The following is a 72089-nucleotide window of genomic DNA, read 5'->3' on the forward strand; positions in this document are numbered from 1 at the left end:
TAACTCCCACACTGCCGCTTGCGAGACTCGATCCCCGGTCATTGCTCCAAGATTTACTGCTGCTGATCAACTGAGCTAAGCTCATGCGGGCTTAATAACCTTTTATTAAATAGATGAGAGAGTGCAAAATTTCGAATTTGGGCGGAAGATGATTTCAACGACCGACAGGGGAAATCATGTACAGTTTTCAAAACTATTACTAATTTGTCAAAATAGGGCTAATCTTTTCTTTCCTCTGAAGCTATTCAAATATAATATATATATGGTTTGGGGTTGGTTTTCGAAAGTAAGTCTCGGTCTCAGTCTCACGAAATTGACACGTGAGATCTGTCACGTCATTTTTTGTAGGTTTTCAAAAACCACAAAACCTATAGATTTGGTGATATCTATGAATATATAAACTGCAACTTGGAGTCATATGAATTATGCGTGACACATTCATATTTTAATGAAAACGACGCCTCGAGGATACTTAATTCTGCACCTCCCAATATTTGAACTGTGCCAAAATTTCGAAATATTGATGAATAAACCCTAATTTGCAAGCAACGAATTCCATGAAACAAGACAAATTCATTTACGTTGCTTCTTTCTTGCTGGAACCAACTCGAAATTATCCCACGAGATTGTTTCATTTCATCCACGACTTCTCTCCCACCTGTTTATTTCTAAATTAATTTTAATTCACTATCATATATTATTACATGTTTTTTTACATGTTTAATCTCATATATTCGTAGTCGGTATGTAGTTCAAGTTACGGAATTCCCAATAAATGTGATCCTCTTTTCTTATAATAAGTGTCTTGTGAGACGGTCTCACAAGACTTTATCTGTGAGACTGGTCAACCCCATCGATATTCACAATAAAAAGTAATACTCTTAGCATAAAAAGTAATATTTTTTAGGATAACCCAAATAAGATATATGTCTCACAAAATACGACCGGTGAGATCGTATCACACAAATTTTTGCCTTTTTTTTTATTTCACGTCGAATTTATACTATATTATAGAGATTATGTTCTTCAAATAGCCATATATATAATACTATATCTCACAAAATGAATTACATATATATTTAAGTTAATTTCTAAGTTGTTTAAAAAAATTCCACTCAAATTGCATCATTATTTCTTCAAATTAACACATTATCCAAGTTTAGGAAACATGAAAAAAATTTGAGCATATATATCTGCCAAAACGATCGATTTTGGTATTTCATGTCATTGAATTTCAATCATACCCCTCTATCTTTATTATTTTTTGTAATTTTGGTTTTTTTTTTTTTTAAATGTAACGCTGGCTTGAAATCGAAATGAAATTCATGTGTGTAGTACCATATCAGAATCTGTGATAAAAAAAAATGAATAAAATTGTCGGAAATTGTAATCTACAGGGACTATGAGCTGATTTTACTACATAGATGATGAAAATTGTAAAAAGACAAATATATTGAACAAAAATTATGATTTTCCATTTTTATTATGTATATGATTTTTTATTATTTTATATAAAATCTGATTTAAACCGGGACAATCATTCAAAACACCAATTGTATAAGCATTCATCACGAGCAGAAAAACACTAATAAAAATTAAAATATCAAATCAGTTAGTATATTTTGTCTCAAATTTAGCAGGTATCGATCAACTAGGTGATGTATAATAAGTCGAAAATAATTCTAGCTAGAATAATTGTGTGTCACATCCAAAATATACGAACCATTATTTGTTCTAACCAAGATTTGCCTTCATAATTTGTCAGATTATATTAATGTGTTTTGTTCAGTGCCCATTACTAAAGGTATTTGTCAAGGAAAATGGATACTTATAAATATATATTTTTAAGTAAAATGTGTGATTATTAGTTGCATTATATTTATATCTCACGTCGTTGAATTTGTGAATAAATATAAAATAAAGTACAACTAATATATACAGAAAAAATTAAAACTGGAAAATGACGATCACCCGGCTGGCCTTGCTTCACCACTTCTTAGTGGTTTTCCACTTGCAATAAAAAGTGTTCGTTGTTTTATTTGAAAAAAAAAAAAACAATTGTTAATGGTACTGATTTCGACTGTTCTAACAAGCTTGAATAATATTATATCCCAACAATTTATCTTCAAATAATTGTATTTCTGTAATAAATTATGAGAACCGAACTCATAACATTATATTGACTCTGATATTAATTGTCAGGATCAAAAGCTTATCAGTAGGACAAAAGTTGTAGATGTTAGTCGAAGCGTATTTTATTTCGTTATACACGTGGTAGCCCATAGTGGACTTACTTGGGTGCTAATAGGTCGGTTTGTTAGATCAACGAGTCCAAAGACTTGCCACACCAAATTTTTTTCCCATAATACCATTAATTTTTGAGTGAAAATAATTACAATTCAATAAAATAAAACCTCAAATATTAACTTTCAAAATTATTAACCTCGTTATATTTCACATAAAAAATGTATTTTATATAAATATATGTTTTATATTTAAATTCAATTTTGTGCACGGATTGGGTGCAAAAATTTGCTAGTATTATAAAGAGAGACATTAACAAACTTTGTATGACCACTTCAAATTGTAATTAACACTTTCATTTTTAATAATTTACTAATATATTAATATAAATTAACACAAAATTTAAAAATACAATGTTGTATTTAACGTCAAACAATATTAATCATAAAAACGATTATATAAGCACAAAAGCGTTCATCCCAATCGCTAGTTGTAATAAGGTGTGTGATTGATTTTGTTTCTTTAGAAAAAATATTGTCACGTCAAATCATGTAAGTTTGTATCCGGTAATAATTTAAAAATAGTCTATAATTTAATGAAACTTAGCTCCCATTATTAAATGAATTTGATTCGAATTGGGTACATCGAACTAGATCAAATTTACATGTTTAACCATGTTAATTGACCTAAAACCTAGAGTAAATATAAATTTTCATTTTTAATTGGTCTATTACCTTCTCATTCTCTCATCGTGTATGACATTAAATTTACAAAAGCAACAAACGTGTGTCTATATATATATATATATACTAGTACAACGACGCACGCGTTGCGTGCTTGTACGATATGTTTTTATAATTTATTTGATTCCTATTTAAATGAGGATCAAAATATATTTATAAGAAATAATGAGTGGCTACATTATAATTTTGATATATGAACTAAAAAATAAATTAAAAAAGAATAAAAAAGACCCAAGCAAAAATTGAACCTACAACCTCATGATTAAGAAACATAGGCTTTATCCACTAAACTACATGTGACTTGCTTTTATTCTTTAACACTTTATTAATATATATAATTAGTAATGTAGAGAGTGGGGTTGAAGGGTATTTTAGGTATTTTAAAAAACAGACCAAGGAAGTTACTCTAACCTACTCAGCCTTAATAAATAGTAAGAGATATATATATATATATGTGTATATATATATATATGTGTATATATATATATATATGTGTATATATATATATATATATATATATATATATATATATATATATATAGAGTTTTGATATGCTGCACACCTATCGTATACACCTATGTGAGCACCGATGAGGTGTCACTCACTTATTGGATGTGATGAAATATAGAAAAATTGTGCATCCAATGGGTGTGTGACACCTCATCGGTGCTCACATAGGTGTGCACGGTGGGTGTGTAGCATATCAAAACTCTATATATATGTATATATATATATATATATATATATATATAACCCATGGCTTTTCCTTTGGAATACGCTCAAATCTTTCGAACTGTTTTCTCGCATCAAGCGTGCATTTCTCGTATTCATTGGGAAGTTAATTCGGTCGCTAAGACTCTTGCTTTTCGAGCTTGTATCTTGAAGAGAGGTCTTGATCAGGGGTGTAAACAAACCGATCAAGTTCATGAGTTTTTTGAGATGATTTGAAAAATATGATTCGTTTTGAGCTTATTAAATTCGACCCAAACTCGAGCCCAAATTACTTTTTTCGATAGTCCGCGAGCTGTTTGCGAGTTTTAGTATTTTATTAATATGTTATAATTATATATTAAATAAATAAATTTCTAGTCTTCCGAGTACTTATTTCGAGTAATAATTCAAATAGTTCGTAAAATCTTTCGAACCGAACTCGAACTCGAGATCTATCTTTAATTATAACCGAATTCGAGCGAAAATTTTAAAAATTTTCGAACTTCAACACGAGCTTGGACTCGAATATAAAAATTCGAGCCCGGTTCGAAACTTCAAATTTGTCTGTGTACGTTACATACATTTTAAATATTTATGGCCCATAATTGCTCCAAAATACTTTATATATCCAGCCCCATTACAGATAGTTTTTTTTTTTTTTTTTTGTGTGTGGATGAAAATATATAAGATTTCATTATCAACCAATTAATGTACAAAAGGAATAAAAAACAAGGGACAAAACTCCTTGGAGTCGAACAGTATCCTTGAGCAAAACTAAAAGAAGCAAGACTATGAACTACTTGGCTGGTAGCACGTCTACAATATTAGACAAACCACTGCGTAGCCTGCATGCACGATCGGTTAATGAACTCGACAATAGTAGCTTCCTTAGAAAAAAATGACGGATCACAAATAGCTCTCACCGAAAACTATTGTCAAAGTTGTGAACTAATTGACTACTGCAGTCGAATTTATTGAGCCATTTTCGATAATTTATGTGGTGGAATTTGCGTCAGAAATTTATTTGAATTTTTAATGTTTGTTGTGATGAAAAGTTCTATTTTTCTATTGATATTTTGTATTGACGATGCATTGATAATTGTACATGGTAATTTTCTAAACTTGTATCGTGGATGGTTTTTCATTTTTTATTTTCTTTTGTAGTTAGTATGGTTATTTTATTTATCCACGACTGAAAATTTGAAATTGTGTAGTTTGATTTTTGTGGAGGTTTTTTCTGTTTTTATTTCATGCAATATTAGTCTTAGGTAAAATTCTGTTTGGAGTTGTAGATATGGTTAAATATGATTTAAAATGAGTAACATTACTCGTCAAAACTGAATTGTATGGAACTGAAACTCGAGCTACTAGGTGATATAAAAAATGAAAAAGTTTTATATAAGTTTGATATAATTCATCACGAAAGGTTTATAATATTTATATAATTTCTGAATTATGTAGTCGATTAGTAGAAACCGAAAAGACACAACATTATCACATAATTGGTAGACTAGTTATTCTTGTTTTAACGCATCATGTTGCAGTAAATGGAACGATCATTCTCGGTTATGAAACTTCTCATAACTTTTTGTAAGGACCGTGTATCGTATTATCGTAAATATTATGTGGATTATCGATAATTCATGAAATTGTCATGTGATTATGTGTATGATGTATATCATGACAATGAAAATGAAAAAATAGGTTGTGATAATAAAAGATTGTATTAGAAATTGATTTGTGTTTGAAACGTGTGCTGAACCGCAACAGAAAAGTGACACATGTTACGATTTTTAGCATAATTAATTGAGTATTAGTCCAAATGACTTGAGACCAATTTCATTAGAAAGCTAATACATAGTACTAAAACTTTCATGTCTTGAGTTTTGTCCAAATCCATTTGGAAATAGGGGCAAAATCATCCCGAAGTGCATCATGTGCGTTGCAGTTCCTACACTGACACATTTTGGGAGAATGAGCATAACTCTTGCATTCGATAACCAAATTGAGTGCGGTCAGTGGCAAATGAAATCCAAGACATAGATCTACAACTTTCATGTTGACCACTTTTGCTAATTCAGAACCTACAATAGCGTTTCGGACAGAGCAAAGCGCACACCCGCGCAGAACTACGCGCACGGGCAGAACAGGCCGCGCGCCCGCGCGTGTTTCAGTGCCACCGCGCGCTGTGTCCTGTTGTGCACGATTAAGAGGTGCTAAGGATGAGTTTTTGAACATATTTCTTCATTTCATTGCTGAAGTTTCGAGAGAAATGAGAGGAAATTGATTTCTCTCGTACGAAATCACTTTGAAACGTTATCCAAACGCGAAACAAATTATATATTCGTAATCCTCGCGTCGAGAGCTTCCTTTTGAGGTAAGTTTCTTCTAGTTTCACTACAACAAAAACGCCCTACGACAACGGATTTTATCCGTTGTCGTAGGCCATTTTCGACTGTTGTAACTGAGGGTGTTGTTGAAAGTGTCTTCAACGACAACGGTTTTAAACCGTTGTCTTTTCTTCCAACGACAACGGTTTCACAACGGTGTAAAACCATTGTATTTTCTACCAAAGACAACGAAAAATGCTATTAAAATTTGCGACGGCATTGAAAACCGTCGCAAAAGAAATCCGTTGTCGTAGGTGCACTTTGCGACGGTTTTCAGAAACCGTCGCTAACATTTGGCGACGGTTCTCAAAACCGTCGCAAATTACATTTGCGACGGAAATCATAAAAAGCTGTCGCTAAATGTAGCGACAGTTGTCATGTGGAAATACCGTCGCTATATTGCGACAGTTTACAGGTCCGTCGCTAATATTTTAGGTAAAATAAAAAAAAATTTTAAGAATTTTATTAATCTGTGTTGTAAATTGGTACAATCTTGTAAGAGATAAAAACTTTAAGTGTCGTGAAGTGATAAAATCGTGTGAAAGATAAAATTTTAATTGTTTTGAAATGGTAAAAAAATCGTGTAAGATATAAAAATTTTAAGTGTTGTGGAGTGATAAAATTGTGTAAGAAATAAAAATTTTAAGTGTTATGAAGGTGTAAATGAGAAAAATTTAAGTTTGGGGAAGTGAAATGGAAGAAAATAGAGTGAATTTGTATGTATTTATAGAGAGTGGTGGAAAAAAATGGAGGGAGAAATAGGCGGGATCGAATTTTTGAAATTTGCGACAGGTATTTGCTAAACCGTCGCTAAATATAGCGACGGTATATTGTATACGTCGCTAATTGGCGACGGGTATTTGTTAAACCGTTGCTAAATACAGCGACATTATATTGTATACGTCGCTAATTTGCGACTGGTGTGTGCTAAACTGTCGCTAATGTGCGACGGTTTTTTCTAAACTGTCGCTATTTTGCGACGGGTATTTTCATAACCGTCGCTAAAAATGAGGGACATTTAGGCGGGATTGAATTTTTGAATTTTGCAACGGGTTCGGCTAAACAGTCGCTAATAGCGACGGTTGTGTTTTCTAAAACCGTCGCTAATTAACGTTGTGTTTTCTAAAACCCTTGTCCGTTGTGAAAAAATACACGCAAATACTACAAATTATTTTAAAAAAATTCTACGACAACGGTTTTTAAAAACCGTTGTCGTTGCCCAAAAAAAACAAGCTAATAGACAACGGTTATGAAAAACCGTTGTCGTAGGCCAAAAAAAACACGCTAATAGACAACGGTTTTTATAAACCGTTGTCGTAGACCAAGAAAACACGCTAATAGACAACGGTTTTGATATACCCGTCGCGAAATTTAGATCGGCGACGGTTTTATTTAAACATGTCGCAATATTTAGCGACGGATATAGAAATGCCGTCGCTAAATATGGATTTGTCTTACACGATACATTAGCGACGGGTTATATAAAAGCGTCGCCAAATGTAGATCGGCGACGGAATTTGAAGAAAAACCGTCGCTAAATTTCGTTTTATCCCAAAAAAAAAAAAACTCAAATACAACGGTTTCTTAAAACCGTTGTCGTAGCCCAAAAAAAACACGCTCAACGACAACGGTTTTTAAAAACCGTTGTCGTAGCTAAGAAAAAACACGCACAACGACAACGGGTTTAAAAACCGTTGTCGTTGAGCGTGTTTTTTTGTGGGCTACGACAACGGTTTTTAAAAACCGTTGTGGTAGACCATAAAAAACACGGTCATAGACAACGGTTTTTAAAAACCGTTGTCGTAGACATATCAACGACAACGGTTTTTAAGAAACTGTTGTCTTTTAGCGGGTTTTTTAAGCCTACGACAACGGTTTCAGGAGAAACCGTTGTTAAATGACATACCACAACGGTTTTTTGTAAAACCGTTGTCTCTGATGTGTTGTTGAAAGCCATATTTCTTGTAGTGTTTCAGCACATTTATTTATTGAAGTGCTGGAATATCATGTATTTGAAGTTGAGATACATATATGTGATAAAATAACCGACAAGAAACTCGTATTCGAAGTCGGAATTGAATTATGTTATGATTTCAATTTGATATGAATTTTCAAAGTTTCAAAAAATATTTGAAATTTATATTGTTGATTTTGAATGATTTTAATGATTGAAATGAATATGTTATTGATGTAGATAGATTATATACTGATATCTTCATCAACTGGAACGAAGAATTGAGATATGTTGCAACCGGGTAACATACGACATGTACCTGTATTATATGATATATGTTTGATTGATTTGATTGAGAATACATGTCTATATGCCTGATTTGTTGAGTTTATGTGGCATACATGACATGCACGTTGAGCTATGATCTTTGGATACCTTGATATGATTGGATTTGATTCTGGGATTTGTGAACACGATGCTATGTTTGGCATTATGTGGCCCTTAAAACATAGACATTAGTGGCCCCGATGATTGATTGAGATTTGGGATTTGATGGCGCTTTGTCGACGCTATCATACGAGTATCCCTGATTGAGGCCGGTGTGCCAGCTCGAGCATTGATTTGATAACGATTCGATTGATTCTGACATGTGCTCAGTGGATGAGCATTTGACCTGATACCTCCACGACATACATGCATTGCATATCATAAATCATTGTTTAGATATCTGTGGTATATATTATGGTTGCTTCAGACTGAGCTTTGCTCACCCCAGAAGGGGCTGTTGTTGTCTTTGTATGTTGACAATGACAGATACTTCAGGTTATCAGGAGACTGGAGATGGTACTTCTGGAGGGAGTCATGGTTGATTTGAGGTTTCGTGGTCTTTCCCAGTATATATGTATATGTATCTATATACCAAGGTATGTCACGAGGATAAGAGTTTGTTTGTATGTATTTGATCTGGATTATGTGTGGGCTTGTTTTATATTGTGACATGTTAAGACGAGAATATATTATATACTATTTTTAGTATTATAATTACAGTTGACACGTTTTGGGCTCATTGTATAGAAAATTTAAACTCTTTTTCTGCTGTTATTAACTAACCCTAATCAGATTATATTGTAATAACAATTAGGAGTTAAGGGCCCCACACTTTTCTTCGGAATAAGATGAAAGAAGAGTTCTTGGCAGATTATTATGCTGATTGACAGAACCATGCATACCAGCAGATATTTTGGTCTTTATGAAAATTACGCGGAGTCGATAAGATCGCTCACATTTTTCATAAAAATCAACATCATCTGAAATGATATTTTCAGTAATAGCATATGATTCGTCTTTCCGTATAGCATAATCAATATCCATCCACCCTAATTGAAGAATAATTCTTTCTTTCCATAATTTATAATTATCGTCCTTCAGTTCATGAATGTCGCATTTCATATAAAAAAATCGTAAGATGTCTAACTGTATAAAAATATAACATGCTTATTATTTTTAAAATTTTGAGGTAATATCATGTTTTACCAATGTAAATAATGTTTTGAAAAATCAAGTGACATAAAATTTGCTTGTGGGCTAAAATTTTAATTTAATAAGATTTTTTTGGGACTTTACGATAAAACTATCAAAATATATTTTCCTTTAACTTCTGTAGGTACATTAAGAAAAATATAATTTTATATTTTAGCCTAATTAGTTATATAAACATAACAAAATCTCTGTAGGGTAAAATTTATTATGTTTATATAGTTAATTGAAATTGATGTCTATTATGTGATTCAAATCCACTTAATACATAATTTTCCATAATTAAGGATGATGTGACTATTCTTCAATTATTTAAAATTATACGACACTTTCCACGAGTGTTCCCAAGAAAGATAGGTAGAGCTAAGACCCTTTAAATGCCTAAATCCTAGACAGAGCAATGTTCATCAGGGAGACCAGTGGCTAGTCAAGACAGTTTAAACCGATATATGAAAAACTCTCTTAGATCATGTTTTCTTGCATCACCTTATAATTATTAGTTAACTTAATTGTTCACATTTATGCGAGTCTTTATAAACCCAAACTTTTCATTAAATAATTTTATATTCACAATTTTTACTTAATATGTTCATTTAAAATTATAAACAACTTTATATAAATTAATACGAATATAATGTGAATTTCAACGTTCTGATATCTCATATTAAAATCATAAAAAATATTTGTGATTTTAATTTAGTATATTAATATTATTCCACTTAATATTATATGTATACACACATAAACAATAAATTATACATATAAAAACAAAATAAATATTTTTATACACAAACTAGAGTACAGAAAAAATTTAGAACTATTCTTAATGTGTTTATATTATTTAACTAAATACTATATGTATAACAAATTATACATATAACTTTAGTAACACAATTTTTATTTTTATTATTATTATTTTAAAAAACAATAATAATAAAAAACAATACATTTACCGACAATTGAACAATTGAAGTCTTGTGTGTGTCTATTTTCAATTCAATACACCGAATGTTTTGTCAGAATGATTGAATACAATCATTTCATTTAGCTTCTGAATTCAATTGCTACAATCACGAATGACAACTTTCGAAGTCTTCTTCTTTATCCTCTCAATATTATAAACCAGTTGCTCATATTTATGCTCTTAATTTTTTTTTTTTATTTCAAAAACAAATCTACAATTTTCAAGATTTCAAACGAGAACTTCAAATTGCAACTTTCTATATCTAGAAGAAATTCTTCGATAAATTTCTAAATATTATTATGTTTGAACTTCAAATTTCATGTTTCTTAGGCAAATTTTCATAAATAACTTTTTCCAAAATTTCATGATATCCGATTTTTCGAAAATGAAAACAAATATTTTCAAGACAGATGTATCACGGCTTTAATACCAATGTCAGAATTTTTATTAAATTCATGATTATACAAATATATGAACATTATAAACAATATGCGGAAGCAGATCGAGGGCGTTGTCTCCGATTTCCTCTGATTGAAGCCTTCTAAGCATTCCAACACTTTTTGTAGATAGTGTATTTTGTTCTTATGAGGTGTGTGCTTAGAGATCTCACTTACCAGTATTTATAGGCCTCTCATATCATAAATGAGTGATTGCAGGAGCCTCATTTTTATGTATTATTTTTATTTTTATTATTAAATATAGGAGAATAATATCACAATGCCTAGCTATTTAATATAAAATTTTAGGTGAAATTCCCAAAAGTAGAGTAAAAATCTGAGTTTGAATTTATCTAAGATATTTTTTTAAAAAAAAAGAGATATTACAAGTTCAACACATACAATTTCGCACGTCATCAATATGATGTTATTTATCTAATTTTAACATTTAGACATAAATAAAAAATAAATAAATAGTAGATAGAATCTAGCCGCATGAGTTTTACGCCACCTCACGATTAATTGGATGCATCCTGGTAATAATAATCATAAAGTAACTTCCACTGAGATTTCTTAGTGAATGTAAAAGTATAAAACGTTTCCACTATGAGTCCACTTCTAAGTTGACCCCAATTAATTATTGTATTGACTCAACAAAAGAACATGAATGTAAAACGTTTCCAATATATAAAGCACTTGATCTAGAAGAAAAAGAACATGATACGTTGTCTAGGTAAGAATTCGAGTTGATAGAGTAAGTATACGTTTGATCAATGGTCAGGAGTTTGACTTTTCTTACCAACAACTTTTTTCGGCAAAAATTTATCACACACGACTCGTTCAATGAGGTTTACATTGTGTGGTTTCCATACTCACTGCGTACCGAAAAATACTGACTACGAGTTCTCACGTGATAAAAAAATTTGACAGCCTTGTATATTATTATTTCTGAATCAGTGACTTGTGTATGACTAGCTTAATGCGATCAAATTTAAAATATTTCCCAATATATGAAAATGGAAATAAAAGAAATGATAAAAGGGTTCTTAAATACGCACAAAATAAATTTGATGGAAGACAGCAATTTGAAAAACGCTTGATTCATCTTTGTGGTGCGGGTGCCGCATATCATAGGACTTTAATACATCAAATTCAAGTATCACAAAGCGTACATTCACATAACGTCGTGATAACCTGTATTGATACGTGGTATGAAATAATAGAAAAGGCGATATATGAATAATTTGTCTGAGTGTAATTAATTATACGACGTCGAGTGGGTGAGATTAGTGTGAATTAGCAATAAAAAAAGACTCATCAACCATACCACACCATTAGTATTTAGTATATTGCTAGTGCTGTATTTCTTTTCAAGATATAAAGTAAGATTTAGACATTTTTCTTGTCATTTTATAACACATTATTAAAAAATTAGTCCAATGTTTTTATTAAAAAAATAATTAACAATTATGTGATTAAATTATTTAATTTAATCCATAAATGCGAATAGTGTTTGTTTTAGGAATCTTACAATGGACAAAATTTAAGCTACTATCATTATTCATTAGTTATCGACAATTGATGGGATCTCCATTGATCGACGCACAAAAGCATAATTAGATTCTTGATCTTGAAATTATTATTCATCTTAGAAATCTTCAATTGAATTTTACAAAATAAATTCCTTTAATTTTTTTTTAAAAAAATTAAAATTAAAAAGTTTAATTTTAATATTCTCTCTTAATTCTTACGCGGGATTTATGTAGACTATCACCAGTGGTATCCATATTGACCTGAGCATTAATTATAGATTACCACCTCAATTTTTGACTCCCACTACGAACACTCGAAAAAGTACAAGAAATGGCATAATACCAACATATGCATATTTATAATTTAAATAAGAATATTTCTCTCGTGAGACGGTCTCACGAATATTTATAGACGGGTCAATTCTACCAATATTCACAATAAAAAATAATATTCTTAGCATAAAAAGTAATATTTTTTTATGGATGACCCAAATAAGAGATCTGTCTCACAAAATACGACCCGTGAGACCGTCTCACACAAGAGTTTGTCTTTAAATAATAATTATCGATTAATACATCGTTTACGACCCCTCAGTCTCTCTCTCTATATATATATTATATATAGTCATCTGTATTTACCAACAAAAAAAGCACAGCTTTATTTTGCCAACCCACAAAGGTTTTAGGAGTGAAAGCACCCAAAATCTTTACCTACAAAAGACTGCCCAATATCATACATGAAGATATCAAATTGGAACCAAATCAACTGAATTGTCCACAAAATTCCGGGATCAACCTTTTTTTTTATACTATATACTCAAGCCGATTTTCAGGGAAAGGTATATCAATAACTGTTCAACTTGATTCATAAGTTGCAATGGAAATTTGCTGTTTAATTTGATGCATGGATTTTTTTGTTTTTAAATCTGGTCACGTATTTTATTACATGAAAAGTTGCGAATATTGGAGTGTTTCGTAAGATATATGCTGAAACTTGCTTGATCATGTGTGTGCCGTTGCAAACTTTTTGTTTAGTTCCTTGTGTTCGTCAACTTCAGTAACTAAACTCCACGCAACATACATGCTATGCTACCGATTTGCTTAAAACGATGAGAAGAAGAAACCGAACATCATGTAAAACTAATAAATCAGGCCGCCGCCATCTTCTTCCATACAATTTTCAGCTATTCTTGATCAACCTTGCAGGTTAGCTAGGGAAAAAAAACTGAAATATGTGGAGACTAAAGATTGCTGAAGGAGTTGACAGTCCTTACCTTTACAGCACCAATAATTACGTTGGTCGGCAGACGTGGGAGTTCGACCCGAATTACGGGACACCGGAGCTCCGTCAAGAAGCGGAGGATGCCCGTCGGCAGTTTTGGGACAACCGGGACCAGGTCAAGCCTAGCAGTGATCTCTTGTGGAGGATTCAGGTTCAATGAAAATTAACCGCATGCATTATATTCTTGTTGATATATATATATATATATATATTGAGCTTGTTGATTTAATTTTGTTGATTAGATTATGGCATTTTGAATTTTCATATGTCATTAACAAAGTCAATATTTTAGAAAATGAAAAAAATGAGGTTATTCCACAAATTATTCAAATCTATTTTGATGATGAAGATGATGATTTATTATAATATTTTAAATCATCAAATTTTAATGATCAGTTCCTGCATGAAAAGAATTTCAAACAACAAATCGCCCAAGTGAAGGTTGGTGATGATGAAGACATAACTTACGAGGCGACCACCGCCACGCTGCGTAGAGCGGTCCACTTCTTCTCAGCTTTGCAAGCCAGTGACGGTCACTGGCCGGCCGAAAATGCCGGTCCCTTGTTCTTTCTTCAACCTCTTGTGAGTCGTTTGTCACACAATATTTGGTCTCAAAGCCATATTTCTTGCGAAATGTATTTGTATAAACAAATGGTAATTAAAATTTTCATATGCAGGTCATGATCCTTTATATTACAGGCCATCTCAACACCATTTTTCCATTAGAACATCGTAAAGAAATTCTCCGTTACATGCATTGTCACCAGGTGTGAATTATTATAACGAAATAAATTCATGTTCTTGATTGATGATTAAATATAATAATGGTCTCGAAAATAAATAATTGCAATCCATAGAATGAAGACGGTGGCTGGGGTCTACACATAGAAGGCCACAGCACTATGTTCTGCACTGCACTCAGTTACATTTGTATGCGTATACTCGGAGAAGGGCCAGATGCTGGGGAAAACAACGCGTGTGCTAGAGCAAGAAAATGGATACTCGATCATGGAACTGTTACGGCTATACCATCTTGGGGAAAAACATGGCTTTCTGTATGTTACATACACTATGCTATCACAACTCTGTGTCTTTCTGGATTGAATTATATATTCTTAATCAGGAAAATGATTACAACTTTTTATTAATTTTTCGTGTAGATACTAGGATTATTTGACTGGTCTGGAAGCAACCCAATGCCGCCTGAGTTTTGGCTTCTCCCATCTTTTCTCCCTATGCATCCAGGTACGGACATGTACATATACATATATAAACATTCATACATATGTCTATGTGCGCGCGCGCATTAGTACTCATAATGTGATTATGTTTTTCTCAACTAAAATGCAGCAAAAATGTGGTGCTACTGCCGAATGGTATACATGCCAATGTCATATTTATACGGCAAGAGATTTGTAGGACCTATCACTCCCCTCATTTTACAGTTAAGAGAGGAATTATATGATCAGCCCTATGAACAAATCAACTGGAGAAGCGTACGACATCGCTGTGCAAAGGTAAATCGTTGATCACTGGTGCAAATTCTCTTTTTCTCACTTCTCTGTTACTTGAAAACAAGTTTGTAAATTTTAAACTTGAATGCAGGAGGATCTGTATTATCCTCACCCATTAATACAAGATTTGATATGGGACAGTTGTTACATATTAACCGAGCCTTTCTTGACTCGTTGGCCATTAAACAAGCTAAGAGAAAAGGCTCTCCAAGTGACTATGAAGCACATCCATTATGAAGATGAAAATAGCAGATATATCACAATCGGATGCGTCGAAAAGGTGTTGTGTATGTTGGCTTGTTGGGTTGAGGATCCAAATGGAGACTATTTCAAGAAACATCTTGCTAGAATCCCTGACTATATATGGGTTGCTGAAGATGGCATGAAAATGCAGGTAATTCAGTAATTATCTAGACACCAAACATGATATTTTCTAATTTTAAATGGATAGATATTGAAAGAAACAAATTGGATTTGAAATGCAGAGTTTTGGAAGTCAAGAATGGGATACTGGTTTCGCAATTCAAGCGTTGTTAGCTAGTAATTTGAGCGACGAAATAGGCGAGACTTTAAAGAAAGGGCATGATTTCATCAAAAAATCTCAGGTATTTATAATTCTAGTTAAGTTTTTTAATTAATGTGTTGACTTGGTTGAAATGTGCTGCTGAAATTGAACATGCAGGTAAAAGAGGATCCTTCGGGTGACTTTAAAAGTATGTACCGCCATATCTCTAAAGGGTCATGGACATTTTCGGATCAGGATCATGGATGGCAAGTGTCAGATTGTACCGCTGAAGGATTGAAGGTATCCCTCCTTGTCTGTAAAGAAAAACGATAGATTCTTGGAAACGGAGTGCTTATTTGTTCGACGTTTTTCTTGTTTCCTTTTTGTTAGTGCTGCCTTCTCTTCGCTCTGATGCCTGCGGAAATTGTTGGAGAAAAAATGGAAGCTCAAGGACTGTACAATGCTGTAAACATATTGATTTCTCTGCAGAGCAAAAATGGTGGTTTAGCAGCATGGGAGCCTGCAGGAGCCTCAGACTGGTTGGAGGTATATATTCTTGATCAAAACAAGAATTCATCTTTAAGAAACATGCTTTTGTGATAAATTCTATTGATTTCTCGCACCAAGAATCCAAATAAATTTTTTTTTTTTGATTCGATAGGTGCTCAACCCTACCGAGTTCTTCGCTGATATTGTCGTAGAGCACGAGTAAGATTCATCTAATCATCTTCATCCCATTACCCCTTTTATTAGTTTCTTTGAGTAACACACGTTTGATTTCAAATAATCTTTAATGAGATTTTCGATGTATGTAGGTATGTTGAGTGCACTTCATCAGCAATCCAAGCTCTTGTTCTGTTCAAGAAGTTGTATCCCGAGCACAGGAAAAAAGAAATAAAGAACTTCATCACCAAGGCTGCTGGATACCTCGAAGATATTCAAAGGCCTGATGGATCATGGTATACATTTTTCATCCATTTAATCAAAATAATTTCAGAAGATCAATTTTACACACTCATGTGATGTTATCTTAAATGGTTTCTTTCCTTAATTTGTTTGTCGAAAAGGTATGGAAACTGGGGCGTTTGCTTTACATATGGCTGTTGGTTTGCACTGGGAGGACTTGCTGCTGCTGGCAAAACCTACAATAATTGTTTGGCTGTTCGGAAAGGTGTCGATTTTCTACTGAAAGCACAGAGGGACGATGGTGGTTGGGGAGAAAGCTACCTTTCATGCCCAAACAAGGTAATTTTCAATTTATCCTATCCATCCTATCCTAATAATCAAGTGTATGTAAGATTCATCTAATACATATATAAGAGACAGGTGTACGTGCCATTGGAACACAACCGGTCGAACTTGGTGCACACTGCATGGGCTTTGATGGGTCTGATCCATTCAGGGCAGGTGAGCAACCTCTTGCTACAAAATCCCATTTCTAATTAAAACCAATATCACTAAAAGTTGAGTCTCTTGCTCTGTGTAAACAACAGGCCGAGAGAGATCCAACACCTCTCCACCGTGGAGCAAAGCTTCTGATAAACTCCCAGCTTGAAAATGGTGATTTCCCTCAGCAAGAAATCACGGGTGTTTTTATGAAAAACTGCATGTTACATTACGCAGCATATAGAAATATTTACCCACTGTGGGGGCTTGCTGAATATCGCAATCGTGTTCCACTGACTTCATCATCATGAACAAACGTATAGTAGTAAAATACTTTTCTTTTCTTTTTTCGAATGAAAAATAATATGCATAGCTTTTGGTTCTTTTGTTTGTTGCAAGTACTGTTTCTCCATGGCCACTACTATTCGTAAAAGCAATCATATCGTTGAAAATAATCTTATGTTTCACTTAATGCATATGAATAATTCATTATCACCGTTGTATAATAATAATAAGGGAATTAAAATTATATTTTTTGTCTCGTTCCGATTTTTGTCATTTATGTTTTCAAATTTCAATTTTGTCTATTTTTTTTTATGTTGATGTGTGTAGAATCATATCAATACTCCAGATAAAAAAAATAAAATTGAAAAAAATATGAAGATGCAAGATTATTTTTTAAGTTTTTTTCCATTTTCTTCATTGAAAAAATACAATACATATTATTTCTTTTATAATTGTAAAACAATATTATATTTTTTTATGTAATTTTTTAGTCTTTTCTTCTGTCAAATTTGATCTGGTTACCTTAGCTCGAAGCAATTGATAGTTAGTATATATATTGTTGAATTTCATGTGTTTATTTTCACACATAATGAATAAATCAGACCACGTAAACACAAGACACGAACTATCTCTTCTAAAACGATTTAGATTCCAAACCGGGAAAAAAAAAAACCAAGGAATTATAATTTGGGAACCATGACTGAAATTGTATGGAGTAATTGAAAATATAATTAATTTAAAAATCTTGTAATAAATGTATTATATCCAAAAGCTCAAACATTCAAGAGTTCAGCTCGACTCGACTCGATCATATCCCTATTTTTTTTCATCGAAACTTGAAACCGAAATAGACAATATTGCTTTAATTCTTTCAAAGCTTCACTGGCATTTACGTACCCCTTTTTTTTACTCGCTCGTTCCTATGCTAAAATTTCTTCTTTCCGATTTATTTTTTCTTGGAAAACATGCACTTATAACATTAATGATATGAACAAAATTATGACGGAACAAGTTGGTTGGTTTTGTCTTAACTGAAATATTTGAGTGAAGGATTGCCATAAAAGAATAATATAATTTGGTTTACTTTACTATATTTTGGTCAATCAAATTTTTTTTACTGTATCTAAAAGAAAACCAATAATGTATAAAGAAGCAAAATTCATTTCAATAATTTTGGGGAAAAAGAAAACTTATTTCATTTAAGTCCATGTAATTGATTGTGATGTAGTAAAAAATAAAAACCAGTGTACAAGACATCATGCAAACGTTCTTTGGTGGAACGTTAGAGATTTAAGAGACTTCACACATACTTGATAGAGAATAGATTCAAGTTTAGCAGTAATATCCAAATCAAGATCCAAGTTCAACCGGAACGGGGTAATTGTCGATACAATCACACCATGGATTAGCTGTGCATTCTCGAGCAGGGATTTCCCTCAGAGCTCTCCAAACCGCGCTGTTACATTTGAAACCTGACCCGAATGCGATCTGCCACACACGATTTCCTTTGAAGACCCTACCTTTAGCTTCAGTATAAGCCAATTCATACCACAACGAGCTACTAGACGTGTTCCCGAACCGGTGCAGGGTCATCCTGGATGGCTCCATGTGCCATTCCGTGAGCTGCAGATTCTTCTGGATCGCATCCAGCACCCCCCTTCCACCTGCATGGATGCAGAAGTGCTCGAAAGCTAGCTTGAAATCGGGAATATAAGGCCTCACCTGAGCACCCACAAGCTTCCTCTTCAGTAAAGTGACCAGAAACATCATTTGTTCTGTAAATGGTAATACTAGAGGACCTAATGTGGTTATGTTTGTCTTCAAAGCGTCCCCAGCGACGGCCATCAACTCCCGGTCTAATGAAACACCCACTGTCCCCTTTTCATCTTCTCTCTGGTAGACACAGTTGTAGCTGTTGTCGTCCGCTCCTTTGTGGGTTCGAACAGTGTGCACAAGCTCGTACTTCGACCGTTTCCTGTCTCGGGTTTTGTTGGATAACAGAATGGCAGCCCCGCCCATACGGAATATGCAGTTGCAGAGTAACATGGAACGGTCGTTTCCGAAATACCAATTGAGGGTTATGTTTTCTGTACTCACCACAACTGCGTAAGTGTTTGGGTTTGTCTGGAGTAGGTGTTTGGCAAGGTCTAAGGATATAAGCCCAGCGCTGCATCCCATTCCTCCAAGATTGAAGCTTTTGATGTCAGCTCTGAGCTTGTAATGGTTGACAATCATGGAGGAAAGAGATGGGGTTGGATTGAATAAGCTGCAGTTCACTACAAGAATTCCAATATCCTCGGGTTTGATACCTGTCTTCTTGAACAGAGAATCCAATGCACCGAACATGACAGCTTCGGTCTCCAGTCGAGCTTCTTTCATCGACAGATTGGGCGGGCGTGACGTAATTCCTCTCGGGAAATACGTCTCATCGCCAAGTCCGGAACGATACGCTATTTTCTTCTGGAAGTCGATCGAGTCTTGTTGAAAAGCGCCATTCTCTTCGGTCATCTTCAAAAACGAATCCACAGACATTTTGCGTTCATCCTCTGGCTTGTAGCATGCAAAATCGACCAGATAGATCGGCCTTTGCCTTTTGGCCCAATAGATCCCCAACAAGAAAATCAATACAATCGAACCGATCAGAACGGGGGCAGTGTCCAAAAGAAGCGTTTGAGTCATCCATATGTTAGAAAAGAGGCTAAATGTTAGGCCAGTGAGCTGTATGGTGGTGGCTATGAACAAAGGCAGGAGCACGAAGACCAAAAGGAGAGCACTCCCGGGGTTGCATGAATAGCCATAGCCTAATTTCACATACTTCAACTTCACGGATTTCAAGAAATCAGGCAGCTTTCGCCGAATTTTGATGACCATGGAAGAAGAATCCTTGAATTCAACATCCGCCATTAGCCTCTCCTCTTCCATCTCTATACTACTCATTCCTCCACCTCTCCCCATTGTCGAGTGTATATAAATAGTCAAGAAGCTGGTTGATCTATCTGAGGAAAGAAGTGATGAAGACAACTCTACGAAAGATCAAATATCTGTGAAACACATGAATAAAGTGTAGGATAGCTATAGACTGGAGACGATGTCCATTTTATGGGTTCAAAGCGTGTAGGAAGAAAGTAGATGTAGAGAGAGATCGCTCAACAACGACCCCAAGCAGAGAAATGGAAATTGCTTGAATAATAGGCCAACCAAATTATAGGTATTGTTGTTAAACAACGTGGGGTTGTTGACCAAGTGGCCGGACTCATTTTTTCCAATTTTGCCACTCATCCCGGAGTCCACTTCCACATACATGTGTGTGTTCTCGAACTCGAATAAAACTAATCTAAGTATTCAGATTTTAATCATATTCGACTCGATTCGTTCGTTTACACTCTAATTTGAGCTATTGGTGTCTCTCCTCTCCCCCACATTTTGATAGAGGTGAGGATTCATACAAACCGACCCGAACAAATTCGAGAATTCGATTCTTTTATTTTGGAAATTCATAACGCCTAAATAACCTATATTTTTGAAAATAAGAAAGCCTAAATAATATTAGTAATTTCATTATATACATTTGTTGTGGACCGTGGCTGTGTAACCTCTATATTCTTGTTGGTTTTAAACTTTTTATTTTTAAAAATATAATTTATTTATTTTTAGAATTAAACAATCGATTAACCGATTTTAAATGGGTTTGGTTTATTCGGTTTTCACAACAATGGGTCAAATTCAATGAAGCCTGAATGTTAGCCCATTAGCCAAACATAGAAACCCAGAAATCCATCCAACCTAGCTTGTCAATGAAACAGAAATCAGCCGATTCCCTTCAACCAAATTCCACAGTACTTCAATCGTCTGTATATTAACACATGATAGCGTGACACATGTATGTGTGTGTTCTCGAACTCGAATAAAACTAATCCAAGTATTCAAATTTTAGGGATGTAATCGAGTCGAGCCGAGCCGAGCCGAACTCTTGAATGTTTGAGCTTGGTTCGTTTATAATCGAACCGAACTCGAGCTTTATTTAACAAATATATGCATGACTCACAAGCTTATTCAAGTTTTTATCGAACCTAAACAAGCTTATTAAATATGAATTATACATTTAAATTTTCATTAAATTAATTAAAAAATAAATTATATATTTAAATAAAAATATATTATTCTTATTAAAATTTGTAAATTTATTATAATAAATAAATTTAATAGATTTTTCTATATATTTCATAAATAATATACAAAATCAATAAATCAAATATCAAAACTATTATTTTTTCATCTAAAAGATTACTCATGAACTTACCAACGAACATGTTCACGAACTAACGAAACGAATACTGTAAAGCTTGAGTTTGATTTGTTTATCTTAACTAGCCTCATTAAACGAGCTCAAACGAGCTTTTATCGAATCGAGCTTCGAATAGTTCACAAACGATTTGGTTCGTTTACATCCCTATTTGAATGTTAGCCCATTAGCCAAACATAGAAACCCAGAAATCCATCCAACCTAGCTTGTCAATGAAACAGCTATTTGAATGTTGGCCCATTAGCCAAACAGAGAAACCCAGAAATCCATCCAACCTAGCTTGTCAATGAAACAGAAATCAGCCGAATCCCTTCAACCAAATTTCACAGTACTTCAATCGTCCATATATAAACAACAAAACACGAGTCATTAGATTTAAAGTTAAAATATATATTATTAAAATTACTGATTAATCTTGGTTATTACAACCAGCAGGGATGGAGAAACCTACAATTAATCCGTATTTAAGACAATATCGCAGTCACGCAAATGAATCGATCAAACTGAACTGCCGCCTACCACTAATTCTAGAGATGGGCTGCTATCCCTTCGAACATTGATTGAACTAATAGCTGGTCCACACTTTGCACCGATCTTGTTACGAAAATCCAACATCTGTACAATCGAAAAGGACCCAATTTGGCAACAGACTGAGCACATGTTCCTTCTTTTGTATCCCCAAACTGATGCAGATCGTCTGTCAAAATCATGTAATTTCGAAAAGTTGGAGCAAAAAGAATACTTCCGGTGAATACCAATGGATGATTCCGACTTCTCTGTAGGGAAAGTTGGAATTTATTTGCACTGACGGCTATCCATGGGCCACTAGAAAATCTAATCTATGGCTTCGATATTATTAAAACTAAAAGAGCTAGAAAACATAGATAATTGGACCACCTCCGTCTCATTTTACTATTTTTTAATTTCAAAAATCAGAATAACAGATTAAAATAACTTTTTTATGGCAAAAACTTATCTGAGACAGTCTCACAGGTCGTATTTTGTGATACATATATCTTATTTGGGTCATCCATGAAAAATTATTACTTTTATTACTATCTTACAGATAAAGATTCGTGAGAATCTCACAAGATAACTGCTCTTTTTTTTATTATGTAATCCGATAACAAAAATTATCTAATACACTACATACATCCACGTTGCATTGATGTCAACAAAAGTACTAAAAATGTTTAAAAATAAATAAATTCAAGCTTAATCGCCCTTAACTACGCTTTTTTACGTTTAATATGCTCAACCTTAGGTTGATCTTTCTCCAAATTTTTTCCTAATCAGAGTTATTTTATGTTCTGTAGCATTGTTGTTTGATCATGGATGGATTATGTAGGCCGGGGCTTGATTTAGAACAGTTTGGGCCTTGGGATAGATTATAGGCTACATGGGCTGGTCAATGTCTAATCAAAGCCCATTTCGGAGCCTTTTTCTTTTGCAATTCCAACCTTTAAGACTTGCATTTTTTGTTAAATTTTAATTATATCATTAAAAAATCACATTTAATGAATTTGTGTCTGCATATATTTTATTTTATTTTTTGCTTTCGATTCTACGTGTAGGTATGGGTTGAGACTATTTGATGAAAAATTAAAGTTCAAGAAGTCCATGTGACGAAAATATATAAATTTATTTACATATAAAAAGAACATTTTAAGTGCAAAATAAATACACAATTCATTTTTAAAAATGGATCACCACGTATTTCAATGACATCAATTTTTTTATTTTTATTTTTACATTTTATACGAAATTTTACATTAATTTAAATTAAATTTACATTACTTTCAAATTGGGCAATATATCATAATTTGGTATATAAAGGGTAATCTCAACCCGTAACTTTTAATAGTTAGATTTTGAAACTAACTTATACTATGTCAAGAAATGAATTGGTTAGTATTTTTTTTTTCGGTAAGATAAAAAATTAGACCAGATGACGTATTGTAAGCTCCTGTATAAATTTTTCCTTAATTTTTTCGAGAGTGTGTTAAAAATATATATTTTAGAATATCATATAATTTAATGATATAAAATACATATAAAATTTAAATGATACACGAGAGCAAAAATAAAAACAAGTGACCAATTATTATATTTATACATACAGACACACACCTCATTCTAAACAAAAGAAACGAGACAAGGACGGAAGAGAGAGGAAAGAAAACTCATTTCCCTCAAATCTTCTTCCCGCAACCTTTGTAGCAATTGCCGTAAAATTGCTATATCTCATCCGTCTCAAGTTGAAACTCAAATATTCTTGAAAGGTTGTCTTCCTAACATCCTAAGTTCGATTCAAACCATAAATTGCGACTTTTGAGCAAGGATTCGGGTAGATGGAAGCTGCTGTTCCGATGTTCTGTTTTCTGCACGAATTCTCCCGGATTTGGGTGAGGTTTTTGTGTTGCTGCGATTTTTACAGCTTGAATTTGTAGAAATGACCTAAAAAACATTTTAGTGCTTTAAGTTATCTGTTTATGCCACTGGAAAAATGGGATTTCGATTAAAAACGGATTTGATATGATTTTTCTACTAAAATGTGTCAAAACCCAATTATGCATTTGAGCTGTGTAGAAAGGCTTATGTAATTCGATAATATGACCTCTGTGCATTTGGAATTCTGGTTCAAATGAAAGTTGTATATCTACAAGTTATCTTCGAAATGGTACGAGAATCGTTAAAGTCTATCAATAATGGAGAGTATACTCGTTTTATTGAAACTGCTCAGTGGCTAGAATTTTGTCCGAGAACATATTTAATATCTTGAGTTCAATGTAATGTTGGGTTCAAATGATTGAGAATTTGAATATGGTTTCGGAAAAACTTAGATAATTGATTTTTTTCATTTCCAATTAGCGGATACTGATTTGAGTTAATAGTAAGCAAGATATAAATTTTATGTTCTTTAGTGCCAAAACGGACATTGGAATATAATATAGTTTTCATGATCAGCTTTTGTTTTGTTTTGTTTAGGTCGAGGATCTTGAAGTAAAGTCGATATTTGGATTTGCCAAGTTGGTAGATGTATGTTACAGCTCAGTAACATACGACGATAAAATATAAATTATGTTTTAGTTGTCATTCTGTGTTGCACTGATAGTATCTATGACTTTTTGACTGTTCTAAGTTGTTAAATGTCTTCGTTGTGATATATGTTTATTACTGTGACATATTATTGGCATTTAGCATAGAGCATACTGTTATTACATTCATGTTGAGTCATATCGTTCTTGTTAGCCCGTTATTGATATACATTATTATCTGGCACTATTGTTTATATCGAGATTATGGGGTGACTATTAGGCCTATACATATGATATTGTAGATGTGATTGAACAATCCCATGATTAGTGTAGCCTTTTGAGATGAGCGCTGGGATTGTGTCATCTAGTTTGTTCTGTTGTATCATCCTGCTGTATCGTATCAGCTGTATGGAGGCCGAGTCAGGGGTGTTATTCAGCACAACCTGACATACCTCGCATACTTGGCAGGGCGGTTTAGCTGCATGACAATGTGGCTCCCCTATGTGTTGTTGCTCGAGCATTATTCCAATTGGCATCGTATCGTTTATTGGCTCATATTATCCTGATTATTCGTTGAGATTTTCATGCATTGAATATTACATTTTATTATATGATTGTGCATGATTTATGTTTATTGTTATTATTGTTGAACTGTTTCATACCAGAATCATAACCTCAGTTTTTTCTGGGGGGGCATTGTGGTTGCTATTGGTCACCATAGTAGATCTCTCGAGTCATTTTGCAGCATGAGGCCGAGGTTCCACCAGTGGAGCTCGGGATTGAGGTTGAATTGCTTGGTTCTATTCAGTTGAGTCTCCCAGTTAGTCTATATGTATGTCTTGAAGTTTGTTTCAGTCTTGTGTTGTAGTTTAATTTCCGGGGAGAGCCCTCGTGTATCTCTAGTGATATTTGGTTTTTTTTGTGATGTTCTGATTTGACTCTGTGGTTCTTATTATCTGATGAGTATTGGGTAAATTTTAATTTATTCTTAGTCCTGGTCAGTAAGACTATATGTTGTTTGAATTTGATTTTTGTTTTAAATGACTCTATTTAGAGTATATTTGCTATAAATTGCTACTTGAGTTTTACGAATGTCCTATTTGCGAGGAGGTTATGCCGAAATTTTTCTAGGCCCTGAGGTCCATTTGAAAGTATTTTAAACCTTTTTTCCATTAAAAATTTAAATCAAATCATTATTGTTTGATCATTACTTGTCATTAGAGTAAATGAACCTCACACGTATGGACAAAGGTAAAATTCAAAAATTGTAACAAATGGATGTAATAGTTAGTAGAGTAGCTTAGTGTTTGCTCAGTGGTCGTATTTCGAGTTTTTTTAATCAACATATTTTTTGAATGAGTCTGTCACACAGAAGGTATTCAGTGTGGTTTTATTTGGCTAGTTGATGTATTTTGAAATACTTCTGTTATTTATAATGATTTTAAGTCGATGAATTCTATATATTTATATTATTTAGCACAACTGGTTCAGTTTCTCCAAGATTCTTTGGACATTGAGCAAGTCTTGATTTTAATGAACATGTTCTTGTACAGTGTCTTGTAAAGAATATCTTAGCCACATTGTTTATATTGATCTTCTTCTTATCCCCGATAGTCCACTCAGACAAGTTCTTCTCCTCCATCAGAGTTCCAACTTCAATTATTGAAATAGCAATGTTTGCTTTAAAGATCTTTATGAGATCATATTCGATAACATGCCACATACATCATCCTGAGCAGAGAGATGTGTCTGCACACGTTTTTTTTTACAATCATTATAATCTTATTTTGAAAACATATGAATCTTGTTAAAATAAGACATTTTGAATAGATTAATATAAAATGTCGAGAAAACCTGTTTTGATGTCACTTATTAGGATCGAGTTTAGATTTTAGAATGGGTTAACAAACACTTTTAATTTTTTTCTAAACTCGAAATTATCTTTGAGCCAGACTTAAAATTGTTAGATTTATAAGTCAATTTTTTGACCAGCTTGATGCAGCTAGACAACTTTTGAAAGCGTTTCACAGTGTGGAATAGTCCGAGTGGACCAAGTGACAATTATATACAAGTACTTCGAGAAAAAACAAGTCATACCAGAAGGATTAAAATTCAAAAAATTAAATGACATGAGTATTTTATGGAAGTTAATAATAACTTGTACAAACTCACTTAAATTTAGGAATTATCTATTGCCTAAATTGAAACTCCTAGTACAATTCAAACAACCAATACAAATTCTATAAATGTGAATATTCTTGATTCAACGGTTTAACAACTCTCTGAAATTAGCCTTCAAAGAACATCTTAGAAGTAATAAGCTTTGATTGATCATAAAGGTATAAAGTAAACTTGAGGCAAATGAGCGGCTTGAGAATATCTAAAGTAAAAGTGCTCAGAACCTTGTGAGTTTAGAGTGCTAGAATGATACGATGAATCTTATGAGCTTTTTTAAGGTTTGTAGTTGTCAACTCCAAGTGACTTGAAGACACTCTGTTTTACAATTGAATTTGTCTTCAACATTCAAATCCGTAGCAAAGTTCGTCTTTTGTTTTTTTTCCTTATGCAAAAACAATTTTGTTACTATCCTTTCTTGTTTCATCGTACACTGCATTAAATAATTATTGGCGACTTGCCAAAAATGGAAACTAATGGCTTTGAAATTTGATTTGAATAGATAGAAGACTACAAAAATTATTTATCTTGTTGGCAGACATTCTGATATTTTGATAGTCTTGTTTCACGTGCATTATTGGTCAAAAAGATTTTTTTTGAGAATAATGGGATGATAGGTATGATTACTTTGAACTTTGTGTCATCCAGCTTGAAAAGCATTTGTACTAAAACTTTTCAGTGTCCGATTGGGCTATTAAATGTCCGGCTAGGCACTCATATGATCTCCCTCGAAGAATCTGGTACGAGATACCAATGCGGCTAGGCTTCTTGAACTTTGGCTCGACACTTGTAAATACATAAAATGAGAGTTGACTCCTATAACAGTTAGACATTATTTGTTATCATCAAAATTAAGGAATCACAATCTAAAGCAAAATATGCTTAATTTCTTTGAGATTTATTTATTAAATTTTTTGTTGAATTCTCAGGTTAACCATATTTCCTGAGTAATTGCTTGGGTCTAAAAAAAACATTGATGAAATATTCAATGTCAAGTTGGAGATATCACTAAGTACTTTGTTTAAATTTTTATTATTTTTTTTTTTTGCAAAAGATATTAGTGAACTGAAAGAATATGAGTGTATATTATGATTTATAGGTCTTTTTTAAAAAATTTATATCTAGTCAAACCAAAAATCGTCAAGATCATTATTATTTACTGTGTTAGTCTACAGATTTACTCAGTGAATATCGAGCGATAATAAATTCGAGTGTCATCTTAAAAATATATATATAAAAAACTGCACTCGTTCAAGTCGTGGGTGTCACAAACTCAATTTTGGTGATGAATATTCAACTTGAACTCGATCGAATATAATATATAAAATTAATTATATTTAAAACCTTATGTTTTTAATAATAAGGTATAAAACTCCTTACAACTAGAGAAAATATGTTTCTCAGTTTCTTACAAAAGAATTAAATAATTTTTATTTTTAAAAAAACTAATGATATATAAATCTTGTCACGCCCTGAAACTCGGGATTGACACCGGCGTTGTTTAACAATCACACAATCGAAACAACAAGCCTTTCGTATCACAATGTAAACCGAACCAGTTTATATACCATAATTTCCACGAAATAACATTGTCTTTACAATAGCGAAATCCAACGAAATAGTAAATAATGCGGAAGCGTCTTACAATTCTTTTAAATCAGAAAATTCGAAATAAAGCCTATTACTAATCTAACAAATCACCAACCCCAAAATTGTTCCGACTCTTCGTCCTCAACGTGCTCTTCGGGCTTATCTGGGAGGGGGAGTAAGGGGGTGAGTATTTTGGGAATACTCAGTAAATGGGGAACATTGAACACAACATAACAATTTTATAACATTTTCGAAACATATCATAACGTACAGCATGCTTTTCATAATCGTAACGTAAATTCCATAACATAATAACACTGCGATTTTTCACCTTTAACGGTTTACTGACGTCAGTCCCTAAGTTTTAATGATCTAAGGGGGCGAGGCCATAAAACGGTTCTATCCCACTGTTGAGGGCCATATGTTGGAATTCCACCCATTTTCAGGGAATCCTCACAGTGTCAAACATAAACGTAATAACTTTCGTAAAAACGTATAGACAAAACGACGGTACTCGATCGTATTTTTAAACAACAAAACCGAAATTTTCATGTGCATAAAACCAAAATTTAAAACAGCCCACTTACAGTGTTTATTGATGCTAAAGACGTGGATGCTCAACTCGAAAATTGGATCACTCCTTGCTCCTCCTTCGGACAGAACTTCGGCTTAATTTCTTGGACGATTTTTGGGCAATATTTCGGCTAAGGGGAGACTGCTGAAATTCGAGATTTTTCAGCAAGGGATTTCGAAAATATGGGGTAGAGAATGAGTAGATGTGGTGTGGTATTTATAGGTGAGAGAGATGGTTCTAAATTTGGCACTAAAATCCTACCAAAATTTGCTTCACACCTCTCAAAATTTGGCTCCAATACCGTTGCTTAATTTCGAAAATATGGTTCCCTAAGTTGGGAGATTTTTTGATCTCATGACCCTTGATTTGGCTTGAAAATATGGTGGCTAGATCCAATGGTCTTGATGCAAGGTTTTTGATGATTTTCTTCCAATTAACCAAGCCTCTAATCCTTAAAAAAATATTGGCATTTAATCTAAGAGATTTTCGAAATCCCCATGCCATAAAATGTCTTAATTCTTTACTTTGTATGATATTTAAATCTTGCAAAAATTTCCTTCCCAATTATTTCGAAATTTGCATGCTTGATCATACATTAATTAACTTAATATTGTATATACTAGAGTATCTCCATATTTCCTATATAAAATATTCTCCAATATGTACACAATAAAATCTTATGCTAAAATTTCCTTACAATCATTTAATTGTATGGTAAAGGAAACAAAAATCGGATCTTCACAAATCTATTAATATTTTTTTTGTTAATATATTTGTTTGGTTTTATGTGTTTCAAAATTTTCACATATACGCTTGTTACAATTAGCCCGGGAAAATGTTATATATTTGATATTTTTTTCAAAGTATCTACTTCTTGTCAGAGATGCGGCAGATCTTGTAAGAATTTTTTATGGTATCATGTTATATATATATATATATATATATATATATATATATATATATATAACATGATACCATAAAAATATATATATATATTTATATATAAAATTTCTAGGATTTATGATATATATGGAGTTGCATTGTAATATGATAATAAAATATCTTTTAAAAGATAACAAATATTACGATTTTATTACAGACAAGAGGACTTCGAGTCCCTCTCAAGTAAAGTAAGTCTTTTAAAATTTATATATATATATATATATATATATATATATATATATATATATATTTAAACAAACCGATTGACCATATATTACAAGAAGTCCACTGTCCACGTGAATAAAATAAATAAAAGAAAGGAGAATAATATATAATTATATTTATAAATATCACCTTTAAATTGTGTTAACACTTAATTTTTGTATCATCGAACTTCTAAATTTTATGACCAATCTATTAGTTATTTCAAGAAAGTATAATATTAGATTTTCAAACCTTATTTTCATACTACATAATTTAAAATCATTAAAAAAAAGTTGGTATAGTGTGATACGATTTCACGATCAGTATTTGTGAAACGATCTACCCGACCAATATTTGAAATGAAAACTAATATTTTGACATAAAAACTAATAGTTTTCATGGGTCGGATCGGTTAGAAGATATGTTTCACAAAATTATTATCTAAGACGATCTCATAAGAGTTTTGTATTAAAAAAATATTTAAATTACACCTTAAAAATTGATGTACTAGTATACCATTAATTTATCACAACAAATATAGGATCCAAAGAATATATTTGTCATCGTCCTTCTTCTAAGAAAAGGATTACGTGACATCACCTGAGATTCCAAGCACGACCATTACCAAAAGGATACGTACGTGGAACTAGGTAAATTTTAATTTAATTTTATTGTATTTTTTCTGTTATTTTTCTAAATTCTAAGCTAAACACACAAGAACACAAATGGGTTTGAATTCCAAAAAATTGTTTTTTTTTTACATTGATTTTTTGGTTAATGCACTGCTACCCATGTCGTTTGATACACTTGATGAAGATGAGATGAAACGTGATTTTTTTTATTAATATCGTGTTTGTCTCATTTTTTATTTATCACAATTTCATCAATTGGTCCGTAATGATACCAAACGTGAGTCTATCCACATGATGAGTATGCTATCTTATCCCTATTTTATCACACATATTTATAATCTCTTAATCATCACATCCATAACACTAAAAAATTGATATTACCCAATGTTTTTATCTAAAAGTCTTTTTTTATTCTCACGTGTTGATTCTACGTAAAAATAAATAAATAAATAATCATGGACTTCGTACATATGAATAAATGTAGACGGTCGGATATACACACTCTAACGACTCGTGAATAAATTTATTAGCTCTTGTAAATGTTGTTGTATTCCTTGGATAATTTTACTATCTACAACATATGCATAGTTCCTACAAACAAAGAATGACTGCACTGATCTATCTGTAACTAGTTGTCACAAGAAACAATGAAAGCCACGGTACAACTGGATTATTAATTTATATCATAAATATATATAAGTAAAATATTAGTTTATCATGCAAATTCGTTTCATAAAATTTTATATGGGAAAAAAATTATTACATTATTAATTCGTCGAATTATTAATCTAATTTTTCAGTCAAATTGGGACTGGAAATACTTATTACCTAATAAAAAATTATCAATTATAGGAAGATTATATATACTAAATTATTTGTAACAATAATTCTACTTCTATACATACATACATATATATATACATATATATATATATACATATATATATATATATATATATGTATATATAGATGTATTAAAGAGTTGCTTTCACTGAAAATTCTTTGAAGACAAGGCACGTCTGATGGAACCCCAAGCAGAACTCTAGGTTGAGGAAGGCTTTAACTTAATTAATCCAATTTCATAATTCAAATATCACTAGCAATTTTAGTATATCTTTTCTTTTTTAAAATCCAAATTTCTTGCTTATATTAATTTTATTCGGAAAAAGAGAATTTTAGCAAATAATAAAGGAGTAAAAAAATTTCATTAAAAAACTTTGGTGGAATACATAATAATTTTAGATTAAATATAAGATTCTTTCAATAAATTACTCATGAAAGAACAAACAAATAAGAAATATTATAATTTAGTATTGTAATTTTATTATTTTTCATTTTGATTTTAAAAGTTGTTATTTATTATATATATATATTTTTTTTATCATTTTTCACCTAACTGTTATCGGAATTTGATAGAGTCACACCGAAAACCGATGACATTGTGTCGGATATTGCTGACGTCTCTAGCGTCATGTCATCATTAGGGTAAGAAAAGACCAAAAGTGAGAATAAATATTAATTTACATGACTAAAACGACAACCCGAGATTTAAAGAATTTAAAATAGAAAATAGTTAAGTTACATACCTAAAATCGTAATTTTTCGGATAAAATAAAACCTTGTTGATTTATAGACTATAGTTGTATGTAAATAATGGCTTGATAATTACCTTTCCCACATAATCCTTCCCCCTTACCCACCGTAAATCATAATAAATTCAAACCATTTTTCTTTTCCTTTCAAACAGATTCCTCCACTCCACCCATGCTAGCTTCTTGAATATCTCGCCGACTCCAATCGATCGGCGTGATGGCAGCGCGCAGCTCTACCGATCACGAATCAGCGCACGGAGGAGTAATCACCCTCCGGAGCTCTTCAGTTCAAAGGATGCTGAGGACATGGCTGGGTTGCGTCGGTTCCTTCATGTTGAGTGTTACAGGCGGCATGATCTTGGCTTGGTGGGATACCAATTACCATTCCGGTAACCATCAGCTGTGGATGGTGCCGTTGGGTTTGATCCTTTTCATCACGCCTCTCATGGTTTGGTCCGCCTTGATCATCTCGGAGTTGTGCAACTCGAAGGAGCCCCAGTTTTGTACCGGCGCCGGCCAACTTGTTAAGATGGAGAAGCAATCGAAATCAGTGCTAACTAGCTAGTACTGGATAATACATATGAAGGATTATCTTTACCCTTTTCGGTGCTTAATTCCTGTATGGGGATATATATGAATATATCGATTAAAGATGATTTTCTGCATGTGATTTTGTTTAATCTGCGTAAATAAAATCAATTATCATCCTTGTATCAATCATGAAGTTCAGTGTTATGTGCTTGTGTGGAGATGATTTCTCCGGGTTGATCCGTTATATTTGTATTTTTGAATAATTTTAATCATTTTTCATGAGATGAATGAAACATTAAATATATAGTGTTATATTAACACTCTCGATAAAAGCTAAAAAATCGAAAAATATATGATTAAAATAAAAAATGACACTATAAAGAATCAAAATCGCAACAAGAAAAACATATATGATAAAATTAAAAAAACCAGGGAGGATTCTTTTTCTAGTTTTGTTCAAGAATTATATATTACATGTTATTGATAAATAATAATTTTTTGATTTCACATCAATGATGCACTTATACAACTATGTAACTTAGAATTTGTCTGAAAACCGACAAGTCTTGGTGAGGGGAAGTAAACGAATTATCTACATTTATCATAATTAAGCTAAGACTTAAAATGGAAAAGGGTCTGGTAGCCAAATTCACCCAACTTCTCTCGTTCTACGTTTGGTTGCAGGATAAAATAAACTAATGATTAGTATGTAAATGATAAAGAAAATGATTGTCGTAGATATGTAATATATGGTAGTATGTTTAGTAAAATTTTAAGTGTAGGATAATTTTGAAATTTTTGATGAAAGGACAAAATTGCCCTTCCTCTTTTTTTTCTTCTTCCACTCCGGCAGCCGACGTGGCGGCGACGGCGGTGATCCGACGATGGCGGTGAGTCGGCGGTCCGACGACGGCGATGGCGTTCCAGCGACGGCTGTGCGGTGCGGTCCGGCGACGGCGGTCGTCCGGCGAGAGCGGTGGCGGCGGTCCGGCAGCTGAAGTGGTTCAATAGCGGTGAAGGAAGAAGGGTAAAATTGAAAAGAGAGTAGGGATAGAGGAGGGATTAATAATCCTACGGAAGAAGGAGTTATTATTTTATCACACGTAATACCATCTAATCACTCATAGGAAGGATTGAGCTGGTTAAATAAAAATCGTACCAAACGCAGGATTAAGTGTGTTAAAATAATCTTATCACACTTAATCCGTCCAACCAAATACTGCGTTAATGTTTTTGCCATCCTTGATTTTTTTATCCTTGATTTTTTTTTCCAAGCTCTAGGCTAGTAGGATCCACTGAAGCAGTATATCATTATTATTTTATCATTAGGACACGCCAAATTGCTGTTTAACAGGCGGCCGTCATTAAATAAATAGGTTAATTTGAACTAATAAAATTGAAATTCCTCAAATTAGGTTATAATTTTATTGTTATTAATAATAGATAATTTATCTTACTTATTTACACATTAATTACACAAAATTAAATCTTTTCATTATTGAGTAAACTTGAAATTCATAATAATTTACACGAAACATTATATAAACATGTAAGTGATGGATTTGAAAACTGTCAAAAAATACATTTGAAAAATAATCGATCCAAACAAAATTTTAATTACAAATAGTAACAATTATCATCTCGGTACCTAAATAAAACAAAAAAAATTAACTTGTTTCAGTGTCTATATACGGGGTGGCGCTACATTGCACGGGATGAACCCGGACACCTTTGGATCGCATGGTAAAATTGCAAGCATGTGGTCTTGAACATCTCGGACCGGTGGCATAATCTTCTCTCCCCGCGATCGTGAGTCCGAATCTCGGAGATTGTAACAAAAAAATATATATTTATATGCATACAAATGTTTACTTTGATCTACGTTACGTATCTTTTTTATTAGTTTGAGTGAATCTGAAGATCTAAAACATGAGAAGTGATACATATGTGTGTGCAACTTAACTACGTAAGAGTTTTCTTCGTACAAATATAATGAAGATGAATTCAAGGAGACAACTGCCGAAAATTTTAATGATTACCTATATATCTGGAGAAGACAAAAATTCTTCATGCTTCAATGTCAGAACGAGTGGGAAAATCAATGCCGTGAAGCGCAGGTACTCTATCCAGACCTCCTTTCGAGACGAGAAGAAACGACCAAAACAACTTTCTAGTGCCAAAGACCAACATGTTACTTTCCTATGTTACTTGGAAATTTCGTTTCCGTGGAATAACAGATATCCACGAGGTCTATATGACGAATATCCAGTGACGATATTTTTAACGCTGATTTTTCTAAAAATGTCATGGTATACATACTGGAGAATACAAGTTAGGCAAAAAAGTCTCCCATCATTCCTCACCTTGAACAAATGGTGTTCGTTGGGCAATCATTGTTGCGAATAAAAAATAAAAATGGCAAGCTCAAAATGTATGAGAGCTAAATATCGTAGAAAAGTAAAGTTACAATATCAGGTGCTTTAGACCTGTTCAATGTTTTTCCTCCATCCCGTGTCATATTTCACCGTGCAGCTTTTTGCTTCTCACGGACTGAAACATCAGATAAACAATTGGATAGTCGAATGCAACTGAGAGCTTAATGCCAATTCAAGAAAAAGAGCAGATGAAACAAAAACTCACACAAAGAAAAAGGTTTGACGACAGGGAAGTGTGATTTCAGTATCTAATGCCAAAAAAAACCAAGCATCTCTACGGTGACGGATAGAAGAAGCCAATACGAGAATCATACTACAAAAAAACCATAAAATACAAAACGTTCAAGAAAGAAAGCGCATTTCAATTTCAGTAGGCATAATGGCCAAGCATGAAACCGGGAATTATGAAGAGTGGAGTACGACCAGAAGAGGGGTGATGACTTAATTAATAAATTATGCAGGGAGTATTTTCCTTTTTTGAAATCATATAAAATTTTTTTAAAAAAATGATGAAGTGGAGGGTGGCCATCCCTCACCCTCCCCCCCTCCTCGAACTCAATCTAACCCCGATAATAATATTTCAAGTACCAAGTAATTGCAGAAGATGCATCTTTACCTCAACTGACGACGTGTTGCTGATGATCAACAATGCATGCATAATTACGAAACAAAGAAGACTGAGCGCAAAAGCAAGATTCAGAACTGCATCAATGTACCCTCTGTGAGAAGTAGGAAATGAATGAGAAACCAGACAGTTGGGGATTCTAAGTTGATCGATGGAAAGAAAAGTTACCAAAGGCCAAGAAAGTGACAGCCAGTTTCCCAGGTGAGCTCGAATGATGCTTTACTCCTCGAAAGAACTTTATGAAATTGGGAAGCAGCACAAGAGTATTCAGCAATGTCTCCAGAAAAGTGTAGAGCAATAAGACATTATAGATCATCACTTTAGAATTGGGCATTTTGTTAGAGGATTTCTATCATTTCTATCCAAGTAGATTATGCCAAAGATTCATAAATGTTGCTTAATCCTCTCTCATGGAAAATAGGTACATATGAGATAACTCAATAAATGACACATGTAATTTGTAAAAATTAAATTCGACTATATTTTATTTATCAACAACAAACTTTTCAAAATAGAGAATATGGAGATGAAATTGATCTCACCACATAAGAAGAAAGAATTTGTAGTTTTGAGCCCCGACACAGTTGACAACCCATAAGCAATGATGATCCATCTTAAAAACGCATCGGTGGCCTGCAAACCCGACAGTACCATATTTAAAAGTCAAGATGACAAATAATATAGTGCAGCATCTAAAGAGCATCCAAGTGGGTAACATAATGTACCACGAACTGTTAGTAGACCAACAGTATAGAAGATAATAAGAACTTTGGCCTAGACAGTAACCTGGCTACTAGTGAAATTTATAATGGTTCGTTTTTTAATATTGAAAAATTAAACCATCTTACAAACAGAGCAATGATGGCAGCGCGGTGGCTTGCCATTTTGGCATCGATTACAGTAGCCTGTTGGTTTTCTTTCAGACCACCATTTTGGCATCGATCACAGTAGCCTGTTGGTTTTCTTTCAGACCCCTGCGAAGAAGTCATGGTTGCTGAGTTTGGGAACACCACAGAAATTGAAGATATTACAAAACTGCCATCCTCCACATTCTGCTGAGGCGACATTTTCCAGTTGGCAGGAACTGAACCAGGATCCTTTAGGAGAACCATAAAATAGCTCCATGACAATAATAGAAGCTGCAAAAGTGACCAGCACTCATAAGAGAGAATACAGGTAATCTATCCAAGTAACAATGGCATATATTTCATCAACTGTCGTGCAAATATTTAAGTTGAAACAAAACAATACTTCTTTTTGTCAGGGTCTCAGTGAAGCTCTAATTACTGTATAAACACTATCTGCATCAATGGAAATTAACATTAAGTTATCCATATATTGGACAACAGCTTTACTGCTATTATTCTTCATTATATATATTATGTTACTGTGTGTTAATACTGAAATGCTGCCTTAGTTTTGATACCTCAATTAGTACTCTTGGCGGCCTTAAACATATCATGTTGCTTTCTATCACTGCACGGATAACATAGAAGGCAAGACGTAACAACCATGGTTCAATGGAACGCCGTGATAATGGACTGAATGGAATGGGGACGGCTACCCTAGTTCAAAGTGCTGATCACTTTTAAAAGGCCATGATGCATCAATATGGAATTGTGGAGAGTCCATTTTTAAAAAAAATTGTCACAAAAAGGCGACAAAGGGGAAACATGAAAAGAAAATAAATAAGGAATATGAAAGAGAGATACAAAAAAAGATCAAAAGCTCATGCCATGCAAAATAGGTAACAACACAATCAATCTTACAATATAAGTTGTATGGAATATAAAAAAGTGATCAACACTTTGAACTATGTATAAAATTTTCAACTAAACAAGAGTGATTGATTCTAAAGATGAGACAACTTATGGTTCTGTTCGTTCCAGCACAGCACGAGGCATTAGCAACACATACATTTTAATACGCTATTGTCAAATTCTAAATCATTATGTTATATTTGTAATTTCCTGAGCTGACATTGAACATAGAAGAAGTGTAAATATATTTTGAATAGTCTCTTAACATTGATATATTAAAATTATGTTTGTACTACATAAAAATGTTGAATGCTATTTGCAACTTTACATGTTTCGATATCTTCAGAAAATTTTCAAAAATTCAACAAGAATTTATAACAGATGTATGAACACATGCAACAACTCCATTACATTACTATGGAACTCGGTGACCAACTCAAATTAAAGCCCATGGTGACCACATCAGCGACTCATAACCACTACAACAGCATATTTTAACCTAACGATTAAGATAAGCACAACAAAGAACAGAATGTATACTTTTATAAACTGCTAACGAATCGATTGCGACAAAATAATTTGCAAAAAGAGGGGAAATGAAGATAAAGTACAATTACCAGAGCATGAAATAGAGTGACCAGCACAACAGAAAACAAGGTCATGCTCCACCGTCGAAGAATTATGGTATGAGACTCCGATTATGCCTAATACCACAATAATCATAGAGTATCCCAGAGACTTCAACGGGGAGCATATTCTGAAGGGGTTCAGATCCATTCTGGTACCGAATATCCTCGAGGGAAGTACTAAACAGTGTGATCTTCGGGTTGTAACCAGGCGTCACAAGATCTGTGGAGCCAGATTTTTCAGCCTGCCTTGAATCCGCCGGAGCACTGGCATATAGTTTATTTACCGACAAGGTCAGCGGATTTTATTTAATAAAAAGGTAAATGGGCTACTTTTTGTGGGCTTTAAAGTTAACAACTGCTCTTCCATGGGCCCAATGAGAATCTAATCTAATTATTATGATCATATAATATACACTTTTAGTAATTTTACAGGTAAAATTACGTCTTTAGTCATGTAATTTATAATATACACTTTTAGTAATTTTACAGGTAAAATTACGTCTTTTATTTTTTTAATTTATTAACTTGTTTTTTTCGTTTATTTTTTATATTTTTTTTACCAACAAAAACGGCGGACTCAAGTGAAAAAATTATTTCATCTTATTTTACGACTGTAATTTATTAAAAATTAAAATTTTGTTAAAATTTTTAAATTAAAGAGTACATCATAGGGAAAAATTCGGACTTGCAAAAATTTTGAAATTTTTGACGTTACCTCAGCATTACGATGAAAATATCAAAAATTAAAAGAAAATTGCAAATTACTCATACTTATTTCGAAACTACACCTAACTTCATTATCTGATAAGCCTCAATGAAGTTGGTAAAATGATCAAAGTGCATGCTAGTATGTAGAGCATCTGCGTTGTTCCAAGTTAAATGACTAATAATGTACAATCATAATTGCGGATTAATACTCTCGATAAGTTATAATCACTTGAAAAATCTGTAGTAAGATTGTCCAGTGCATCATCAAATGATCACCAATTTGTATGAAAGGACTTCTTAATGTCATTACCAATGAAAAACATGACGTTTACATAACAGATATCCTTATTTTAAGCAGCTGAATCGACTAGGAACTTGTTTAAAATATACAGTACACTTCTTAATGAGTTTCACGATCTTATGTTGAGAGACAGACATAATTGTACTTATTGTATATTCAAAAAATTTATCTATGCAGCTTTGGTATACACATAAGTAAATGTCATAATTTGATAAAACTATAAAATATTATTAAAATAAATATTTTTTTAGATAAGAGTCAATAAAACTCAAGCAATAAGTTGGCTTGCTGAAAACGTACTCTCACAATCTCTCACCTGTCTTATGGCCAATGACCCATTGTTTCACGATTCTTCCCAAACAATGGTCATGACATGAGCTTCGTCAGTGGATCAGCAACGTTATCTACAGAGCGACTCTATCTACTGATATGTCTCTTATTCGCACACTCTCCCGGATTATGAGGAAATTCCTTAGTATATATTTGGATCGCTGATGAGACCTCGATACCTTTGCTTACGCAACGACACCAGTGTTGTCACAGTAGACCGGGACTGGATCAACTCCTTGAGGAATGTCACCCTGCTCTTGGACAAATATCTCATCTAAACTGCATCCTTTACTGCAGCTATGTATTCAATCTCAGCGGTTGAATACACTATGGTGTTTTGTTTGGAACTCTTCCAAGAGACACCAATGTCATTGAGCTTGAATACAAATCCAGATGTTGATTTTGAATCATCTAAAGCTAGAATCAATATAGTATTATAATTTTAATTCTCCACTCCCCTAAACCATGAACAAATTTTTAGTTCTTCTTAAGTATTTAAGAATATTTTTCACGGACTTCCAATACAATGAACCTAGATTGGATTGATATCTGTGTGCAACACTCAGTGCAAAGGTAATATCAGGTCGAGTAGATATCATATCAAATATAATTCTATCAATGGCAGATGCATATGGAATGTGAGTCATGATTTCTATCTTCTCATCAGTTTTAGGGCACAAAGACTTAATAAAGTCACACTATGACAGAATGGGAGATATCTTCTCTTGAAATCTTTCGTACATAATCTCCTCAACATGTATCGATATAAATTGAGTGAGCCCTAGCATTTTTTATCTGTCTTTATAGATTTGTGTTCCTAATACATAGGATGTTTCACTCATATCATTCGTTGAGAATGTACTAGCCAATCATATTTTAGTTGACTACAACATCCTTACATCAATCTCAATGAGTAGTATGTCATGAACATAAAGCACTTGGAATGTCACTATACTCTCACTCACCTTCTTGTATACACATGATTCCTTAAGATTTTTAACAAAGTCAAACTCTTTGATAATATTGTCAAATCAGAGGTTAAAACTCCTCGATTCCTGTTTGAATCCATAGATGGATCTCTAAGTTTATATATTTTATGCTCATTTCCTGCTGATGTGAATTATTTGAGTTGAGACATGTAAATCTCTTCCTTGATGTCACCATTAAAAAACGATGTCTTCACATCCATCTTTCATATTTAATAGTTATACCATGATGTTATGGATAACAATATCCTAATGGACTTGAATATTGTGACTGGAGAAAATTTTTCGTCATAGTTAATACATTGTCTTTGAGTATTATCCTTTTGCTATCAATCTTGCTTTAAAGATCGTTATCTTCTCATCTGCTCCAAATTTCTTTTGTAAATTCATTTTCTTTCTGTGGGAACATTTCCTTCAAGTGGATCTACTAAAGACAATACTTAATTTGAATACATGGAGTTCATCTCAGACTACATGGCTTCAAACCATTTGGATGAATCAACATCTAATAATGCTTCTTTGGAGTTTCTTGGATCACATCCATGAATCTGCTCATCTTGACATTATTCAAAAGCAGGCTCATCCTCATAGGTGGCATTGAGACCCTTTCGGATCTCTTAAGAGTTTGTATTTATTCAACTGGATGTTGGGGTGTGAGTTCTACTATTTCAAGAGTGGGTATTTCTTGTATCTCATCGAGTTCTGTCATATCACATTCTCTATCTAATAGAAACCCCTTCTCCAATAAGGAGACATTTCTCGAAACAAACACATTTGTTTTATTAGGATCATTGAAATAATAACCAACATAACTATTTGGATATCACATAAAATAGCACAAATTGGCTCTGCTATCCAATTTATTTTTCATTGTCTGCTTCACATAAATAGGACATCCACATATTCTTAATTAAGAAAGAATATTTGAGAGGTTTTCTCATCCATATCTCATGTGAATTTTATCAATTGTCTTTGTATGAACTTGATTCAAAAATATTGTCGGAGTCTCAAGCGCAAATCCCCAAAAAAATTACGACAATTCAGTGAATAATATCATGGATCGAACCATGTCCGATTACGATGTTCTGACATATTATTCAATTAAGGTGTGACAAGTGGAGTACATTGTGAGAAAATATAATTCTCTTTAAAATTGTCCTGAAATTCAGTACTTCAGTATTATCCATCGATTAGATCGAAGCATTTTATTACTCTTTTCTTTATTTACTTCAGATTTGAATTCTTTGAACCTTTCAAATTCTTGAGACTTGTATTTCATCAAATACACATACACATGTCTCAAGATGTCATTGGTAAAGGTAATGAAGTAAGAGTGTATATTTTTGTGCTAACACTGAGTGGGTCGCACACATCTGTATGGATCGAATCCAATAGATCATGTACATGTTCCGCTTTTCATAGGAAATGCACTTTGATCATCTTTCTTTTTAGACAAGATTCAAATGTATTAAGTGAGTTTATGTTTAACAAATCAAACATGCATTCTCCCACTAGTTTGTGCATCATTTTTTGATAAATATGACTTAACCTGGTGTGTCATAAGTATGTTTGATTTAGATTATCTTGTTTTTTAAATCTTTTTGACATTCACTTATGATTGCCAAAAAATTTCTGGCCCTGATAATTTCTTATGTCCAAACTTCTGTACTGAAACAAACATGTTCTGACTTATCGAGCTTTGTGAGTCTTTTAAGTAGTTTTCAGATCATGCTTCTTAGTTCTTATTGCACTTGTTTTATTTTTGTTTTTGTTTTTGTTTTTGTTTTTTTTAAGGCGCAGAACAACTCCTTCTCTTATTTTAATTAGTCTTTTTCGTTCCAAAAGAAGAAACGGTCAAACAAGGAATGAGAGATAACAAGATGAAGTTATCATGAAATTCATCGGGAATCATCTAAGCAACTTTTGGTTTGTCTGAGCAACTTTGGTTTGTCTTAAACAATAATTCTACGATTTTTTTAATACAAGAAACCCGAACTTGTCAATTTTATATTTGACTTCTTAGAATGATGGGAACTATACTTTTTTTTTGGTTGTGCTTGGGGAATTTCAGTTCGAGTTTCGCCTCCATCAGTTGCATGAGTAAACTACACTTTTTGGCAAAAACTTGTGTAAGACGGTCTCACGGGTTGTATTTGTGAGATAAATATCTTATTTGAGTCACCCATGAAAAAGTATCATTTTTTATGCTAAGAGTATTACTTTTTATTGTGAATATAGATAGGACTGACCCTTCTCACAGATTATAATCCGTGAGACGGTCTCACATGAGACTCACTCCACGTTTTTTGTGTCTTGCACAAGAGGTTTTATTTCACCATCGATACACAGGCTTAAAAAAAAATTAAAATTGAAATTTTGTAAATTAAGGGATTAAGAATTATCGACTAGGGACTAGATTAAAAATGAAAAACGTACAAATTATATGAACACGAATATAGTTTTGCCGAATAAACATTTTGTAGTATATTGGATGTATTATAATTTGTATGGTAAAACATGTCTGAGCTCTACATAAAATATAGAGAAAATAAATTTTTTTATTTACTAGCTATTTTTGTACACATACTAAAAAATTCAGAAAATTATCTGCGACTTGGACTTTCGTGGTACAAGTTGAGTGATTTAATAATCAAATTAAACTCACGTTACTTGATTTCTCCGCCTGCATTTTTGGATTTCCTTCATAAAAAGCCTTTCAGGCCATCTCCAACCCATTACGCTATGTTAGTGTCACACTAACTTTAAAATAGTGTAATTCTTACACCAAACATAAAATTCATCTCCAACCCATCAACTCTAAACTCTACATTAAAAAGAATATTCTCGGAATATTCTCTATTATTTTATTAACAAAAAATAATTTACTTCACAAAATATTTATAAACACAACAATTAAAATATCACTAGTATCTAAAATCATTTCTATATTAAAATTCATTATATATATTACTGAATTAAAATATTAATTAAATATTTATTTATAATTACGTTAAAATTTTTTAATATTTAATATTCATTTTCAATACTTAAACTTATTACTTGATTAAATGTAATTAACTAATCATTCAAAAAAATTACAATCACACAAGTAAATATTTTGAACATAAATTACTAACATACAACCAATATTCAAATGATCCATATAAAATAGAAATGACACACAAATATCCAACATTTAATTAACGGAATTACTATATAAATCCCATAAATGGTCGATTAGTGCATCTCGTAGTGCGAAGTGAGCCTCTCTGTCCCTTATGTTTTTATACCGAGCAAGAAATTCTTGAAATCTTATATTTTGATCCGTAATCATTTCCACATTTGGAGTTGGTGCTTCCAACGCATCTTCGATTGGTGTATCCAAGTCACGCTCATCTTCGATAATCATATTGTGCATTATAATGCATGCAGTCATTATATCTTGCAAGTGTTTTTTCTGCCAAGCACGTGCTGGAGATGCTACAATTGCAAATCGTGATTGAAGTACTCCAAATGCGCGTTCGACATCTTTCCTACATGACTCTTGTTTCATTGCAAAATATTTTTTTTTGGGACCGCGTGGATCATGAATTGTTTGCACAAGAGTTGACCATTTAGGATATATACCATCGGCTAAGTAATATCCTTGATGATACTCTTTTCCACCAATAAAGTAATTTGCTGGAGGAGCGATACCTTGCGCAAGATTTGAAAAAAGATTTGATGCCTCAAGAACGTTGATGTCATTGTTAGATCCTGGCATACCAAAAAATGCATGCCATATCCAAAGATCATAATCAGCAACCGCTTCCAAAATAATGGTCGGAGAACCACTACGACCCGCGTATTGTCCTGCCCATGCTGTTGGGCAATTTTTCCATCTCCAATGCATACAGTCCAAGCTTCCCAACATTCCAGGAAATCCACGTTTTTCACCAATATGCAGTAGTCTATCAATATCAATGGAGGTAGGTGACCTTAGGTATCGCTCTGCAAACACCTCTACAATATCCCGACAAAAACGTTGAAGGCATTGAATTGTAGTTGATTCTCCTATCTTAATATATTCATCAGCAGCATCCGCTGGTGTACCGTATGCCAACATCCGCATTGCAGCAGTAATTTTTTGATTAGTAGAGAGTCCCAGCCGACCAAGACCATCTACTCGTTGTATGAAATAACGATCATGATTCTTTACAGCCTCAACAATACGAAAAAAAAGGCCTCGTGACATTCGAAAACGTCTTCGAAACATTGCTTCATTGTATCTTGGATTATCAGCAAAATAATCGTTGAAAAGATTACGATCCGCCAATTCTCGATCACGCGGAATTACGATATGACCGGGAATCGACCCTCCATGTTTGACTTCAACTTCATGTTGCTCAGCATATGAAGCCGCTAAAATTGTGTTATTGGTTGCTAGACTCCCCAATAAATTTTCTGTTTCGTTGATGGACTCAAATTGATCTTGAACATGTGAATCAAATTCATCAGATGAGCTAGATGATGCTGAATTGAAAAAATGAAAATTTTGATAATTCATGATGTTTGTTGATAGTTGGAAATTTTGAAGTACGAGTTGGATAACTTCATATGATTCATATTATATAACAAAACCAAATCTATTCACATTATCTTTATCATCTATCCAAAAATTCTGAACCGATTTATACACCGTCGGATTAGATTTCATTTAAACCGAACCATAGGATCTTTATCATATATCCAAAATGGTTGGATTTTCAAAATCTTTATCTTGACTTCACGAGAATACACACAAATGGACATTATAGGATATTATATACAATACATGATAATAGTAATAATAATAATAATTTGTTTATATACAATACATGATAATAGTAATAATAATAACAATACACGAGAATACACACAAATTAAAAAAACATGAAAATTTGTTTCTTTACTATAGGATATTATATACAATACACACAAATGGACAAATATGTATTTATAATAATAATAATAATAATAATAATAATAATAATAATAATAATAATAGGATCCTTATCCTATATCCAAAAAATCCGATTCGATTTATTCACCGTTGGATTAGATTTCTTTGAGTTGGAACCATATGATCATTATCCTATATCTACAAAATCTTATCCGATTTATACTCCGTCGGATTAGATTTCATTTAAACGGAACCGTAGGATCTTTATCCTATATCCATTATCATACTCTATATAATAAATATTATACCTGTCTCTCAAAATATTTTCGTTTCAATGGCTTCGAATGCACGAACTGCTTCTTATTCATATCAAGAAGACATACACCTTTGTCATGTTTATCTTGACATTTCCCAAGATCCTATCATAGGCATAAACCAATCTCGAAATCAATTTTGGAGTCGTGTCGAGCAAAGCTACAACAGTTCCAGAGCACCCGACATGACTGAAGTTCGTAACAAAAGATCTGTGCAATCTCGTATGGGCTTAATATTGGCGGCGATTAGTAAATTAAAAGCATGCATCCAACAAGTTGAACAACTCCATCCAAGCGGTGCTTCAGATATGGATATTGTGAGTTTTGTTTTGATAGAATATCTATACTTATATTATTATCAGTTGTTTATATTATTTATCTTAACTTTAATTTTATATACAGATAATTCGTGCGAAAGAGTTAATGAAACAGGATTCTAATTTCAAGAAAGGTTTTAAGTTTGATCATGTATGGTCTATTATGAAAGATATGGAGAAATTTGCAGCTTCGTCAAATCATTCAAGGTCAACAATTCAAAGAGGTATTGAATTTTTCGACTCTCAACAATCGGACACACAAGCAACGGATTCCCCCAAATCAGCGTCCCCTGGATTATCACCATTTGAGATTAATTTAAGTGATGAAAATATTGGTGGTACTTCGTCACAGCGGCCACTTGGAGTGAAAAAAGCAAAATTAAAAAAGAAAAAAGATGAATATATGTCACAGACAATTGAATCAATGCGATTAGGACAAGAAAAAATTCTGGAAATAATCCAAACTGGAAATGCTTATCGTGAACATAACAAAGAATTACAGATAAAACGTATGCAACAAACTGAACGAAAATTGGAACAAAATGAAACAAAAATAGAACAAAATCGACAAATGTTGGATTTGACTAGGTTTCAAGAAGAAAACAAAATTTTGGTAATCGATCTCAACTCAATTCAAGATCCATCTTTGCGTGAAAATTTTAGGGCCGAACAGTCAAGAATTTTGAGTGAGAGGGAAGAAAGGAAACGTGCACGTGATAGTCTCGACTATGGAAAATATTTTGGAGACATTGGAGGATCTGGATCCAGCTTACCTCCGTTTTAAATTTAAGTGCTTGTCATCCTTATTTTATTGTATTGTGGTATGATTTTTAATAGTTTGTTGTTTATTATCTTCACTATGCCAAAAATCACTTTTTACTTCAGATAATATCTGAAGTAATAGGGTACTTAATTGCCGAAGTATATGGACGTGAAGTAATAGATGTACCTTTTACTTCGCATAATAAAGGTACATCTATTTTATGTTGTATTTTATGTTATATTTACGTTTATGTTGTATCATTATCTTTGATTTGAAGTGTTGTCATCTTATTTTATTTTATGTTGTATTGTAATGTCAATTTTAATAATTTAGTGTTTTTTATGTTTGTTTATTTAATTTTGTATCATTTTCTTTGATTTTCAAAAAAATAGTGTTTGAAATCTTAATTTTTTTTGTACTTGTATCTTTGTATTCAATATTAATTAATTTAATTATAACTACATAATTAAGATATTCTTGGCAAATTTTATACTATTTTATTTACTACAACTAATTTATCACAAATAATTTATTAACATAATCATATTATCTTTATTAATTATGTATTAAATTAAAATATCCAAATTTTTTAAATTCACTTTTTTAAAATTAATTGTTTGAAATAATACATTTTTATAATTAAATTGGATTATAAAACTAATTATATAATATTTAAAGTTTAAGTAAAATGACAATAAAAAAAATTACAAAAAAAAAATAAAAAAAACCAAAAACCCAACGCTATTGCTACAGTGTTGCACCAAATTTGGTGCAACACTGTAGCACTCCACTAGTTTGGCGTCAACAATAGGTATCGGTTGGAGCAGATAACCCTGCACCAAAATGGTGTTTTACACCATTTTGGTGCAGGGTTGGAGATGGCCTCATTATTGCCCATTTAATTAAAAATGACCCTTGAGAGTCGTTGACTTAAACGACGACTTAGTTTTTGAATCGAAAACGAAAACCACATAATATTATATTGTCAAAAATCCGAACAGTCTCTTTTATATGTATATAAACAGACACATATTTTAAAAATACATACGAGTACAGTCGTAAAATTGAAAATTTTGAGAAATGGTATATCATACATTGCTTGCTTTATATTTATGTTCTCTCTTAGTTCGTTTCATAGATAAAAATCGATAATATTTACACATCAAGTTTTACAATTTATTTAACTAAATTGTATTTTAGGTTATGTATGTTTTTTATTTTTACAATTTTGGTCATCTACATAATCAAATTTCAGTCTTAGTTATATATATTTTGATTGTTTGCAGTTTTAGTTTTTTTTACATCGAGAGTTCTGATTTAGCACTACGTCGATAAATCTACGTCGGTATCACAACAACATTGCATCTGTTTAATATCATGACCAAAAAAGACAAATTGTAAAAAAAAAAAAACAAAGATGACATGCTAATATTGAAATTTGAAAATATATATGATCAAAATCGAAAATAGATTAACATGACAAAAAATATAATTTTCTCTTTAAATTTACAAACATGAAACCATTGTTTTAAAATTAGGACCGGCCGGTTCGATCGGAAACTGGTCACAAGTCCGATATGTACCTAGTCTAAAATCTTTTTTATGATCAAACTGATAAGAGCCGATCAACCAGTAAAACTCGGTTCGACTGATTCACCACTTTTTAATTTTTTAAAGAATTTGATTATTTTCTTATATTTTTTTATAAAAAATTTATTTTTATATTTTAAATTATATATTATTTTAGTAGTATTAACACTTATTTTGATTATTTTTTTGGTTTAATATATATATATATATATATATATATATATATATATGTATAAGATTTTTAAAATTTAGAATATATTTTTATTTTATATAAGAGTTGGTCTCATGTGAGACCGTCTCACGGATCTTAATCTGTGAGACGGGTCAACCATACTCATATTCACAATAAAAAATAATACTCTTAGCATAAAAAACAATATTTTTTCATGGATGACCCAAATAAGAGATCCGTCTCACAAATATGATCTGTGAGACCGTCTCACACAAGTTTTTGCCTTTATATAATATAACAGTTTTCCGATTAGATCATCGCATTGAAAGGTCCAATCATTTAAATTATTTTTATAAAGTTGACCGAATAAATTATGGTTCGATAATGAAATCATTCCAAGAAACACAATGTATATTTTGGAGATCCACCAAATCAAAGGCAGAGGCTCCTATTCCCTGACAATTTCCAAGAACGTGCCGCGTAAGTCAACGATATATCTTAGCAATTCATTGACTTTAAAAATACATGCATACATATATACCTTACCGCCATTGCGTGATCTACCTTTTATTTATGTCTCGCCATTATCGTGATCCAAAACAAAAATGATTTTAGAAATCACGTTTGTTATTTTCCTTTTCATTCCCAATGTTCATTCAAAAAATGGTTGCTCGACTTCGGTTTGCGGTAACAAGAACTTGCCTATTCGATACCCCTTCCAGTTACAAGGCCAAAATCAGAAGGGTTGTGACTATCTTGCCTTAAATCTAACGTGCAGCAGCATTCAAGATGTTCCCCTCCTGAATCTTCCCGATTTCGGAGATTTCTATGTAAGAAACATCAACTATTCAGCTAACACGATACAACTTCACGATACAAATGATTGCCTCCCTAGTCGATTCATGAATGCTAAGGCCTCAAGTTCTCCTCTGATTGCCCTGAGTTACCAGAACTACACCTTTTTTAGCTGTGCCAAGGGGAATTTAAGTTTGAGTTTCCCCGTCATCAGTTGCCTAAGTAACTCCACGTTCTCTGTATTAGCAACTTCATCGATATCACGTGCACAAGAGATCAATTCTCTAGGAATATGCAATGTTATGGAACTGTGTCTATCCCGGTTTTATACCCACTTCAGTATGAGTATAATGGATTTAACGATGATCTTGTGTTGACATGGAATGCAACGACTTGCAAGGCATGTGAAAAGAAGCAAGGACTTGGGGCAGGTACTTAAATGTCTTCATCAAAGATAGGCTAATATATGAAAACTTATTCATTTAATGAACTGTGCGTATATCATCCATGTTTAGCATAGGCTAAACCTTATGTCAATTCTTTTCAATATTCTTGCTGCATATAAGTTTTCCTTGTTTAATCGTGTTGGGAATTTCTTAAGATGAGATTACTAATAATTTTAGTGTCATATTGGAGTATTTGACTGTCGGGGAAGATGAGAAAAACCATGAACACACCAGAATACAAGAGATAATCAAGAATAGATTTATATAAATCATAGGATATATGTGTTAAAGTGTAGTGTATGTAACTGGATCATGATGTATTTAAAAACTTTCTACAAGTCTGAAAAAAGACTTCTCCACAGGGCGTAATGTATATGTTAATTCATCACAAGGTTTTAGCTAATTATCATGTGCCTTTTTTCGCTGACAGGCTATACAGTGCTGATAGTTTTTGCGGCCATGTTAGGACCTTTTCTGTCATGTCTTGGTTTATATGCACTGTTGGCGATGATATTATATATCATAAGACTGATAAAGAAGGCTACACAAGCAATATCGTTACTAGTAAGTCGACTCTCGGCCTACCTTGTTATCCGCCGAGGTCAAGTTGCACCAGCAGTAAGACCAACAACACAGCCTTCAAATGTGGCAGCTGCAGGATCTGCCACTAATTCTTCTGCCATTAATAAGCTGAACATAATTGTTGTTGGAGAAAGCAAACGAATCCCCGGGCCTAATAGCACGTGTTGTCCAATATGTTTGGATGAATTCAAACCTAAAGAGAGAGTTAAAAGTATTGCTGATTGTGATCACTGCTTCCATGAAAGCTGTATAGACCTGTGGCTGAGGACTCATAATTCATGTCCCATTTGTAGAAATTCAGCATCTTAGTTAATGTTAACATACATATACAACAGATAATCTTGATAGTTCGACATGAGAATACAAAATGGAGTGCAACAACAGTCCTATATGACCGGCCTCCTACCCTTTCAGAATCCTGAAACAAATGAGACAGGTCGGTGTTAGATGTCGCACCAGTGAAATCCTATTCTCCGCTTTTGTTTTCAGAATACAGGACGAACAAGTAGACCTGTACAGGGGACGAGATTCAACATTTACATTTTATCTTCGATTGAGTTTGAGCTAACGGGAGAAGTTCACTGAAGAGCGTCTCTCAATAATATAATAGAGATGAGGAGGTGGTTGGTGTTAATCAGCCATTTCCTTTGCTTGCTCGTGCCCTTGCTCGATCAAACACAACCGCACTGAACTGCTTTTTCTCCGATCGAGGAAGTAGGGGAGCCCAAACCACTGTCCACCGCTCTCTCTTCTCTTGCCAACCTTTGCTTTGTATATGATATATGAACATTTGGATTCTGGCTGCCTAATGCCTTTCCATTTGTTTAGTGCAGCTCTTGTAAGTCAAGAATTGCCGCTATCTTAAGCTTAAACTAATAGCTTTATATAATAGACTTTGTAATCCACCTCAAAATTTTTTGGATGTTCGACATATTTCGTTACTTTATGTTGATATTTTATTTGGATGATTTTATCATAATGACTGATGAATTTGTGACATTGAACTTGTTGTTTTATTCTTTGTTATTTACGGAAATTGGATTTGGTCCGATTAAATTCCAAATCATTTGCATGTAAGCATAGTAGAAATTTTTACGGAGAAATCATCAATCCATGTGCATGTAAGGATCAAAGATTTCTAATTAACAAATACTCTTATTTGAGACAATTGCACATCATTAGTTCTCACTGTGAATATCTTTCAAAATTAATTGACATCGGGAAGGTTTAGATGTAAAATTGCATTTTTAGTTTTGTATGTTCGCCTCTTTCAGATATTTTGTAATATATGCTAATAAATTTCAGTTTTCTCATAAAATCACAAAGAATCAAACAAACCATATCAAAATACAATTTTCTCATAAAAAGTATTTTACTCAAAAACATATTTTGTTCAACGCGATTTTATTAGGGGTAAAAAGCTATTTGTGTTTCATAAAATATTAAGAGCACTTTTTTTTTTTTTTTTAAAAAAAGATATAAAATTGAAGCACAAGTCCAAAGTCGTATTTTAAATTTTGGGGGAAAAAGCTCGAAACACATTTTTTAAGCATCCAATGGGCTGGCCCATATGGTTAGGCTTTCTTTCAAGTGATCCATTGGACTGTAAGATTCAAAAGCCCAATAACCTTCATGATAAGAGGTGAAGGGAATGGCGTTCGGAGGATTCTTGATTCACTCTTTCAATCGACCGAAACAAATATTTGATCGAGCATGAAGAAAAGTGAAAGCGGGAGCAATATGGTGGACAAGGGTCGGATATTGCCGGCGGACCCGAATCTACCACGATTCCTCTGCCAGAACTGCCACCAGAACCTATGCTTCGTCGGAGTCGATTCTTACGCCGATAAATTCCTCGCCCCCGGTTTGGTCTTTCCCCCGAAACTACTCATTTCTTAATTTATCATAATTTTAACCACATGAATTCTGTATGCGTATCAGTGGTGTCAAATTATCTTTAATAAAAATATTGGAACCTATTTTTTTGTGGGGAAAAAAATATTAAAACTTTGCTGATGTAGTTGTCACGGCCAAATTTTGGGAGTTTGATTGAGAACGTGATACTCTTAAGTTATTGAGCATGTTTGCATAAGATATATGAAACACTTTAGAGCATGCTATTGATGTGGTGCAATAGTCGTTTAGCTTTCCCGATTCTTTTTTTTAAGCTGGAGGTACCATTTGTGGCTGCTTTGTCGTATCCCCGGTATTGGTTAGTTGTTGATTTGGTTGAGTCCGACTTCAATCATTTCATTTTAGCTCCTGGAATAGCGTAATATGGGATTGATATAACTTTACTGCCACTCAATATGGTTTTTGAACTGTTGAGGCTACAAACATGTTTTCAGTGATTTAGTCAGGACTAAGTTTTAAATGTTCGGGTCTTATTTATGAAAATATAAATGTTGTATTAGAAAAATGTCTCATTATGTTTGTTTCATGCAATACCTTCAACATGTAGATCCCCGCATTGTAAAGCTCCGTAGTTTTACCTGAAAGGGATGGCGTGATGACACTGATAGTTGATATCAAATTACTTTGACTTACTTTTAGAACAAAATAAGTGCTCAATTTTTGTGTAGTGTCAATTAGCTGTGTGGTTCTTTTGCATGTGTGATTTTTCATGTGCAGGGCAAGGTTCTTCAATGCATGGTTCTAGTAGTATTATAGGTTCAACGAGAATGGACAATTCATATGTCGTGTTGCCAAAGCAAAGGAATCAGATTCCCGGCGTCCCTCCTCGTCCTCGAGGAGGAGCTGTGATTCCTGATGCTAGCCAGTCTGGGAAAGCAATAGATGAGTCATTTGTTGTATTACCTCCACCAGCTGCTTCTGTGTATAAATGTGAACCTGGAACTGATGGAAATGGGACCAATTCGACATTACCACGGGGTGATCCCACTAATTCTCCTATGCAACAGAATAATTCAGGTTTCCACTCCACTATAACAGTCCTAAATCGTGCATTTGATATTGCCACAACACAAACACAGGTACGCAATATGCTTATATAAACCATAATGATTTATTTCCGCATTTTTCTTATCATTCCCATATTTTCTCCAGGTTGAGCAACCTTTATGTCTTGAATGCATGCGAATATTGTCTGATAAACTTGATAAGGAGGTTGAAGATGTGAATAGGGACGTACTAGCATATGAAGCATGTCTTCAACGTTTGGAAGGGGAAGCAAAAACCGTTCTTAGTGATGCTGAGTTTCTTAAGGAGAAACTGAAGGTCTGTTGTATTCATGTTTGGAATAACTTTTGAAACAAAATAAATGTCATATAATACATCAATAGGTTTGTCTTTTTCGTTTGGGCCTAAATGTTAAGATGGTTTTCCCTAATTGGTTTAGGTTATGGGTAAAGCAGATTCATCATTTATTATAATTTTTCTTTCACTATTATATTTTTTCCTTTGCATTTTTCTTTTGAATTTTGAGTGGAGGGATGTACATGTCGATTTGAACTCCACTCTTTGATATTCCGAGATATCCGACCGATTGGTTTGGTTGAGCAGAACTAAATGCCAAATTCCTTTAACGAGGACTTGAATTATCTGATATTCTGCATGTGTATTTTTTTTAGATTTCTAAATAGAAGTAAAAACCTCAGCTGCGAAAGAACTTCGGCATTTTTCTATTTATTTATTAGTACGAGTTGGCATCTAATTAGGAATTTATGAGTGATTTTATCATTTTTGGATCTTATATAAGATAGAAGAAGAAGAAAGAAAACTTGAAGCGGCAATTGCAGAAACAGAAAAACAATGCAGGGAAGTGACCAGCGAACTAAAAGAACTGGAGTTGAAGTCTGCCCGTTTTAAGGAGCTGGAAGAGCGGTAATGCCCGAATGAACTTCAAATCATAATTGTTTTTGAGTTATCCAGATAAAGTTTTATGACGGTAATATGATGTTTTGGGTTGATTCTTCTGGTTCTTGGATCAATTCTATAACATATCCTGTTGGAACTTATTTTAAAAAATTTACAGATACTGGCTGGAGTTCAATAACTTTCAGTTTCAGTTGATCTCACATCAGGTTTGTTCGGTTCACCTTCTATATGATTTGTGAAATTTATGTAAATATATGTAATTTTCAGTTGATTAGTTGATGATGACGTGATGGCTTCCCTCCTCTTATTCCTTTCTCTTGGATTCTTGTTCATATCTCTGAATTACCACCAAGAGGGCAAATAACAAATTTGAGTTGGGGTTTTGAATAGTATGGAATTCAAACTCGACGACACACTTACTTCCTGGAGGCCATTAGTGATTGATGTTGGACAATTATCATGATGATGCAGAAGAACACTTAGTAGTTTTGCTTCTATTTATGGTATTTACTTATCTTGGAATATTTTAACTTCAATTTTATGGTCGACAGGAAGAGCGGGATGCTATTCTGGCTAAAATTGAAGTTTCGCAAGCTCATTTAGAGTTGTTAAAGCGTACCAACGTGCTAAATGATGCCTTTCCTATTTGGCATGATGGAGAGTTTGGAACCATCAATACCTTTAGGCTGGGAAGACTTCCAAAAGTTCAGGTCTGTAGGTTAGATGGTGAAGAACTTATGGCAGTTACATTGATACCATTCTCTAAAAATTTTTCTGATTGCATTGTTTACTTCCTATGTAATACTTAGGTTGAGTGGGATGAGATAAATGCTGCATGGGGACAAGCTTGCCTTCTCCTTCATACAATGGCTCAGTACTTCCGGCCAAAGTTTCAGTATCCTTTACAAAAGAAAATATATTTACAATGTTGCTTGACTTCCAGTTGGTTGTGTGTTTTTTTTAAGGTAACATTCCATTACCATTCCATTTACAGTTCATCAGATCCAGATTTACAGCAAAATTGATTCTGAGGGAATAGAATCTACCAAATCGATGTCAGTTCCAATTCTAAGGCCTCCCAGTATCAACAGTATATGCGACTTGGTTTGCCTGATTGGTGGTGGTTCTAGTTTATACTAAAATGAAGCCGATAAACTCCATGACAATCCTTTTGAATTGCCATTTCTTAATTTATGATTCCCAGATACCGAATTAAGATTCTTCCTATGGGGAGTTATCCTCGCATAATGGACAGCAGTAACAATACTTATGAACTGTAAGTTGAAAATAATGTTTTGAATGGTGGTTTTCCTTTTTGTTTGAACTTTTATCGGTGAATAAAAAATGTATTACTCAAAAAGGGTCGTTTGCTCTTTGATCTGTAAATCATAAAAGGGTCTGCCTCTTTGTGAATGCTACATGTTTGAAATTTGATCGCTGTGCTTTGATGTAATCGTTGGCAAAAGTATGCAATTATATTCTTTGGGATTACCTGCTTTGATGTAATCGTATGTATTGAGAAACAACTCAAAGTTTTTTTTTCTTATTTATTTTTGCATGTGTAGCAGCCATCACCATGTTATCCTTCAATAACTCTTACAGTGTCGTCCATTAATATGTTCTATTTTGCATTTTAAACTCATATCCATTGTCTGCATCTCCCAGATTTGGGCCTGTGAATGTATTCTGGAGCACTCGTTATGACAAAGCCATGACATTGTTCCTAGCCTGCCTAAAGGAGTTTGCAGAGTTCGCAAATTCGAAGGATAAAGAAAAAAATATTCCTTCCGAGAAATGTTTTAAGCTTCCATACAAGTAAGTTTATATATTTCCTGCGATTGACTGGCATCATGTATTTTTTATTTCATTTGGTAAAGATAATATCCATTCATCGTTATCTAATTTATTTAAACATTTATGAAATTCACCATTGAAATATTCATGAAACACGTATAATGCTGAGGAATAATTTTCAATTTTGGAACATGCACATTACCATCTGTCCCTGTCGAACCACAAGCTTCGAACTTGAAGTAACCATATTGATGTATGCTAAAAAATGAATTAAGAAGCATTCGGCATGTTTTTGCAGGATTGAAAATGATAAAGTGGAAAACTACTCCATTACGCAGAGCTTCAACAAACCAGAGAATTGGACCAAAGCTTTGAAATACACCCTTTGCAATCTGAAATGGGCTCTCTACTGGTTTGTTGGCAATACAAATTTCCAGCCTCTGACTGCTTCTGCTTCTGCTTCTGCTTCTGAAGTATCAGGCGTAGGTTCTCTGTACAGTAAACATCCTTCTGATTCTAAGTTACAATCCCATGATACAGGCTTTTTGTAAACACTGGCAATACAACAAAATCTAAAGAAAAACTCGAGTTTGGTTCTGGTTTAGTGAAAATCACTTTTTATTGTCATGACGATCTTCTGGTAATCAATTAAATGCGAAGTTTTAATAACTTGGACTGTACCATATTATGAAATGAGGTGTGGTTTAACGAGAAAATGCGATGGAAAATGCAATTAAGTTTTCTTTAACATAGTTAATAAATTGCAAAATCACATTGACAACTCATACAACATTAATACTCTTCTATTCGGCATGGAAAGATGACCAACCAAAAGAGCAGTAGAAACTGAAGGTGAAGACCAAAAAAAAACTAGACCATTGGAAGATGACCAACCAATATGACCATTGGAAGGTCAGTAACAGCATGTAAATTTTTCCGATTAACAATTTTCTTGGATCCCGCTACTATATGTTTACGCTCGAACATGTTCAGAGAATATTTAGGAAAGATTGTTTGGAGAGACGGTCTAAGAGATTGGTTTGAGAGAATAGTTGAGTGAAATCTTTACGCATAATTTACAATGATATGCAACCATCATAGAAGGAAGAGAGCTTAAGACGAATGTCTATACCAGAGTTGCCCAGAAGATAAAGAGTTATTAATGTTTGATCATTCTTAAGTGTGATAATAAAAATTGGGCCAGACTTCACAAGTAGGTGTAGATCGAAAATCATTATTGAATACCTTCTATATTGAAAATGGAGAGTAATAGAAGAATTATATCGTATTTGAACGTCAATAAATCTTGTTTGTTATAACGTCAATAAATCTTATTTGTTATCTCACATTACTTTAACATGTTTAAATTATACTTTTGAACGTGAATAAATCTTGTTTGTTATCTCACATTTACTTTAACATGTTTAAATTATATTTTTGAAGTACTTCATGTATTTGTTAAAACACTTTAATAAGATATACCAAATGTTTTATAAAACAATTCATCCAAATTATTTTGAATTGGTTAAAATGTTATTCCATCAATCAAATTATTACCTTCTCTTTTGAAAAAGATATCAATACAATCAGTTGGTAATTGATTGCTTCTAGCAAAAATATATTAAAATTACGACTTAGTTCATCTATTTTTCAGGTTGTCCATATCAATGACATCCCGAATAAACAAGAAAATACGAGAGAACGTGATAAAATCCAGAGTTTAAAGATTTAATCATGTCGACCATTATATGTGATTTAAGTTTTAAAAAAGGGAAGTGGCGCATTGTAACACAACAGATGGAACCACCTATACCAGATGAATCCTAAAACAGATAGATAGCATCTTTCATTGGACATGGACTAAATCTAGAACTGAACTTGAAACGAGCTTCATGGTGATGTGTGTTTCTCTTCATCCGACAGTTGGCACTGCCCTGGAACTATATCAGAGTCAACAAAGAACTCTTCCACTGAAATGAAGCCATAGACCAAGAGTGAGGTTAACAGTGCCATAATTTCAGGTGAATGTTGAAAAAAAATACCATAAAAAAAATCTTGTATATTACAGTTTCGCTCACAGATAAACAGTTTGGTCCAATGTAGGACACTAGGACTTGGTCCGTGTGAGTATTTCTCCTCATGTTACATTTCTTAATCACTAAAAGTGAAAGGAAGCTACGATATCGAGTGAACCAGGATAATATGTTACCTAAATCATCTTGTTCTGCCGAATCAAGTAGAAGATCTGAATCAGAAGCTAAAAAAGGCGAGCTGGGATAATTTCCAAGAGCTCCTAGATCTGCCGCAAAAGAACAACAGACACCATGAGCTAGAAAATTTCAAGAAAATATACAGTTCTCTACATATAAAGATTTGAATATCCCCATATGGCCTAGTTCCCTTTCGTTAACACCACATAATAGAAGAGCTCCAGATGTTACAAGAAATCAATTTTTATGAAAAGGTATAAAAATTATGTTTGAATTACCTTCCAAGTTTGATAAATCTGCTGTCAGGTCTGAAAGGCTAAAATTCCACGGAATGTGGTCCAAGGATCTTAGGGAATCTCTAGAATTCTCAGCTCTATTTTCTGGTGGAAGCTGTAGTTCGACTGAACTAGCCACGTCTGATGTAAATGCAGTGTCAAGGGCTGAAGTATCAACTTCCATGCCAGATATATCTGATGCTGTAAAGGGAAAATGGCTACTGGATGCCACTGAAGTTGGGCTCAGAGGCGTATCCGACATGGATGGAATACCGTTGCTTGGTGGAATAATGGGTAATACATCAGCCCCAGATGGGTCAATCGCCATACTGCAGAGAAGATAAAAAGTATATAACATGTTTTTAAATGAGGTGGCAGTTACATGAATCTAAAGAACCATTTTTTCATAGTTATTTTCAGCGAATCGGTTTCAATGTTCTTTTTCAAAGGGAATTCTCACTCGTTTCCAGGATTCATGGGCATATGAAGATAATTTCCTGGAGCGGGAATTCCATGGACAATGTGACAGCTAGTCGTGGAATAGCCCATAGGATCAATATGAGGTTGCCCTGCAGCAGTAAGTGAAGGCTGCTGCATGACTGGGTATCCCATAGGTAAGTTGTTGGCTGCACTGTAAAACGTGACATTGAGTATTGATGAATGATATAATGTGGGAAAAAATGCATCTCTATACACAAATTAGAGAACATTATTTCAATATTTTTCTGTGACTTGTTTCTTGTATCCCCCTTTCCTCAATTCAAGACAAAAAGGGAATGAAGGTACATTCTCAAGAAGTGTACCAGGAATTGGATGGATTTTGTTTTGCATGGGCGCCAACGGAACCTTTGGAGACATTGGATACTTCATCATATCATACTGGTGCTGAAGCAGGTTGTTGAATGAGATAATTTGCTTCGTCAGTTTCAACCTTATGTAGTATGCCCGGAAAAAGTCGGGATTTTCTTCTTCCAGTTTCTGCCACACTGAATTGGAAACAACATGAAAAATTAAATTTAAGCATTTTTTATGCGTAGCGTCAATATCTGATCTACATAACCATTAACTAATTGTTATCCTAATGACATTGCTTAGACTCAGATTTGCACTTGCTTTGATCACTTGAAAAAGCATACCTAAATTTGTGAACCTAGGATCTATCCTGGCTCGGTTCAGTAGGGTCTTTACCACCACGTCTTTATTCATATACAATTGTAGACATCGTTCTATCAAATTCTGAACCTACAACAGATTAATAGATCATGTGATGCAGAAAATCGCAACTTATAAAACGGCAGATACAGAACGGGAAAAAAAAAGATAACTCTCTTACAAGTTCAATGTCCTCACGGGAAACTTTCTTTTTATCATTGCTTGATACAGAAATGGAAACTGAGTCTGGCACAGGAGTCTCGGCAATATTATTAGGCAATTCACTTTTGCAGCCATGGGAAACAAGATTAGTAGGCTTTCTGTCGTGAGAGTTTTGTGTATCCTCCGACAGGTTCTACACATCAATCAAATCAAAAAGCAATCGAGGAAATAAGAAATCTTTGAAATTCGAAATAGTAAAAGATTAAAATAATAAGCCTAGTGAAGACACTCGGAGTAGCGATTTGGCTCGTCAGTCGAAAACTGCTGAGATCACTGCCCTGGTTGGCAAGAACAAAGGTCATGCTGGCTTGAAAGTCCATCTCCCGAGGGACATGATTTTTCTCCAACTGAGAGTCGGGCTTTAATTCCAATTGAAATTCCTCAGGCTCCTCTCCCGGTCAATCCCACGAGAATTATTCTCATTGATGGTAGCACCAGTAATAAAATGGTCCTAGGTGATCTGCCTAGCATGCACCCTATCAATATTGTCACCACCCACACGACTCATGGACAGAAAAAGTGGAAACGTCGCGCTCGAGATCACGGGGCTATTATTAATAACATCAACAATGTGCATACTGCTCCATATATGGTATCTCCCAGTGTCAGTCCTACCACCCCTAAGAAACGAGTGCTTGAAGAATCTTCGGATCATATTGATACTAATGCAGCGGCGGTGGTAGCTAAGCAACCCCACTGATACCAATAAGTTGTATCTCTTGGAATGCTTGAGGGCTTGGGAACCAACGAGCATTCCGTGAACTAAGGAGACTTGTCGCAAAAAAGAACCCAACCCTTCTTTTCATTTGTGAGACGAAAATGATGGGTTTTAAATGTCAATGGTGGAAGCATGTTCAGGGGTTTGATGATTTTTTTGGAGTAGATTGCAAAGGAAGAATTGGGGGATTAATGCTATTGTGGAAAACTCCTTTTGAAGTTATTATTCACTCTTACTCTTCTCGCCATATTGACTGCTCTATTCAGCATGAGGAGAAGCTATGGAGATACACAGGTTTTTACGGGAACCCAGATTCTAGTCGTCGGCATTTCTCCTGGGATTTGCTTCGACGTCTTTGCTCTGTGCCAGAACTACGCAATCTTCCGTGGCTGGTAGGGGGTGATTTTAATGAGATCTGCTTTGATCGAGAAAAATTTGGGGGGAACCCTCGGCCACTCTCTCATACTAGAGCGTTTCGGGATGTTCTGGATGATTGTTCTCTCCACGATCTCCATGGAGAGGGCGAGTTCTTTACATAGATTATCCGTCGTTCATCGGACGCTCTTATTTTTGCTCCCCTTGATCGGTATGTGGCTTTTTTTGAATAGAGGCTTCTCTTCTCAGCCTCTCAAGCTCATTCACTGGAAATTCTTCAATTCGATCACAGACCTATTTTCATTGAGCTCCAAGGATCGCAGCAACAAACGTCTAGAAAGCACAATGTGTTCCGATTTGAACCCCATTGGCTTACTGAATCTAACTGTCAAGATGTAGTGGAAAGGGGATGGCGCAAATCTGATAGCTCTATTTCATTACCTAACCGTCTCTTGAGTTGGAAGGAATCGATGCGGGTTTGGGCTGGAGATCACTTTCATAACCTTCCTCGCCAAATTAAAAAAAAAAACAACACCAGCTGAATATTTTGAAATCGCATGGTCATTGGCAACACTCGGCTATTCAAATTGGTGATCTAGAGCGCGAGGTTGAGAAGCTAACATACAAAGAAAAACTATATTGGCGACAGAGGAGTAGAGTTTCTTGGCTAGCTCATGGAGATCGGAACTCCAAATTCTTCCATGCTCGTGCCTCGACTCGCCGAGCAAAGAACCATACAAGGGGTTTGGTTTCTTCTCATGGAGACTGGTGCACAGAGCATAATAACTTGTCTGGTATTATAGAACACTATTTTGTGAATTTGTTCTCGACAAATAATCCCTCTCAGGACTATCGCAGTCTGATTCTTGATTGTGTGATGCCAAAGATTGATGGACATATGAATGAGATTTTATGTGGGCCTTTCTCGGCTCCTGAAGTCCGCAAAGCACTCCTTGAAATGCACCCCGACAAAGCCTCGGGCATCGATTGTATGTCAGTCTTCTTTTTTCAGAAATTTTGGGATGTAATAGAAGGTGAGGCAACGACTTCTGTTCTTAGTATTCTTAATGATGGGGGAAACATTGATGAGTGGAATGCACATATTGTTACCTTTACTCCAAAAATTAAGAGCCATATGACAATGAAGGATTACAGGCCGATCAGTTTATGTAACGTCTGCTATAAAATAGTTGCTAGAGCTTTGACGAACAGACTTGGTCCAGCACTCGGGCAGACTGTTAATCAGTTTCAGAGTGCATCATTCCCAGACGCCTCATTTCAGATAATGTTATTCTAAGTTTCGAGACACTGCACTGGATCAGAAGTAGAAAACAGGGTCATAAAGGAAATGTTGAGCTGAAACTTGATATGAGCAAAGCGTACGACCGAGTTGAGTGGTGTTTTCTTAAGGATATGATGATTCGACTGGTTTTTACGCCACCTTGGGTGGAGAAGAAGATCATGCGATGTGTGAGATCTGTCAGATACTCTGTCTTACTGAATGGCAATCTGATTGGCAATATTACTCCGAGTAGAGGGTTGCGTCAAGGAGACCTACTTCCCCCTACCTGTTTGTGTTATGTGCTTATGGTCTGTCCTCAGCTCTTTTATCTCTCGAATCCAGGAGACTTTTACATGGGGTGCGTCTTGCTCCCTCTTGCCCGACTATCTCCTACTTGTTTTTTGCTGATGACAGACTCTTGTTCTTCAGAGCGACATTGGAGGATTCTGTGGCAATTCGCAATTGTCTATCTTTATATGAAAGGGTTTCGTGGCAATTAATCAATATTGAGAAATCCACTTTCTCGTTCCGTCCTAACACTACTGACCAAGTAGGAGATCAGATAAAATCGGCACCGGCGATACCCGTGGTGTATTTAGACCTACCTGTTGCTTCTAGTCGTAGTAAAATGCTGCAATTCCGGTACCTGGTGGAAAGGGTTGTGAAGAAAATTCAAGGGTGGGGAAATAAGTATTATTCGGTGGGTGGTAAGGAGACCTTGATCAAATATGTTCTCCAAGGCATACCTACTTATGCAATGTCGTGTTCTTGTATCCCAAAATTTATTTGTGAGGAGATTGAACGAGAATGCGCTAACTTCTGGTGGGAAATGGAACAAGGGAGGAGGCGCTTACATTGGAAAAGCTGGGCGGCTCCGGCTTCCGCCACCTTGAGACTTCCAATAAAGCTTTATTGGCCAAACACGTTTGGCGTATTATTACTGATCCGAGTTCCTTGCTTGCACGAGTATTAAAAGCTCGGTATTTTCGGCACCATGATATTATGGAAGCACCTCTTGGCAGCAACCCTTCCTACATTTGGCCATCGTTATTATGGAGCAGGCCGCTGCTGGAAAAAAGGTTTATGTTGGAAAATGGGAGATGGTTCAAAAATTGCTGCCTTTGGGGAACGTTGGATTCCAGGGACGTTGAGCCATGTGCCCCTCCCTCCTAACTCTGAGATTTCTCTACAGTTAGCTCTCTCATCGACGGAGAGGCTTATTATCGTTTTCTCTCTTTCCAACTCAAAAAGAAGATCTTCGTTTTTGGGCTCTTGATCCGAAAGGTAAATATTCAGTTTGGAATGGCCATAAGGCAGAGATCGGATTTTTTTCTTCTCCCCCCTCGAGCTAGGGCCACCATTCTATATATGGGTGGCGGTTCCCATGGTCTCTTAACATCCCTCCGAAGGTCCGAGTGTTTTGGTGGAGAGTTCTCCAGAATATTATTCCCACAAAGAATAATTTATTGGTTCACCATGTTCCAATCATTGGCTCATGTCCTTTTTGTCATCATGCTTGCGACTCTACTGCCCACGCTCTGTTCACCTGCTCGGCCATAGAGCATTGCTGGAAAGGAACTGGTTTTTTGCAGATCTTAAAACAATCCCGACATTTGGATGCTACGGATATATCACTCTGGATGAAAGACAAGCTGAGTAAGAACGATTATGAAGTCTATGTGATGCACTCATGGGCTATTTGGAGTGAGAGACTTCGACTTACTCACCTCCGAAATGACTACCCTCTTGAGATCAATGTGGAGTGGTGTGCTAGCCTACTGGAAGACTTCCAAGCAGCACGCCAGGCTCTATGGCTAGCTCCAGACCATAAACCATTATGCTCTCCAGAATCCTGGATTGAATACTCTACGCCTGGACGTTGACGTATCTTATAATGAAGGTACTAATAGCTCCGCACTTGGCGGGATAATCCGAAATCACGAGGGACAACCAATTCTTGCTTTTGGAAAAAATATTGAGAAACCCACATCGGTTACGTTTGCTGAACTTCTTGTTGTTCAAATTGGAGTCATCATCTCTAGGGAACACAACATTGGGATTTATCTTATCACCTTAGACTCTCTCCTCACTGTGCAAGCAGTCACAGGTGCAGAAGAGAATCGCAGTTACGCCGGGGGGGGGGGGGGAGGGGGGGCTAGCTTCGGATATCCGAGGTCTTATGTCTCTTCTGGGAAGCCCATCCTTAAGGAATGTATGGCGGACTGCAAATAATATTGTTCATTCCATTGCCTCTTTTGTTTGTTCTTCCTTTCCCTTTTTGTTTGGAAGCGTGGAGATTTTCTTTTTATGGATGATTAATCTTGTAATTAAGGATCTTTATCTTATTCAATAAATTACAAGAGTTTTCACCGTAAAAAAAATACAAAGATCTTAATGTTCCAAGGACTGGATCAAGAAAACTAATTGATGATAAAATTCATGATCAATTGCTAAGGACAACATCGGGGGAAAATGCCATAATAAAAATAGATGGGGCATCAGCCATTCCATTCCTCTTTTTCCATAATTATTTTCATTTCGATAGATGTTAAAACAATGATGAATTCGTGTTCATCTATTATCTACTCGTTTTCTCCTTCATTCTTGAATTTGCAGCCAAATGATAAGCCGCCAAATACAGTTCATTAACCCAACAATCAAATAAATAAACAGAAAATTTTGTATAAGAACATAGGAGCTTTAACATATAAGAATTCGACCTTTGTGCTCTTCATTTTAGCCAAGGGCAAGCAGATAGTGGTTCTCCATGAAGCTCTTGTAACTTACAGTCGTTTGTAGCTCGATAAAGTCTCAACTTATTAATTAAATCAAGAATTGGAAGCACTCAACCTGGGAAAGAGAACTTGATGTTACATATTTTTCACCATCCATTGTCACATGCCAAATGAACAGGAATATGCTACAACTAATTAATACGCATCTCAGCAATACTCTTTTGATGAAAAAAACAGTTTGAACAAGAATGATATAATTTAGATCAAGCGACAAAAAGATATTTTAATTGGCCAATACCAGGAATGATCTCATGATCATAAGCAGCAACAATTGAGCTTAAATGGTGCACTGTGTTACAAGAAGTTGACTTCATGTTCACTTAATAGCATGACTAAGAATTCTCGTAACAATGTGTAACTCAGGCTGCAGAAGGGATGTTGACCCCAAATACAAATATAATCAATCGATGAGGGCATTATCAAATTTTTTGGACACAGAATCTAATTAAAATGCTTTAAACTTACAGCATCACGATGCTTAATCCACTGATTTAGTAAAACATGACTCTGATACTGCTACTTGCATGTTTAGGATTCACAAAACTATTTTTTTCTCAGTGCTAGCTACCCACTTCAGATTCTTTTATATGGATGCAAGCTAATCATCTTTAAGTCCTAGCACGTTCTTCTAGCTCAAAATGTTATAGATAGCTTATTCAATCCTTAATTTCAGGGGTCTCCAATATATATGTTTCTAATCAAATTCAATGAAGCCCATTTCTTCTTTAAAAATTGCACGTCCCCTCCTAATCATGTTCTTTTTTCTACATAATCCCCCCCATTCATAGTTCTTGACACAACCGAATCCACAAGTATCATGATAACTAATTCATGGCAAAATGATAATGCTCATTAATCCCATGTTACATGAATTTATGTCCTACAATGAAATCAATTAAATTACTGTTACAAGAATCATTTCACATCCTAATCCACGAAAAACCAATAGTAAGCATCACCGATGCACTTCTATCAAAAGGGAAAAACCCATCACTCAAACAACACTTTGCTTGAAAGATATAAACCGACTAACGTTTAAAATAAATAAATAAAAACAACAATTTATGATTCCTTAATATTATATTAACACAACACCAAATCCTCAATCTCCAGCACAGATACTCATCATCGTCTTCAAAATCTCACAACATCTTTTGGTCTTAACTCAAACTTATATATGGACTCTCGATTAATATAACTTGTTTAGAGTATTCTAAAGTTTATATATCAAGTATCACATGGAAAACTATTTTGCAACAAAAAGAACAAATGAAAAATACCTTCCTCAAATAGATTTGCAAATGCTCAAAAAGTTACAATCTTCAAGGTAATGTCGACAAATTATAAAAGTCCAGCTATTTCATCAAGATTGTCCGCAGAATACTCAAGATTAACAGAAAGGAGGAATATTGGAGATAGGTTAGAAGTAAGAGTTCAAGAACTCTCTCTTCTTGAGTTTAGCTTATATCTAGCTTCTTGAATATCAATAAAACTCATGCTGATTAATAACGATTAAAAAAATAGAAGCGTCGAGAATAATCTTTGGGAGACGAAACGGGAATTTTTCAAAAGTTAAGACTGTTAGATACAGAATCGTGGAGGATTCAAGAATGGTGCTTATTGTCTTTTCTTCTGGTTTTGTTGTTTCCCTTTGTCAAAAGGGAGTTGTGTTTGTGTGTTGATAAGTCTTTGGAAAGAAGAAAATGGAAATGGAGAAAAGGAAAAAATATGTACTACGACCCAACGGCCGCTGATGTTTTTGTTTTCATCGTCACTTTCAAAGCGAAAATGAAGCGACATGTTTCATCTTCCATAAATTCAAATTAATGACTCTTATCTTTTATATTTTGTACAACTAAATAGATTCTTGTTGATTTTGTGAGCTATATTTTATGGAATTATAGAGTTTAAAAAATCATATTTCATTTTGTGTAGCAAAAAAATATGATTCCATATAAAAAAAGAGTGGGTTTCATGTGAGACCATCTCACGAATCCTATTCTGTGAGAGGGGTTAATCCTACCGATATTTACAATAAAAAATAATACTCTTAGCATGGATGCCCTAAATAAGATATAGGTCTCACAAATACGACCAGTGAGACCGTCTCACACAAGTATTTGTCATAAAATTATTATCTCTTCATCGATCTCGATTATATTGATCACTCAAATATAAAAAAACATATGGCAAATACTTGTGTGAGACGGTCTCACGGGTCGTATTTGTGAGACGGATATCTTATTTGGGTCATCCATGAAAAAATATTATTTTTTATGCTAAGAGTACTAATTTTATTGTGAATATGAGTAGGATTGACCCGTCTCATAGATTAGGATCCGTGAGTGGGGCTCATGTACTCATTTTTAACAATATTTTTTTCCATTATATAAACATTCATTAAATAAAAGTAAAATCAGAAAATTGCTAGTGTAATTGATATTTCAAATAAATTTCTTAATCTGTGTGGAAAAAGACAGGCGTATCTATAAAATTAAGACGAAGATAGTAAATACGCACTGTTGTAATATATTATTATTAAGATTTATAATTCATTTGACATAAATAAAAAATGAGAATTGGTTATTGGAAAAGCAATAGTATAAATAAAAATTAAAGGCAAAAATTTGTGTGAGACGGTTTCACGGGTCATATTTTGTGAGACATATATCGTATTTGGGTTATCCATAAAAAAATATTATTGTTTATGCTAACAATTTTATTTTTATTGTAAATATCGATAAGGTTAATCCGTCTCACAGATAAAAATTCGTGAGACCCGTCTCACAGATAAAAATTCGTGAGACCGTCTCACAAAAGAGCTACTCAAAATTAAAATGTTACAACTTACATGGTGGTTTATGATGAAGGACATAAGGGAGACGAAACTATTCTTACACGAAATGCAAAATTCCAAGAATATGTAAGCTTTCGTTTAGTAATAAAAAGTTTTCAACACTTTTTTCCCTTTTTCAGATTTGAACATAAAGGAGAGAAAAGGTTGGGGAAAAAAGAATAATTAATTTCGGCTAAGCCCAAATAAATGTTTGAGCTGTCACCACCAAAGCTAGGAAATGTTAAAAAGGGGTAAAATTGGACATACAAATTTTGGTAAACCATCGTATTAACGTAGTAGTTTGCATATAATTAAAATATCAAATATAATTATATATTATTAAAAAAATTGTATTTATAAAATATTTTCTTTTAAAAAAATATAAGAAATAAGAAGATTCTAAAAGAACTATTTTTTTTTTAAAAAAAAATTGAACTGGTCCGAACTGATTCATCATTGTTATTGGCCAATTTGATTACTAAAACTTGATCTGGTATAATGAGTTGGTATATTTTTTTTTGCTCCAAAATGATATTTCATAAAAACTAGATGTAAAAATGGATCAAGATTTGTGCATAAAATATATAGGATATAAATGTAATCGATTTGTAAATTTGTGCCCTGAGATAGTTTCCAGTTGAGACCTCCATTTTCTTGATAATGCCTTGTTTGGCAGTGGAATCATGAGATGCAAATAGGCGGATGGATTTGAATATATGTATATATGACCATCTTTTTCCTTTTGGTGTTTGGTCTCTTTCTACTTTCAATGATTGGAGATTTTAATTATTACAGATTTGATCATTTTGAATCCATGTGCAAACTACTCCCGCACATGGTATGATATCATACCAACACACACACACACACACAAAGAAGAAGATTGCTATGACAAATAAATTGATTCGTCCCGAGATGTTTTTAGAAACATATATATTAAGGAATAGTTTGGTACACATGATAGAATAAACATGTGATATATAATATAAGGATAAGTTAATGATAAATAAGACGTATGATATTATATTTAATGTTTGGTATTATTTTAATAAGAGTGATTAAATTTATATATTATATTGTAATGACAAATTAACATTATCATAATAAATTTTATAATTTCAAATTTGTTGCTTGAGTTCATATTTCTTATATGTTCATGCGTCGACAGTGCTTGTATGATTTATTTATTCTTTACCTATTTTTAAATATTATATAATATGATAATCGAGCCCTTAATTTTGTGAGTCAAGTCAAATATAAATTTTTAAGGTTAATCGAGTAATACCAATAATTTTATTGAGATTTATACAAATCATTTATATAATTATCTCGAGTTCATTTATATATTTATCATATTATATAATATATAAAAATAAATAAAAATATTTATTTGATTTTAATTTTTACCTACAAGTAAAATGAGAGAACAATAGGGTTTATAATTTTTATATATTGAGGGCAATTAAGTCATTTGTAGTGTTTTTATTATTAGATTAAAATTATCACATATCATAAAAGAGATATTTTATCCTTATATAAAATTATTTATCACGGGCCCTGACATTATCATGTGCTTTCTAAAAATATACCAAATGTGAGATAAGAGAGGATTATTTATCAATCTCTCTTATCTCATGTATCAAACTATACCTGCGTAATATTTGGACTTTGATGAGATAATGGGAAAATTATCATTTCTAAGACTCGAATTATGTTTTTCTTTTTCTTCATAAAGACCACTATCGATCGTCATAGCACAACCAAACCCTACATCAAAGCAGGGGAGGATCTGCTATAGGATCATAGGAAAATATTAGTGAAACAAAAATTGTTTTTTAAAGTGAATAAAGTTCTAAACACAAGTTGATACATAATCTATCAGCAAAATCATCACAATCGACACATGAAACATTTGTCAAAAACAAAATAAGATCTATCTTTAAACTGATTTAGATCACTTCTGAAAATAAATCACCAATGCAATACATTAAAAAATAAATCATCTTTGGCTTTTTATGATTCTTGTCAGTAAGGTAAACTTCATAATTTATCTTATATATCCCTACCCCAACAAAAAACAACACCACCACTTAATTTAATCTACACCGTCTCCTATTACATCACCAGAAGACTACAAGTATTACATCCATTTTATTGATGACTTCACATGAATTTTTCCTCTCAAACAAAAAGACTGCAATCAGATTGGGGGAGGAGAATTTCGCGCTTTCGGTCATTTTTAAGTCATCATGGTATACATTTTCAGCATCCTTGTTCAACCACCCATGAACAAAATGGTGGCGCCGAATGGAAATATAGGCATATCGTCGAAACTGGCCTTACTTTACTTGCTCAAGCAAATTTGCTTCTAAAGTTTTTGTGGGAAGCCTTTTAAACTGGTGTGTATCTGATCTCCTGTTCTTCAAAATCAATCGCCATTTTTCCAATCATTCAATATCCTACCTGATTACTCCTTCTTAAGAGTGTTTGATTGTGCATGTTTTCCTAACCTCCGTTCTTTTCAATGTCACAAGTTTGATTTTCATACTAAAAAAATGTGTTTTTCTTGGTTACAGTCTTCATCATATAAAAGGTTACAAATGTCTCTCTACTTCAGGACGAATATGTATATAATTTCTCGTAATGTTGTTTTCAATGAAACTGAATTTCCTTTCAAATCTGATCAACATTTTGTTCATACGAATATGTCGAATTTGTATATTCTTTTCCTACTTCAATTCCTTTGCTGGTACTGAATTATACTCCTCACCTATGGTTAAACCTGTTTTACATGCTTCTCCTGTAAGCTCTTCTCACTCAATTTTTGCCTTTGTTCACCATCTCACAAGATCAACCCATTGAAACACCCACTTCACCATCACAATCTGGTTTTGTTGCCTCTCCTTCAGCACCATCACCTTTACTTGCTTCCGCTCTTTCTCCTCCTCAAGCCTCACGACACCAAATGGCCACTAGATCCAAGCTCGGGATTTTTAACCAAAAATTTTCACCTTCACTGCCACTGGACCTCCCTCTATTGAGGCAAACTCCTTAACTGAGGCATTGACAAATCTGCTTTGGAAACATGCTATGCAAGAATTACGTACACGTCACCAACAGTGTTCTAAATGGCGGTCGAGGCGGCTGTCTAGGCGGTAGGCGGCCCTCGACCGCACCGTCTATGCATGAGGCGAGTGTTTTAGGCGGCCCAAGCTATACGGCGTTGGGTAGGCGGTCGAGGCGACGAGCAGGCGGGCGAGGCGGCAAGCAGGCTGGCGGTCAAGATTTTTAAATTGTAGTCAGCGGCAAGCAGGCAGGCGGTCAAGATTTTTAAATTGAAGTCAACAATTTTAAAAACCTAGTCAATCAAAAATTTTAAAAACTTATCAAAAATTTTAAAAATCTAGTAAAAGTCAACTAATTTTAAATATCAAAACCCTAGCATACCTCACTTTCTTTATTTTATTTTTTGTTTTCACTCTCAACTCTCAAGTTCAACCACCACACACAGTCTGCCGCCCGCTGCCCGCCGCCAGCAGTCAGAATATTTAGGTTAACATTGTATATTTATTATTTATCGTACTTTTTTATAATATTTCAGATTTTGTGATTTCAAAAATCAATTTTTTTCCTATTATTAATTTATTATTGATTTATTGTTGAAGATTAATTGTGGAAAAAGATAAACAACTGGAGTTGGAATTTAAGCTAAAGTCTAATGATATTGTTGGGAATATGAGATGTTGTATAATAAAGAGAAAATGGATTGATCACATGCAAGTTGTGTAAAAAGCTTATTAAAAGAGGAGTGTATAGGATGAAACATCATATTGCAGGTATTGTAGGACAAGTTGA

General features: G+C 33.8%; 7 protein-coding genes and 1 long non-coding RNA gene across 11 annotated transcripts; 3 read left to right on the forward strand and 5 right to left on the reverse strand.

The window, feature by feature from the left end:
* Nucleotides 1–13168: 13168 nt before the first annotated feature.
* On the forward strand, nucleotides 13169–17589 carry LOC140813741 (beta-amyrin synthase 1). 4 transcript variants are annotated; one of them, XM_073172421.1, is made up of 16 exons: nucleotides 13169–13350; nucleotides 13718–13944; nucleotides 14190–14375; nucleotides 14471–14560; nucleotides 14651–14848; nucleotides 14954–15038; nucleotides 15144–15310; nucleotides 15399–15701; nucleotides 15793–15912; nucleotides 15990–16112; nucleotides 16203–16358; nucleotides 16474–16520; nucleotides 16628–16771; nucleotides 16880–17057; nucleotides 17139–17219; nucleotides 17306–17589. In XM_073172421.1, the coding sequence occupies exons 2-16, from the start codon at nucleotides 13744–13746 to the stop codon at nucleotides 17507–17509; spliced, it is 2283 nt and encodes a 760-aa protein (XP_073028522.1). In that variant the 5' UTR covers nucleotides 13169–13350; nucleotides 13718–13743; the 3' UTR covers nucleotides 17510–17589. The 4 variants fall into 4 exon arrangements, with proteins under 4 accessions (XP_073028522.1, XP_073028523.1, XP_073028524.1 ...); XM_073172422.1 differs by having other exon boundaries at nucleotides 13723–13944; XM_073172423.1 differs by lacking the exon at nucleotides 13169–13350 and having other exon boundaries at nucleotides 13631–13944; nucleotides 17139–17215.
* Nucleotides 17590–18654: 1065 nt separating this feature from the next.
* LOC140813742 (3-ketoacyl-CoA synthase 1-like) lies at nucleotides 18655–20644 on the reverse strand. The gene has a single exon (XM_073172424.1). The coding sequence runs from the start codon at nucleotides 20436–20438 to the stop codon at nucleotides 18834–18836; it is 1605 nt and encodes a 534-aa protein (XP_073028525.1). The 5' UTR covers nucleotides 20439–20644; the 3' UTR covers nucleotides 18655–18833.
* A 15308-nt stretch (nucleotides 20645–35952) lies between these two features.
* LOC140814762 (uncharacterized) lies at nucleotides 35953–36436 on the reverse strand. The gene is made up of 2 exons (XR_012114154.1): nucleotides 36293–36436; nucleotides 35953–36218 (listed from the first exon to the last, which is right to left on the reverse strand). It is a non-coding gene; the product is annotated as an uncharacterized lncRNA (long non-coding RNA).
* Nucleotides 36437–36465: 29 nt separating this feature from the next.
* LOC140814761 (uncharacterized) lies at nucleotides 36466–38798 on the reverse strand. The gene is made up of 4 exons (XM_073173849.1): nucleotides 38613–38798; nucleotides 38502–38562; nucleotides 36973–37263; nucleotides 36466–36757 (listed from the first exon to the last, which is right to left on the reverse strand). Exons 1-4 carry the CDS (start codon nucleotides 38636–38638, stop codon nucleotides 36602–36604), a joined length of 534 nt encoding a protein of 177 aa, XP_073029950.1. The 5' UTR covers nucleotides 38639–38798; the 3' UTR covers nucleotides 36466–36601.
* A 5188-nt stretch (nucleotides 38799–43986) lies between these two features.
* LOC140815642 (uncharacterized) lies at nucleotides 43987–45384 on the reverse strand. Its single transcript, XM_073174717.1, has one exon. It carries the CDS (start codon nucleotides 45382–45384, stop codon nucleotides 44035–44037), a length of 1350 nt encoding a protein of 449 aa, XP_073030818.1. The 3' UTR covers nucleotides 43987–44034.
* A 550-nt stretch (nucleotides 45385–45934) lies between these two features.
* LOC140814881 (glutathione S-transferase T3-like) lies at nucleotides 45935–47236 on the forward strand. The gene is made up of 2 exons (XM_073173979.1): nucleotides 45935–46390; nucleotides 46476–47236. The coding sequence occupies exons 1-2, from the start codon at nucleotides 46094–46096 to the stop codon at nucleotides 47172–47174; spliced, it is 996 nt and encodes a 331-aa protein (XP_073030080.1). The 5' UTR covers nucleotides 45935–46093; the 3' UTR covers nucleotides 47175–47236.
* A 5139-nt stretch (nucleotides 47237–52375) lies between these two features.
* On the forward strand, nucleotides 52376–57038 carry LOC140813789 (beclin-1-like protein). The gene is made up of 10 exons (XM_073172516.1): nucleotides 52376–52602; nucleotides 53370–53731; nucleotides 53805–53975; nucleotides 54457–54581; nucleotides 54733–54781; nucleotides 55127–55285; nucleotides 55385–55470; nucleotides 55780–55851; nucleotides 56241–56390; nucleotides 56668–57038. The coding sequence occupies exons 1-10, from the start codon at nucleotides 52452–52454 to the stop codon at nucleotides 56918–56920; spliced, it is 1578 nt and encodes a 525-aa protein (XP_073028617.1). The 5' UTR covers nucleotides 52376–52451; the 3' UTR covers nucleotides 56921–57038.
* A 1011-nt stretch (nucleotides 57039–58049) lies between these two features.
* On the reverse strand, nucleotides 58050–67156 carry LOC140815301 (uncharacterized). The gene is made up of 9 exons (XM_073174425.1): nucleotides 66679–67156; nucleotides 65324–65453; nucleotides 60188–60361; nucleotides 59991–60096; nucleotides 59658–59840; nucleotides 59315–59480; nucleotides 58858–59183; nucleotides 58579–58668; nucleotides 58050–58339 (listed from the first exon to the last, which is right to left on the reverse strand). The coding sequence occupies exons 2-9, from the start codon at nucleotides 65336–65338 to the stop codon at nucleotides 58260–58262; spliced, it is 1140 nt and encodes a 379-aa protein (XP_073030526.1). The 5' UTR covers nucleotides 65339–65453; nucleotides 66679–67156; the 3' UTR covers nucleotides 58050–58259.
* Nucleotides 67157–72089: the final 4933 nt, after the last annotated feature.

Source organism: Primulina eburnea, chromosome 15, assembly GCF_022965805.1.
Source record: "Primulina eburnea isolate SZY01 chromosome 15, ASM2296580v1, whole genome shotgun sequence".
NCBI lineage: Eukaryota > Viridiplantae > Streptophyta > Magnoliopsida > Lamiales > Gesneriaceae > Primulina > Primulina eburnea.

Bases quoted from the DNA above. Each gene is read 5' to 3' on its own strand.
- LOC140813741 (XM_073172421.1), top strand. From the start codon at position 13,744: ATGTGGAGACTAAAGATTGCTGAAGGAGTTGACAGTCCTTACCTTTAC. The intron at 14,849-14,953 runs GTATGTTACATA...TTTTTCGTGTAG, and splicing joins GGGGAAAAACATGGCTTTCT to ATACTAGGATTATTTGACTG. The intron at 15,702-15,792 runs GTAATTCAGTAA...TTTGAAATGCAG, and splicing joins AAGATGGCATGAAAATGCAG to AGTTTTGGAAGTCAAGAATG.
- LOC140813742 (XM_073172424.1), bottom strand. From the start codon at position 20,438: ATGGGGAGAGGTGGAGGAATGAGTAGTATAGAGATGGAAGAGGAGAGG.
- LOC140814761 (XM_073173849.1), bottom strand. From the start codon at position 38,638: ATGCTCCCCGTTGAAGTCTCTGGGAT. The intron at 37,264-38,501 runs GTAATTGTACTT...TCACTTTTGCAG, and splicing joins TCACTCTATTTCATGCTCTG to CTTCTATTATTGTCATGGAG. The intron at 36,758-36,972 runs GTAAGATGGTTT...TCGGGTTTGCAG, and splicing joins CTGCCATCATTGCTCTGTTT to GCCACCGATGCGTTTTTAAG.
- LOC140815642 (XM_073174717.1), bottom strand. From the start codon at position 45,384: ATGAATTATCAAAATTTTCATTTTTTCAATTCAGCATCATCTAGCTCA.
- LOC140814881 (XM_073173979.1), top strand. From the start codon at position 46,094: ATGGCTTCGAATGCACGAACTGCTTCTTATTCATATCAAGAAGACATA. The intron at 46,391-46,475 runs GTGAGTTTTGTT...TTTTATATACAG, and splicing joins GTGCTTCAGATATGGATATT to ATAATTCGTGCGAAAGAGTT.
- LOC140813789 (XM_073172516.1), top strand. From the start codon at position 52,452: ATGAAGAAAAGTGAAAGCGGGAGCAATATGGTGGACAAGGGTCGGATA. The intron at 54,582-54,732 runs GTAATGCCCGAA...AAAAATTTACAG, and splicing joins TTTAAGGAGCTGGAAGAGCG to ATACTGGCTGGAGTTCAATA. The intron at 56,391-56,667 runs GTAAGTTTATAT...ATGTTTTTGCAG, and splicing joins TGTTTTAAGCTTCCATACAA to GATTGAAAATGATAAAGTGG.
- LOC140815301 (XM_073174425.1), bottom strand. The intron at 59,481-59,657 runs GTACACTTCTTG...TTTACAGTGCAG, and splicing joins CAAAATCCATCCAATTCCTG to CCAACAACTTACCTATGGGA. The intron at 59,184-59,314 runs GTGAGAATTCCC...TCTTCTCTGCAG, and splicing joins CCCATGAATCCTGGAAACGA to TATGGCGATTGACCCATCTG.